At 34.6% G+C, this 66,724-nt stretch overlaps 1 protein-coding gene across 1 annotated transcript; it reads right to left on the reverse strand.

Annotated features, from left to right (window-relative positions):
- Positions 1 to 3,308: 3,308 nt before the first annotated feature.
- LOC115878061 (ABC transporter F family member 4-like) lies at positions 3,309 to 42,189 on the reverse strand. The gene is made up of 6 exons (XM_030894415.1): positions 41,992 to 42,189; positions 18,703 to 18,919; positions 14,914 to 15,254; positions 6,993 to 8,462; positions 6,542 to 6,936; positions 3,309 to 3,643 (listed from the first exon to the last, which is right to left on the reverse strand). Exons 1-6 carry the CDS (start codon positions 42,187 to 42,189, stop codon positions 3,403 to 3,405), a joined length of 2,862 nt encoding a protein of 953 aa, XP_030750275.1. The 3' UTR covers positions 3,309 to 3,402.
- Positions 42,190 to 66,724: the final 24,535 nt, after the last annotated feature.

Here is a 66,724-nt window from a genome sequence, read left to right on the forward strand (position 1 = left end):
ATCACAATTTATGGGCAGCATGCCCACCCGAAAATATATTCCCGTAAGTTGCAGTTGATCGACCATTTTGTGGATCGTTGTGTTGCAATCCAGTTGTTACTACTTCGTCCATATCGAGGGTATACACCCTGGTATACACTGTCCATATCGAGGGATAGGTTAGTTTAGGTTAGGTTAGGGCAGCATGCCCACCCGAAAATATATTCCCGTAAGTTGCAGTTGATCCACCATTTTATGAATCGTTGTGTTGCAATCCACTCACTACTACTTCGTCCATATCGAGGGTATACACATACATATTTGCCGTATACACCCTTCCACGGTTTCCTCCATATATTTAAAAGAAAGAAAATCCAGAAAACATCCAGTTATTCTCAACATTTGAGCTTAATTCCTTTTTTGATTTTTAAAATTTTCAAAGCAAATTAACTCGATTATTTTGGACTTATTTGAAAAAGGGTAAAAAATATGTTTCTTTTATCGAGATCTGAAAATATATGCATTTATTTTTTTTAAGACTCACACTGTATGTTATAAGAAATAACTAAACGAATATCCTATATGACGATTATAAAGTGATTATAGTGTTTCATAAAATTATAAAGATTTTGTTTACCGCAATTTTTATTATCACCCTTTTCTCGAAACTACTCAAAGCACTTTCCAGCTCCCTGTAATGGATAATACAAGAATCTCAATTTTTGATGAAGAGGATATACTATAATATAATCTATAAAATAAACTATACTATAATCCTATATTGCAAGTATATCTGATAATTATACATCATAGTTTACGAATTATCGCTAGTCAAAGTTTTTTAATTTCGACATGCTCACCGACCATCAAAATTCTAAGGTATTTCAAGAAGTCTCACTAACTTCTTGAATTGTATAGAGTTTAGCCTATAATAAAAGAAAAAAAAGCAAAATCGCGCAATTTTATTATTTATTAAACGCAAAATAATGATTATTAAAAATCAAGTGTCTATATAACCGCTAACGGTCACTGATGGCTATCCAGTCAGTACAAAATTGGAAGAAAGGGTTTTTGGTACAACTATTTTTGGTATTTTTTTAATTTTGACTGCTTTAAATGTATTGACCCGTATACGTTTACGATTTTTGTTTTATAATTTTGATTGGCAACTTTATTTCATTATTTATTTGACGATTGGAAAAATTACTTATGTAGGTATATACTGATATGATATTGAAAGATATATTATTCGAGAAAAAAAAACTCTCGAAGGTTCATCCACTACAAAAAGTTGTAAAATTTCATGTAAAACCAAGTCAGTTATTATAGTTAGTGCCTATGAAACCACACATTCAAAAACTCTATTTTTTATTAATTTTTTAATTGATATGAGAATATTTATAGTCACTATTTGGTCTTTTATATGGCCAAACGAAGCATTTTGTATAGAGGTAAATTGTGTCCAATAAACTTATTTTGATTCCAAAAATACGAAGTAGTTCTATGTCCACGGAATTTTGAAACACCCTGTATAAGTATCTTTTTGCATCATCACATTAACTGTCTCCGGTCAATAAATGGTTTCGCTTATGGTTTATGGTTTCTAATTAGATATCTTCAATTTCTTGCCGGTCAGTTGGTTCTAACTGCTTTTTTCAAAATATCCGTTAATATTTAATTTTTAATGCAAAATTATAATATGCTATGTTTTTATTAAAAGCAACACTTTAAAGTACTTATAGAACATATACCGGGTGGTGCATCATCGTTGGAAACATAGGAAATCCCACGCAAATTTTGAACTGTCGAGATATTGGCTCCCCTATTGATTTTATAGCTAAGTCGTAAATAATGTTTTTAAGCTCTACGTTTAGTAAATACACATGCCAAGTTTTAACAATTTTGGAGAAGCCAATTTTGAGTAATTTGGGAAAAACTGAATCGATTTTTTAATTAAAACTGAATAGTTAACAATCAAACACCAGTCAAAACCGACATAACTTTAGTTGTCAGCGTCATTTTCAAACCTAACTTAATTTTAATAAAATTTTAATATTCAGTATTAGTAATAATTTATTGTTAGACACACAAAGAAAAAGTGAGCATGATAAAATGGTACCATGCGGGAAATAGCTTAGACAATGTATCTGTCATGGTTTGGTTAATTTCTCCTGAATAATAAAATTAAATTAGGTACTTTTGACAATGACAAAATCATAGTTTGTGAACCTGACCATTAACTGGTGCTTGATTGTTACCTATTACGGTTTTAATTTAAAAATAGTTGCTATCTTTTTTAAATTACTCAAAATCGGCTTGTCCAAAATTGTTCAAATTTGGCATGTGTATTTACCATACATAAACCTTTAAAAAATCTATTTACGACTTTGCTGTAAAATCAATAGGGGAGCCAATATTTGAACAGTTTAGTTTGAAATTTTGCATGGGATTTCCTATTTTTCCAACAACGATGCACCATCCGGTATGTCAAATTTCAACCAGCTTCGACAAAAAAACAATAATGGACCAAAGTTGCACCATCTGCTTAAGCGGTCAGTAATTGACTACTTTACCTTAGATGTCGTTCAGTCAAGTTATTATCGGTTGGAACTTCAAAGGCCACTGTGAGACCATTTTTTGAATCATCATTTTTGACGATTAAAAAAAAGGAAAAAAATGAACAGTTACATAAATTACCAATTTGAATTTTACTTACAAACCAGAGCGATATCAACATAGATTGTATTAAAAGTTTAATATTGTGATGAAATGCAATTTCACGCTTGCAATAATACCATAAAAAGTTTATATCTTTTTTTAAAACAATCTTAACTGAATGTTTGCTAACACACCTTACTAACACATTTCTTGTGGTAACAAATACTTCATTATTTCACTTTTTTCGTTTTTTTTTTTAATCAGAGAATTTCTAAATTTACCACAACAAGTTAACGTACCTACTGAAAGTATAGTTTACCAAGAAATATTTATTAAAAAACTCGACATACTTTCAATAATATTAATCTACTTTTTTTTGGTTCATTTAAGGCAATTGCGATGATGAAAATAGCCAAGTTTGTTTTATAATTTAGTTTATTTATTTTATCTAACAAATATAACAACAAATTATAACAGACCATAGTACTATGACCTATATAATATAGAAAGCGTACCACTTTTAAATGAAAAGTTATTCACACTAGAAATTAAATTGTATCACACATCGTAATTTCCAATATTATGGATAAAGTAGGGACAGCGATTACCCCATATTTAGTAAATTTGAACTTTTAAAAACATTGTTCCTTGCTTACAAGTAGTATTTTGAAATAAACACAAATATTTTAAAATCGACATTCTGTAAGCAACGACATAAATCATCACACATCATTCATTCTCAAATTTCTCTGTAATTTAATTTTGTTAGAACCCGGCGTCGGCATCAAAATCCTTCTCGAATTCCGTTTTTTCTACCATGTACCTTGGCAAAGTTGTATCGAATAATTTACTGTAGACTGGTTTGGTCTCGTGGCTGTAAGCACCTTCTTCATCACCTACGTCAATTTCTTGAGGTGGTTCAGGTTCAGCGTTTGATTTTTTCGATTCGATTCGTTCAGAGTCCGGAGCACTGGCAGATGCTACCGGTTCGCTAGATCTGGGAAACCTTAAACAAAAGTAATATTTTGAGAAAAACTGTATTATACCACTAGAAATAGTAAAAAATATCTCAACATCTGTGGCGGATTCATCTCTTCAAAAAAGTTCTATGGGTATTTTGCCACCTTGCAATGATAATATACCTAATGTCATATTAACAGAACAGTCAACGATTTTTATAGACCTGTTATAGTTTTTTTATAGTATCTGTTAAAAATAACTAAAATGTTCATGAATAGTTGTATTTAGAGATTTTTAATAGTTTTTTTCATTGTTTTTTGTGGATTTTTTATTCCGACGACGGGAAGATACGCTTTTTCAGACATACTTCCCGAAACGTTAAGCATTTTTTTGTCCTTTAGGCAAATTTGTTTATTAGTAAATCACTGTTGCCAAGTTGGCCTCCATCGGATTAACGCCAGCAGTGTTTACAAAAAATAACTATTTTATTTGGTAGATTTCTTATAGTTGCAAGTGGAGAAATACCCATAGAACTTTTTCGAAGGCTAGAAACAGTGATAAGCGAGACTGCAATCTAGCATGCAACACTTTTGCGATTTTCTATTTTTTCGCACATATTTTATTTGCATCTCATGTTTTATGGATAAAAATTTAAAAAAATAATGAAATTTTTAGTTATTTATGCCACCTCCCTATAATTTATGAAATAAAAAATATTAAAAAAAGTTTCTAGGGAACTATTGCCCACGAATATATGATTTAAATAATATTGCCAGCGAATATATGATAATCGAAACCATTCAAATAAATAAATGTGATGTAAAAAGTTTTTTACTTGTTTAAAATTAATTTAATTAATTTATTAATTAATTTACTTAATTTATTGAAAATAATATTTTCCCAACTTTGCATAAAATTTTATTGGAAGCAATGCGAATGCTGTTTCAATATAATATTTTTAAAAATACAAATTTTCATCAGAAAAAGATTGTTTCTTTGTTTAAAGTTTCATTTACATTAGATGACATAATAAGTCGTTTATTTAAGAATTTTCTATATATAGGGTGACCCGAACTGTATTCGGGGAACTTCGGCAGCATATTCTGCAGATAAAAATAAGTAAAAAAGTTCGTATATAAGTCCTAAATTGCTTAGTTTCGAAGATACATATAAATTTCATTTTTATTTCGATTTTTTCCAAATAATTTGTGATGTAATATCAATATTTAGATGAAAATTGGTGTCTGGGAGTTTTTTGACATGAGAAATTTGATTTTGATGTCAATATGAATAGGAGTCATATTAGTAGGTAGGAGGCGCCACCTACATGTGTTTCAATTGTTTTGAAGAGTAATAACTTTTCGTCTGTACCTGTCTAAAACTACTGAGTGGAAAATATACATTTCCGTAATTTTTTACGTGAAAAATGTATCTTAGTAACAATCGCTACAAGCAACCCTTCCCAAGATATTTAGAATGGAATTGGTTAATACATATCATTATCATTATTGACAAAAAATAAACATGTTGAGAACTAGATTGTTATTTGACTGAAATTATAAATTTGGAAAGTTTTTATTTTTTTAAATTAGTCATATTTTTTTGAAAAAATGATGATAAAACAGTTTCTGTTGAATTTTGGTACAAAAACATTTCAAATTTATGATTTCAGTCTAATAACTATTTAGTCAACATGTTTAATTTATGTCAATGATGACAGGTATTGATAAGGTATGATGACAGGTATTGATAATATCGATTCCAAATATCTCGGGAACCATTAGCGGTTTTTACCAAAAGACTTTTCTTACGTAAAAAATGTCGTAAATGTATATCTTTTACTCAGTAGTTTTATACAGGTACAGACGAAAAATAAATAATTTTTAAAGTAAAAAGTCGAAAAAAGAATATTATATAAATTCGAAATAAGAATGAAACTTCAACACCCTATATCTCCGAAACTAAGCATTTTAGGACATACATTTATATGAACTTTTTTACTTATTTTTATCTACAGAATATGCTGCCGAGGAATCCTGAATACAGTTCGGACCACCCTGTAGAAAGGGCCTCTAGTAAAAGCAGTAGACTTTGCAGCAAGACCAAGGCCAAAACCAAGACCAAGACTAGACCCTGCAAGACTAAGACTACTTGTTATTGTCCAAGGCCAAGAGCAAGACTGTGGTATTCTTGGTCTTGGTTTTGCATTTACACATTAATAACTAGAAACGAAAAGCCTAAAAGTATGCACTAAATCTAACTATAGTCTGTCCAGTTAGTGAATACATGACGGTGACAGTGTGTCTGTCATTTTAATTCATAGATAAATAGTATTTTCTGTTATTTTTATTTTGATTGTCGTCTGTCGAAATCTTTCCTAACTCTTTGGATAGATTATAATTCATCAAACCAGTACAAATAGTCAGTACATACTTTTAACACTGACATGATTTTTTTTAATTTTACACATTAAAAAACTCCTAAAAGAGAAGTTTCTAGAATGTAATATCGTTGATTGAAGAAATAAGAGAGATAAGATACGCAACCTTATAGGCGATTTCGTGGCACAAAACCTGTCCGAGATGTAGCTGGCGTTACCGTCAGCCTGTCCGAGATTTAGTTTAGCTCTGCGCCGCTGCGCGCTGATATCATTTACAGCGCAGAGGATAAAGAATACTGTACCGTAGTCCTGCGTAAGTTATGAGTGGTTGAATTAGGGAAAATAAATGTTTTATGCGTTGGCCGCAGAACGATTGGGTGTCTCCACCGTACAGCACTTGAGACGTAAGGGGAAATCAAATCAGTCTTGTCACAAATTTGCCCATTAGGTTGCGTATCTTCCCAATTCTTTCAATCAACAGTAATATCCGGAAACTGTCAGGCGAATCTTTTTACACATATCTTTAAAAAAATTAATATACTATTAAAGAGTTTTTAAAGGTACCTATGTCTTGGTTGATCTAACGGTACTATAAACTTATGCAATTCCGATCCTGCACCACTCAAATCAGCCAACGGCAATGGAGTGGTAACTTTCTTGAAGAACCTCTTCTTCTTGGTTTTCTCAGAGGCCAAAGGCAGCACTGTATCTAGAGGTTGTTCCGTTTGAGGTTGGACTTTAGACTCTTCAGGTTCCTCCTCATCTGATGCCCTTTTGGGATCTTTAAGCCTCTGGACCTCGTGGTACGCTAGATGGGTTGCTTTCGGTTTGCTTTCGGCAATGTACATGCACTCTTCGTGTTGAACTTTGTTACTGTCGACGCACAGGAAGCAGGTCATTCCATTCTTTTCTGCTTTTTTACAATTCGTACGGTCTTTTTTAGCAAATTCAGCCAGAACCTAAAATAATTCGAACAAATTATAATTTGAAATGTATTTCAAGGTTTTTTACTTACTTCTTCTACTTCTTGTTTCTTGGACGATGGCTCGCTATGTTGTTCTTCGTTGTTCGATTCAGAAGTTTTATGTAACTCGGGGAAAAGCTTGTAATGATACTCATCAAAAGATTCTTCGTCATCTTCTTCTTCCACGGGTCTTTGATTACTATTACTCTTTATACTCTCAGCAAAATGTTCCGGAATATTATACGGACTATCGTCTACAAGTTGCTTGTTTTTGCTATTTTTAGCGGTGTCATAGCTATAATAAGGATAATCGTAACCAGACTCTTCTTTTTTCTTCTTCTTACCATCATCTGATTCTTCTCCGTCGTCTTCTTCTTCGTCATCTTCTTCAGATTCCGGAGCAGCTTCAGTTTCTTCAACACTCGTACCTGCTGCTTCAAGTTCAGGAATATCTTCTACAACGGCTTTGCTTTTAGTTGCGCTAGCATATTCTCCAGCTGAAGTTTCTTCTCCCTCTCCACCAGATTCTTCTTTTTCACCATCATCACCACTGTTTTCCTTTGTCACTGTTTTACTTTCTTCAGGTTCATCATCGCTATCGTATTTCTTTTCGGCTACGTAAGCGTATTTATGTTCTTTAGGAGCGGAGGTGTAAGAGCATTGTTCGAAGTTACCTCCAGTTTTTTCATCTCTGCACACAGTGCAAGTGGCACCTTCACGTTCGACCTTCTGGCAAGCTCCTGGCACCTTCAGAAGCTCAGAACTCTGGCTTTCTGAGTAGCTTTCATAATCATCGGGGCCATAGGGTTTGTAATGGAAATCTTTATCTCTTTCACTTCCTGCAGCTTCTTGTTCTTTTTCGAAATCGGCATAGTATTTCTTGCTTCGTTCTGAGATCTCAAAATATGGGTCATCGGAATAAGAGCCTTTTCTTCCTGGAGATCTTTTATACCTGTATCTACCAGAATCCTCTGATGGTACAGAGTACTTCATGGAGCTGGAAGAGTAATTATTGACTGGATCATCGCTCTCTGAATAGGAACATTGAGTAAATTTAGCTTTGTTAGCAGCGTCTTCACATACAAAGCAGTTCATACCGTCACCGTGCTCAGGAGAATGTATCTTTCTACAGTTTTCAGGAGCATCTTCAGTAGATTGTACCTGTCCATCTCTAGGTTTCGATTTCGGTTCGGGTTTCTTATTGACTCTAGCTAAGGCTTCGCGATATTTGCTTTGTAGAGCTTCGTAATCTACAGTAACCGGGTGAAGGTTGTATTTCTCTACAGGGTGAACTGTGGTGGTAGGGATTTTCAGTGCTGCCAAGTAACCGGCGGCCGATGGATAGTTTTGGGATACTGTAGATGAGGATTTACCGGTATTGTAATCGACGTCTTTACCACTGTAGTATCTGGGTTTGGGTTTGGTTTGGTCGATTTGTTCCTCAGTTTGGCGCAGCAGGTCAAACGCGTCGTAGGAGTCTTTGAAACCGTCAAAACCAGGACGGGCGTCAGTTACTCTGTACTATAAAAAGAAAAAAAGAAAGTATAAATAATATAAAAAACGGTATATATGTCAAGTAAATTTAAGAACAACGCTTAAAAATACAGATTTTTTAGAACACATAACATAATTAAAAATTAAAAACAAGCGGAAAACCATATATAATAAATGTATTTTGGTTTTACCTCATTCAGTAATTGTGACCGGGTTGTACGAGCCTAACAACTATATGTTGGGACAAGGTCATATTATGGAATTATTGCCCTGGTTTTTCAAAATGACTGAAAAATATATGTTTAATTTTTCAAATATAAACATAGCCATATATCCTAAACAACTTGACAATATTTTTATGAATTTGTAAATCAATCCATATTTACAGTAGCGGATTTTGTTCATAAAAGGACAAATTTGCTGACAACTAAATGTTGGGACAAGTATTTTTAAATTATTAATATCATCATAGGCGGCTTTGCTATAAACGTCACAAATGTCGCAAACTGTTTATTTCATCATTGACAGCTTGTAAGTGACTCGATACTTTGAGTAGTGAGATTTACTGTAAGAAATTTAAATTTTTTTAATTTTCAATTTTGTTAATTTAATCCAAAGTAGTGGTCCGTGGAAAAGCTACAAATCACAAACTAGGCGAAATTATCAATCGTCAATACAGTACGGGAAAAACAATTCGAAACATTTCTGATGATTTAAGTATTCCAAAAACCACGGTATTTAATATAATAAAAAAATACGGCGAATCTGCCAACGTAGACGTTAGAGGTAAAAGTTCGGGAAGGCCAAAAGTTGTATCTCAGAGAGATTTACGAAATTTAGTAAAAATTTGCAAGTACTCTACCCGCGAAGTAACAGTTAAATGGAATACTGTAACTGGTTTAAATATATCAAGAGAATGTTGCCGAAAATATATCCTCAAATGCGGTCTGGGGTTTTACAAGGTAAACTTTATTTTGTGTGGATAATCAATTACCTGAAGATTATTGATACAAATTCTTATTTAAGCCAAAGAAAAACCGCTACTGACAGAAATTCAAATAAAAATAATCGCTAAGAAATAAAAAATCGCTAGGATTGGGCAAAATCTAAATTATCGTGGACACAAAATGAATGGAATAAGGTCATATTTAGCGATGAGTCTAAATTTTATGTTTACGTGGGAGATCATCGAAAACGAATAATACGAAATAAAGCAGAAGCCTTTCATAAAGATTGCTTAAAAAGGGTTGTTAAATTTCCTAAGGGGATTATGGTTTGGAGTTGCATGTCAGCAAGAGGTTTGGGCAAATTAAATTTTATAGATGGTACTGTTAACGCCCAAAAATATCAACATATTGAAGAATTTTGGTTTTTCGGGTTATTAGGCCGTCGTCGGTTAGAATTGCTTCCTAACGTTTCGCTAGCACGAGTGGCTAGCATCTTCAGAGGTGTGTTTGCTCCGATTGCTCACACTAGACTCTAGTCTAGTGTGAGCAATCGGAGCAAACACACCTCTGAAGATGCTAGCCACTCGTGCTAGCGAAACGTTAGGAAGCAATTCTAACCGACGACGGCCTAATAACCCGAAAAACCAAAATTCTTCAAACGATGGCCGCGAAAGCCTAAACTACTACATATCAACATATTCTTGAGACCTCACTTTTGCCTAGTGCTCAAGAATTGTTTCCAAACGAAGACTATATTTTCCAACAAGATGGAGCATCGTGCCATTCAGCAAGATCAACTAAAAATTGGTTCGGTAATAATAATATAAAAGTTCTATCCCATCCTTCAAGTACTCCGGACCTCATTGTTATAGAAACTGTGTGGCATAAAATGAAGAAATATTTAAGAAACCACCCTCAACGAACAATTTTTGATTTGCGGACAAAACTGCAGGAAATTTGGGATATTTTTCTCCTCAAATGTGCCAATCTTTGGTAAATACAATGCCCTTAAGAGTTCAGGCAGTTGTTAAGGCGAGAAGTGATGTAACTCCGTATTAAACAAATTTCTTATTGTGCTGTCCCAATATATAGTTGTCAGCAAATTTGGCTTGATTTTGCCAAAATAAGCTATTATCAAAAGTGATTTGTTTGCAAAGTTATAAAAATATAGTAAAATTGTCTAGATCATGTTTGAATTTAGAATAATAAACAAAATAAATTGAGTCGTTTTAACAAATTACTATTTTTATTGCAAAAAAAGACCTTGTCCCAACATATAGTTGTTAGGGCTCGTAATTATTAATTTGAAGTTTGACTTCAGGTCATGTCAGTTTAATTGAACGTCAACGGTTTACATAAGACATATCCGAAAAAATCTCAAGTGTTCTTCAATTGTATTCAGATATTTTAAATATACAGGGTGGTCCCAACTGTATTCCGAATAACGGAAGCATATTCTGCAGATAAAAATAAGTAAAAAACTTCATATAAATGTATGTCCTACAATGCTTAGTTTCGGAGATATAGGGTGTAGAAGTTCAATTTATTTCGATTATTTCCAAATAATTTCTGAGGTAAAGTCAATATTTGGATGAAAATTGGTGTCTGGGAGTTTTTTGACATGGGAAATTTGATTTTGGTGTTAATATGACTCGTATATGTAAAGGGCACCACCTACATGTGTTTTAACTCTTTTGAAGAGTAATAACTTTTTGTCTGCACCTGTTAAAAAACTACTAAGTAAAAAATATACATTTCCGGAACTTTTTACGAAAAAAATGTCTTGGTAAAAATCGCTACGAGCAACCGTTCCCAAGATATTTAGAATGGAATAGTCAATACATGTCATGTCATTATTGACAAAAATAGAAATGCTGAGTAGATAGGACTGAAATGATAAATTCGGAAACTTTTTTTTATTATTATTTTTTTTTAATTAATCATCATTTTTTCTTCGAAAACAGTTCAACTTTTGGCACAAAACCATTTCAAATTTATGATTTCAGTCTAATAATTATTTAGTTAACATGTTTAATTTATATCATTGATGAAGGTATTTATAATTTCGATTTCAAATATTTCGAGAACCATTGCTCGTAGCGATTTTTACCAAAAGATATATTTCACTCAGTAGTTTTCTACAGGTACAGACAAAAAGTTTTTACTCTTAAAACAAGTTAAAAAATATGTAGGTGGCGCCCTCTACAACTAGGAGTCATATTGACATCAAAATCAAATTTCTCATGTCAAAAAGCTTCCAAACACCAATTTTCATCCAAATATTGACGTTACTTTCATATGAAACAGCTCTAATGCATAATTTAATTTCTTCAACTTGAGTTATGATACAAACAATAAAGAACGAATTTGTAATAAATCTCCAATCTGTGGATTTGTTTAGCCTAAGTAAAGAACAAGGGCATTAAGTTCGCAAAGGTAACAAAAAGGCAGGTGAAAGGCCATTCAATGCCATTCATAGGCCCAGAACCCTTCTACAGAGCTGCAAAAGCCACAAGAATTGCCACAAAAAGAGCACGAAGGCGACAAGGGTTAGATAACGAAACAGCAGATGAAATGGCCAAATAATGCTAATCAATGCCATTTCTAGGCCCGAACCCTTCTGCGGCGTTGCAAAACCAATCACGAAAATGGCCACAAAACAATGAGTGGCCAAAAATCTCTAGGATAAGACAAGGCAGAAAAAGGAGAAAAAAAGTCATAGTAGAACATTCGCCAAAATTTACGGCAGACTTGATAATCAGAGACAGAGTCAGTCAAATTGTAATCTGAATAGTCATCTAAGGCTGATGTGACTGAGAGAACACATTTTATATACAGTTTGAACAAGTTCAGTGGAAAAAACATATTAAGAAAAACCTCCAGAAAAAAAGAAACAAAGTAACATTTTCAATAGATTAAAAAAGCCGAAGTAATTATTAAAAAAAACTAAATCTAGAAAAAAAAATTGGCGCCGGGAGGCACGTATAGCCGCCCATACTAAAATATGTTAATATCTCAAAAACTGCGACTTTGACTGATTTTGATGTTATTACAAATTTTGTTGCAAATATTATTCCTAATCTTAATTTGAAAACCGCGTTTCGCTAGCTACTGTAATTTTGGAGTTACGACTTTTTAAAATTTTTAACCCCCTTCCATACCTCCTTACCAACCCTCCACCCCCACCAAAAGCTAATGGCCAGATTCTCGGGTGCCATAATATTTTTGTGCCAAATTTGGTTAAAATCGGTTTAGCGGTTTTTGAGTTATCGTGTTACAGACGGACAGACGGACAGACGGACAGACGGACACACGGACACACGGACACACGGACACACGGACACACGGACACACGGACAGACGGACACACGGACACACGGACACACGGACACACGGACACACGGACACACGGACACACGGACACACGGACACACGGACACACGGACACACGGACACACGGACAGACGGACAGGCGGACAGGCGGACAGGCGGACAGGCGGACAGGCGGACAGGCGGACAGGCGGACAGGCGGACAGACGGACAGACGGACAGACGGACAGACGGACAGACGGACAGACGGACAGACGGACAGACGGACAGACGGACAGACGGACAGACGGACAGACGGACAGACGGACAGACGGACAGACGGACAGACGGACAGACGGACAGACGGACAGACGGACAGACGGACAGACGGGCAGACGGGCAGACGGGCAGACGGGCAGACGGGCAGACGGGCAGACGGGCAGACGGGCAGACGGGCAGACGGGCAGACGGGCAGACGGGCAGGCGGACAGGCGGACAGGCGGACAGGCGGACAGGCGGACAGGCGGACAGGCGGACAGGCGGACAGGCGGACAGGCGGACAGGCGGACAGGCTGACAGGCTGACAGACGGACAGACGGACAGACGGACAGACGGACAGGCGGACAGGCGGACAGACGGACAGACGGACAGACGGACAGACGGACAGACGGACAGACGGACAGACGGACAGACGGACAGACGGACAGACGGACAGACGGACAGACGGACAGACGGACAGACGGACAGACGGACAGACGGACAGACGGACAGACGGACAGACGGACAGACGGACAGACGGATAGACGGACAGACGGACAGACAGACAGACAGACAGACAGACACCATGAAAATAGTTTGTATTTAGGACATTTATGACCCAAATAACTGGTTTTGAATGAAATTAATAGCCTACCATACCTATTGGTATGATCGGCTAAAAATGGAACTAAGAAAGTAAAGGATATGAAATTAATATTAGATTGTTAATAAAAATAAACAATAAATAATTATTGTCCATTATTTTAACATTGTTACTCGTTTGATAAAGATTGTTTTTGTCTTTAAAAAGTAGAGTTGGTTGGATTTTTCATAAATAGGTACTGCAATCTTTTTGTATTTTGATTAAACTCAAAAAAATATTTTATACTACACTAACTGTTTACTCCTTTTTTTTTATGAAAACAGACACTTATGTTTTCTGATAATAGTAAAACATCACAGTTTAAAACCTCAAAAAATGAAGTATTTTTAAAACTAGAGTAAATTATATGCCTTCATCGTTTAAGGTTGTTATTTATATATTTTCACGTATGTAGAAGTAGACAGACGCTAGAAATAGATGTTCAGTTAAGCTCATTAGAACGAAACTTCAAATCTCACTTAATTTTAATATATCACATATAGGAATTTTTGGATTTTATTAAAAATTACAAGGCTTTTATTATTACAGCAACAAAACAAATAAAAAAATTCATTATAGTATCGGAACCTTTGGTGTTGTGTTACAACAGTAAAACAAAACACTAATTCACCGCAATACTGGACGCTCGTTTCGCTAAACACCAAAACACTTTGCTTTTAACACTGGACTCTCGTTTCGCTAACCATCAGTTTTTATGATCTGCTGATGATGCTAAGCTGGTTAAGGAAACGCGCGTCCAGTGTTAAAAGTAAAGTGTTTAATGGAAATTAGCGCACTTGTAGTGGTTAAGGCCTTTTTATGCTTGTGTATACTAAGTATGTTATATTTTAAAATATTTTATTGTGGGGAATTAGTGTTTTATTTTGCCAAAAAATGTTCATTTAAAAATAATTAAATAAACTAATAAAGCCAATTATACAGTTGAAATTTTTGACTATGTTTAAGTTTTGTTCTAGTTGTTTTAGATTTAATTGATTGTTTTCTAATTTTATTTTTAACTTTTAATTTTTATTTTTACATAATTATTTAAAAATTTCAAATAGTTTTTTTTTAAATTAACGCAAAAAGGCATAAAATATTGTTTTAAAATCCGATGGCCACATAAAATTTTACATTTAAGAAAAAAGATTGCACTAATGCAGTCCCGAATTTTTAAATACAAAAGGTGGCAACCCTGATTCACACAGTTATTGGTTTTTAATTTATTTCTTTTCACTTCAGTTATAAATTCAAACCAAGTTTACTCCCATCTTATTAATTACTTATTAAACAGTATTATGTAGTATTAGGCTATAATTACTTTCTTAGGTGCCTTTCCTTTTTTCTTCAACGGTGGAGGAATGGTCTCGACATCATCCTTACTCGAAGCCTGCTCTCCATCATCTTCCTTGAAGAAAGTCACAGGTACAGGAATTTGATGGCTGATATAATGAGGACCAGGCCTAATCTGGCTCTGCTCAGCTTGCTGTTTCTTTTCATCATTATCGTAATACTCAGCTCTTTGAGGATCGGAAGCTGACTCGGCTGTCTTTTCGAAGAACGCCTTCCTTAAGTGCTGGAATGGATCGGGATTGACTGGTTTTTTACTAGCAACTTTCTTTTTTTGGTCTGAAGATGCTGATTCCTCTGGCGAATCAAACTCTGCAAATATATTATGTTATTTTTATTGAATAAAAAGGCTGAGGAAGAAGTTTACTATTACTACAATTATTACTACTACTACTATTATTTACTATTTTAATATTCATGCATTAGAAACGGAAATGAAACAAGGCGGAGGAATGGTCATTTCAGTTTTGTTTGTACCCATCTCTATCTCGTCATTCTTTTATTTCCGGTGCTCTCTTTGATGTAAATTGTGATTTTTTGTTTTTGTTTTGTTATGATTATGTACACCTTATGAATACGAGTATATAAGTCTATCCAAAAAGAGGATCTATGACAGTAACAATTGTAGTACAACAAAAATAGTGTATCTAACTTTGGTGGGTCAACCGTTTCTCCTGAAAATTGGTACTGTAATAATAAAGTAAATTTACGACACATTTTAATGCCAAAGCGAATGGCGATTGTGAAAAATTCCGTAACAACTCTGAAATGGTACTTTCCATTAAGGTAAAGAGTACGACTGATGGTACTTCTTGTATCCTTACAGATACAGTAATTTCAACAAATGTTATAAAAAGCTACAAATTTTTTACATAAAAGAGGAGCTCTTCGTTTAGTTCGAAAAGGTGAACGGTTTTCAAGATATTATAAACAACGCTTTATTGTACAGGGTGGCTCGAATTCGACGCTCATCATTGGGATTTCGGAAACCGTAAGAGATACAGGATCGGTTAAATGGAAGCAAAGTTGGGCAATTTGATGCTCAATAAAATGCCGTATTGTATTTTTATTTTTTATTTTTTTGCATAAAATATTCTGGTGATGGAATTTTCTGTACGAAACATCGGCAAATATCAAGGTGAGTATATATAGTGTTTTAAGAGTGATGAAAGTATTTAATTAAATTTAAAAAAAATCAGGTCCGTTTTTAAAAAAAATAAGTTGATGATGGTCGCCAGAAGCTGAAACGTCAGAGTCAATATTTAATCACACAGAGTTATAGTGCAGAAAAAGTGGCCATGAAAATGTGTTTTTGGTTTTAAGTTATCTTAACAAATAAAGCCAGGAAACAATAGAAAACAAAATTGAAAATTCCGTGTTTTTTTTTTCGAATATATTCGGAAGTATTCGGAATTTTTCAAAATGCAATACGACATTTTATTGGGCATCAAATTGCGCAACTTTGCCTCCATTTAACCGATCCTGTATCTCTTACGGTTTCCGAAATCCCAATGTAGAGCGTCGTATTCGAGCCACCCTGTCCAAAAAGCCAAAATACCTTCATCGACAAAGCATTTACAAAACAAACAATTGCACAAAAAATATGCAAATAATAAAAAATATCATACAATACAAATCATACAATTCAAAAAAAATTGCGTCATTAAAATTAGTACATTAATACATGGAGATTGCAGAACACAAAAAAGGCTTATCATTTAAGAGTCATAATATATTAAATACTAGACTTTTAACCAGTGTATGAGTGATCAAAATTTTAAAATTCAAAATTATTCATGACTAAACATCAACAAAAAAGTCGTTTACCAGTAAGCAGTAATCTCTCTCCAGTAAGTATGATTTCAGAGCGTTGCGAAATGCGGGAAAGAATGAAAGCGACTGATGGTCGCCAGGTATTTAAAGGCAGATGATTGTACATTTTTTTGGCATTGTACAGTATTGAGCCTTTAACTAGTTCTGAGCTCGGGGTTGGCAGATAAAGATCTGTCTTTATTACAATACATCGATTTTTGTATTAGTGAAATGATCAAATGTAAAGAAATTTTAAATAGATTAATCTCCTGATTTCGCTAATGGTTAAATCAATGTATCGGAACCTTTAAACGCAAATATCTTGAAAACCGTTCACAAAAACGGTTTGCCAATGTTCTTAAAAATAAACAAAACATATTATTTTTATTTAACATTGGAGGGTTGTAATTTTTTCGGAAAGTATTTTAGGGAAGATGTTCATAGAAAATTTCTGTTTTCACATATCTATAGAATCACCCGACGAAGTTAGATACGCTATTTTTTGATACCCAGTATAACAATATTAAAATTTAGAAATAAAATTAAGTATTTAATAATGTCAACACGAAAGTTTGTAGTAACTAATAAAATTCTAAGTTTTCTCTTCTAATAAAAAATAATAAATTTCTGATGTCATTTGTAACATATGCAGTGCAAATCTGGTTCACAAAGACAAAACATATTCAGTCAGTATATATATACCGGGTGCGTCTCAAAAGTGACTCACCCCTATAACTTTTTTTATTTTTTTCAGATAAAATAATCAGATTTGGTAGTTAGTATATAACATAAATTACGATGGATTAACGTATTCAAAATTGTTTTTGGTCACTTCCTGTTTCACCGGAAATGACTACAACTTTTGATTTTTAAATAACACACTCCGTATATTTCTACTTTATTGGATAGAAAATTTTTGACATTCTCGCATATGGTTTATTTGAAATTGTAACATGAGGTTCATAACGACAATTTGACCCGAAATACCAAGTGTGTTATATCAAATTATTCGTAAAAAAATGTTTTTTCCAAATATGCTAATGAGCCACTCGTGTTCCATTTGAAAAAATTGAAATATGATTAAAAATACGATTTGGCCATCTTTTAACCGACCAGAACAAGACACGAAAACCATTAAACGATCAAATCTATTTTTTCAAGGCTCCTTGATTAAAAAAAGTTGACATACGATATCTCATTCTATTCAGAATGTCATTTTCTATCAAATAAAGTAGAAATATACCGAGGGTGCCATTTAAAAATCAAAAGTTGTAGTCATTTCCGGTGAAACAGAAAGTAACTGAAAACAGTTGAATACGTCAATCAGTTCTAATTTATGTCATATATTAACATGCCAAATCTTGTTTTTTTTTTATCTGAGAAAATAAAAAAGTTATAGAGGTGAGCCACTTTCAAAACGGACCCGGTATAAAGGCAGCATATAAAGACAGTATTCTTAACACTTTCTCAACTACCATTAAAATAAAGTCTGTCCGCCGTTTGTTCAACAAGCCAGAGAAGAAGATAATCAGGCATTCAAAAAATGACAGAGAATCCAATTCACCTGTGAATTATAAATTACAGACATCTCTCTCTGTCAGGTGTTCTCTCATAGAGACATAAATAAATTCATAACTTATTTTTCAACGATTTTGACCGGATTTCAGAGCTCACTTGTCCTTAATGTCCAAAAACTTGTATGGAAACCCTAAATCAGAGCACCAGAGTCCATAGTTTTTTTATAAACGGAGCCTCAATGTAGGTCAAAATCTTACTTATTACTTAACATAAGATAAATGAATATCTAAAGAGTTCCGCATATAAATATCGTATCTCGACTGGCTATCTAACGAATAGGATGTACCATAACATCATTATTTTTCGAACAGAGTAGTTCCGCTAGTAATAATATATAGAAATAATATATGTAGAAAGAAGGTTTACCTACCTAAAGGAGTTAAAAAGAACTTTTCAAACTCAGCTGCGTCAGGATCTCCTTCGTAATCTACAGAATTGCCTTCTTCTTTCTTCTCTTTTACAGGAGCTGAATAATATTCATGGCCGTAGTCAGCACCGGCTCCATACTCTGGACTATATTCCTCATCAGTTGAGTAATCGTACCCTTGAGATGTGGAGTGACGCACCAAGAGCACTATGACACACACCTAAATTTATGAGAAAACTATTAATTTATTACCAACTAACAAAAAGTGAAAATCCTAAAATTTATGGAGAAAAAGCCAAGAAACGAAAAGAAGAAAAAGATAAGAAAAAAAATTACAATAATTTTTAAAGCACCTTGGATGGACTTTTAGGATCATCCAGTGGTGGGGCATGAGTCAAGGGTCCTATTTTATTAAAATGCTAAAAATTCCGTCTAAATTTGTGGAATTTACCTATTGCACGCCATGCTAATCTGATTTTTGTGGCTCGTGAAACCCGAAGCTCCAATCTGACACTGATAATTCCAATTCCAAGTCGCGAGCTGCAAATACTCGGATTAAATATAAGTGATCGCTCGGAGGAAACATAAAGGTACCCTGTGTGATATTATCCAAAGAGGACTTTGTATCACTCAGAGATATTACAGGACTCTCGGGCTGAGCATCAACTCAGACAAAACTGCGGTAGTACCATTCACCAGAAAGCGAAGTCTAAAAAACTTGAAGAGAATCCGTCGAGATCGAAAAGAAATATCACAGCAAATGAAATATCTAGAAATAATCCTGGACAAAAAAACTTCTATAGAAAAGTTCGTAAACTTCTATGGAACAGGCATATTAAGAACATTACCAGCAAAGCCAAAACGAGTCTAATGATATGCAGAAGACAGGCGGGAAATAGGTAACATTTTGCTCTGGATGCATATCATGATAGTAAAACTCATGACTTCCTATGGAGCAGTTGCTTGGTACACGAAACTAGAACAACTTACAGCAAGGAAACACCTGTGCAAAGTTCAGATACTGGCATGCATCTGCATCACAGGAGCTATGAGAACATACCTAACAGCAGCAATGGAGGTTATTCGAGACCTAACTCTGCACATTGTCGTCGGTAGATATGCCAATGCGACAATGATTAGAATGGGCATTGACAGAAATAGTACTGAGGGAATTGTCAGCTCAGGAGTTTCGAATACCCTCAAAAGGAAAATTCCACTCCTCCAACTCCCAGTTGATGACATGCCAAGAATGTACAACTTTGAGAAACACCTCACTGTAGCATTGAGCTCTAAAAAGGATTGGAAGAGTGAAACGTTTCTTCAGCTGGTAAAAGACCATAGCATAACGTGGTATACTGATGCTTCCAAAACCAAAGCAGAGACAGGGATAGGAGTATTAGGGCCGTAAACTAAATACTCTCTAAACATCAATTCGAAGCTTGTCAAAGAATGCCTAGAGAAGCTAAACACATTAGGCAAAGATAATAAAGCCCTCTTACTCTGGGTACCATCTCCCACCAAGGGTTAGAAAGCAATGAAAAAGCACACGATCTAGCTAGAAAAGGAGCAACCACCCCACTGACTAAAACCGTCCTACTAAGTGGTTACCAACTCAAAGCGGAACTCAAGAATCCATGCGTAGCCTGAAATGGGAATCCTCTAACGGTCTAAGACACTCGTAGAAATTTCTCAGAACTTACGACCGAGAAAAATCAAAGATTTTCCTTGAAAGAAAAATATTTTCTCTTTATCGTTTTTCAAATAGTAGGTCCAAAATAACGGAGTTATTTTACTAAATTTCCAAAAAAAAGATTTCGAATTTTCAAACTTTTTTTTTGCGAAAAAAACCTCATAAGGGTGTTTTTGGGGTTGAACTATACTACCAGTTAAAATACTTGCACTTATTTCTGGGACACCCTGTATATGTACAGGGTGGGTCAAATTGGACGCTTTTAAAAGGAAACACCCTTTTCTATAGGAGATAGACGAAAACTAATAGTGGTGTCTGGAGCTCAATTTTTATTAAAAACATGATGGTTAAAGCCGCACATCGATATCGTTACCGTTTCGGAGTTACGGGGTGTTTTTAAAAAATGTGCATTTTTAAAAAATCGCTATAACTTTTTTGCTATGGAAAATTTTGTATTTTTGTGAAAACATTTCCAAAGCACCTTTTTGCGTAGAATTTAATGGTTTAAGTATAATTTTTATAAAGTTAATAATTTAAAAATTATCAACAAAAAATTTAATTTTTTATATGGAAAACCCTGTATATTTTTAATTAGTTGAAAAGAACTTAAAATTACCTTTCCAAAAAAAAAAGCATACTTCGTATTTTGCTCGATTCCTCTTCGAGATATAGTTTTTAAAATTCACCCACTTTGAATAAGTAAGCTGAACGACGCTGGCTGTAATGCAAAAAAATTCTAGCTGTGAGCAACAATTAAAACGAAAATAATATTTACAATGAGAGATGCAGAATTTTATAAAAAATTAAACTAGATTTAACAATATCAACATATTTAAATTATATCTAATAACAATAAACATTAATAGCCAACCAAGACATGAGATTTTGCTACAGGTGTTCGACATGTCGACCGTTTTCTGTTATGGACAGACGGGACCGTTCTTGAACATTTCTCGCGGAATTCAATAACTCAGTGAGGGTGAAAGATACCCTCGCCTAACCGCTAAGTACTTCTAATTCTTGTTTAGATTATACGGGCAATTTTAAAATAAGAACCTTTATTCTTCCGCAAAGATATAAAATCAACTAAGGATAACAGGCACTAAGTCCGGTAGTCTCTACGGCCAACGGCTGGGATCTTGGTTAGCTATTCAATTACTCTCGAAATTGCCTGCAAAATGTGCTGATAACTTCAGTTCTGAGGCGGTGCCTCGGCTTGCTGGAAAAATATGTTTTCGAGTTCCATTAGGGGCAGATCATCAATAAGGGATCCAACGCCTACTAGTTAAAAGTGGTGAACTTTTAAAAATTCTGTATTTCGAAGGGGATTATAACAAAATATCAAGTGTGCTATATTTTAGAAAGGTAATTTTAAGTTGATAACTCTTAAATTATTAACTTTAAAAAAATTATACTTAAACCATTAAATTCTACTTAAAAAAGTGCTTTGGAAATGTTTTCATGCGATTTGGTAAAAATGCATATTTTTGAGAAACACCCCGTAACTCATAAACGGTAACAGATATCGATGTGCTATTAATTATTAAGCGTATACAGATCAAGCACTAAAAAATAGAAATAGAGACATGCAGTAAATAGACCATAGACAACTAGATTATACAGGGTGAACAGAAAGCGAAATCAAGGAAAAGTCATCTAAACTCAATACTATGACCCAAACACACTTCCTATAAAAAAAATTGAGAGAGCATAGAACAAAAAGATGATAGAAATCATGCATGTGTGCAAACGATTATAGATATCTAATATACAGGGAAGACAACTGGTACGGTATGGGTATGTAGAAATAATGAGTGAGAACCAAATACTTGATAAAATTGTAAAATAGACACCACCAGAGAGAAGAGAAAAGGGGAGACAAAAGCAACATGGATTGGAGCAATATAAAAAAACTATGTCGGAGAGGAATCTTCATCCAGAGGATTGGAACTGCACTGGTTGTTACAGAGTGATGCTCTTACATAAATCAGAGATGTAATTTAGTCAAATATACAGAGAAAAACAGAATGTAAATTACCATTCATGGAGTACACTGGGTGAGCAAAAAAATAAATATAATTAATGGTTACGTAACCTACTGTATAATTAGTGCAATCCGATATTAAATACAAAGTGCACCGATGCTAAAGTTCACTAACCTCCACTACGATGCTTCCCCTATGCAGAAGCATTTTCGATACAGCCAAACAAAACACAAAAATTGCGTCTAACGCCCACGGAAATGATTTTTATATCGTTCCCACCACAACCAAGTCGTTTTAGTTATACGTAACGTAAGAAAGTGTCTCGCTAAATTCTTAAATAATTGACTATTTCGCTACAACGTTGCTGAAGCGAAGATTTAACAGATCAGGCGTGAAAAAGTTCATTTTTGAATCGGTACAAATTATTTTGTATAGACCGGGTGCTAACAATAAAACGAAGATCATTAATTTACGAATTCACTATATTATTTTATTTGATATAAAAATAAAATATCTTATTTATACTTTCAGATACTACACGTTTTCTATTCTCTTCATATTCCAGTTTTCCTTCTTCTTTTACATTAAGAAGAGCTTAATTCCCTTAGACATTTATACCAACAGTTCCAAGTCAAGCTGCATTAACTCTGCATGCAAACTTAATCACCACATATTCAATGAATATGATATAGATAACTAAATAATATTTGCGTTGTAAGAATACGAGATACTGAAGAAAACGAACGTTTCTACGAACAGCTTTCGTCATCCTTTTTAAATATATGCACGCCTAATATAATTTTATTAAGCAGGGATTTCAATGCAAAAGTAGGGAATGATAACACAAAGTTGGAAAAAAAGAATGTTATGGGATGAACATGGTCTAGGCCAAATAAGTAACAACGGAGAACTTCTGTTTGATTTTTATTTATATTATATATAACCAACTTGTTATTGGTGGTACTATAGTTCCACATAAAAACATTCACAAAGCCACTTGGACATCGCCAGATCAAGCAACAAGCAATCAAATAGATCACATTATAATATCTCAGAAATGGAGATCATCCGTATTAGACTTAAAACTAAAAGAGGAGCTGACATTGCTAGTGATCATCATCTTCTAATCGGCATTTTGAAACTAAAGCTAGCGATCCTCAGAAAGAATGCATGGATTCAACAGGAAAATTTTATAATTTAAATACCATCAAGTCAGCGAAATATGAGCTACGAATATATCTAAAGACAAGCGACAATGGATTATCAACTTATCACTCCCAGCAGAAAAATCTGCAGAAAGCCATGACATGAGCGGGCTATGCAGCATAACAAGAAAACTAGCTAACAAAAGAATGACTAACTTATTAAGATTAAACGGCATCCACAGAGGAAGAAATATTACGCTGGCATGAGCACGTCACTGAAATTGTTGGTGCTACAAATGATGAATTTATTAGCCCAACAATAGCGTCACCTCTAACCCCAAACGAAAATCCATATGTAAAAAGACAAACGGAGCTAAAGCTCTAAGGTCTCTGGCTCCGGCAATTTACTTTCAGAAATACTCCAAATTGATATCAGCCTACTTACTGACCTATTTCATTCTCATCTAGAATCTTCATGCAACAGTGAGAGTACCATTATTAAGGACTAAAAGAACGGCTTTATAATTAAGATTCTAAAGAAAGGTAGCCTCTCGGAATGTCAACATTAGAGAAACATTACATTATTGAATAATATAAATAAAATTCTTTCTGGAGTCATCCTTAAGGTTATCGAAATATATAGAACCACATTTTCGTCAGTCGTTGAACAATCATTGGAATGGCGTTAACCTTTATTCCTGATATTTAGTGATTTTGAGCGTGATTTTGATAGCCATCTCTTTAGCACCGTTTAGCTCCCTCAGCAGAGCTGCATTCCTAATAAAATTGTAAGAAGTATAAAGGCGCTTTATTGTGAGGTTCAGTGTGCAGATTTGCATAAGGGTCAACGGAGTGAACCCATTAACATTCGGAATGGGGTGAAGTAGATCACATCCTGTCGCCATTTCTTTTTAATATCCTCTTGGATAATTTTCTAAAGAGAACAATTTCCAAAAATCATTGTAAAATATGGTGAACCCCCTTTAGCATGTTAGAAGATATGAGCGATGCAGATGACATCTTTCTTCTTTCTCATAGTCACGCGGATATGGCATCAAAATTACTTAACTTTTGGCAAATGAGACTAGAATTGCAGGTCGAATTAAGATCGATATTAAAAAAACTAAATCAATGAGTTTGTAACAACAATATCGCTCCCTTTATCATTGAAACAATACCTATAGAGGAAGTAAATAATTTTACTTACTTGGTAGTATATTCTCAACCAACGGAGACTCAGACCAAGATACCATAAACAGAATAAGCAAAGCCAGAATAATATTTGGAATGCTCAACAATATTTTCAGATCTGGACAGTACTCTCAACTTACCAAAATTATGTGTGTTATGTGTGTGTATGAAAAATTTCAATTCAAATGTCAAGTCAATATTGCTTAATGGCGTAGAGACAGTAAGTATTCATAAATCGCTGTCTGCGAAAAATTGTAGGAGTTTTCTGGCCAAATACCATAATAAATGAAGATTTGTGGAGCTTAAACAACAAGAAGCAAGTGTATAATGAGATCAAACTGAAGAAATGGAGGTGGATCGCGTATTAAGGCGAAGGGGCAACAACAACTCTGGAAGAGATATTGAGTGGAACCCACAAGGCAGTAGAAGAACTCATCGTCCAAGACACAGATGGCAAAGGACAACTAAAAAGAAGATCGAATCAGTAAACCGGTCATGGCGAGAATCAATTGGTCAAATCAATTTTAAACAACCGAACCCGCTGGAGAGCATTTATTGAAGCTCTATGCTCCACGTAAGAAGTAAAGGAAAAAATGAAATGAAATATTCGAGAAAAGTAACCGTATAAGCATCATTACATAAAAAGCAAAACCCAGACTAGCATCAGATCTGCAAGACTATAGCCAAGACTACTTATTAGACTGCAAAACCAAGACTACGGAATTATTGGTCTTAGTTTTGCATTTGCTCATTACTACTTGAAGGACAATATTTACTGTTTATAAATTTGTAATTATAGATTATCTCTATAACTCAAACTATATCCTATATGTAAAATGCCTAGATCCTAATATGAAAGAGCGCACCGAAATGTCAAATATATGATAAGAGGTTCAGACCCTCCTGGTCCTTGAACCGCATTGAAAAATTTAGTACAATATAGATAGTTGTCGAGATATTGCGAGATATCAACATAAAGCCAAGCCAATTTAAGCAAAAGTACTTTTAATAAACGTCTCTTTTTGCTGCCATGACTAATCTGGACTGGGCCTACTTTATTTCGATGGAATCCAAATCGCGGTCATCAACCATGTAAAGGTTGAGAACACTTAGCGAGTGTCTAAATTGACTCTAACTCAAGAGATATCGGACATGTGTAAAAATAGCTGATGCGTAAATACGCAGTATGTTGCGTCTAAACCGATTTTTCACACTTGTCTTGGAACTTCAACACAACGGAATTTTTTACGTTAATAATAATAATAATAGCTCCCGTATATAGCGTTTAACGCCTTGGGAGTAGCAAGGTACAGCTTGCCATACTAGAGCCGTTTGGTATACAAGGTAGGTAATGTGTCTAGCACTACGCTTCAACCGCCTATTATTACAGGCGCGTGGCAAATGCCCCGCGGACCCCGCGAGGCGGGGGGGCCCCGGGTAAATTGGAAGCCCCGGCACCTCATCCTTCAAAAACAATTATCAAACAAACCGAAAACTGAAATTACCATTAGGCACACAATCCTTTTTTCAGCAATAATTAGGCCGATATAAAACAACTCATTATTTTACACTACATTGTTCTCTACAGGTATAATAATAATTATTATTGTACGGGTTAATTTGGAATTTGGTGTAGTTGTAAATATGTTTAGGTTGTAAATATGTTTTCACAACGTTTTTGATTAAAGTATCATATCGGTAGACTTTTTCCATAAGCACGCTTACTTTAAATAACTTTGTGAGCAATATTAGCGAGATAAGAAATATTTTTGGCACGGTTCAGAGTCTTTATATACTTTTCAGTGAAAGTCTACCCCGTTGGCAAAGCCTAAACTGCGAAATAAAAAATAGTAAAATTGTTAGTTTAACTTTAAAAAAATGATGCCCAACTAGATGGTCATCAAGAGCCGAAAGCATACTATCGATAAAAACTAATTTTTTGTCCGTCGTCAAGTGTCTATCGAATTTAACGTTAATACTGAAAAAAATATACTGATAGAGATGAGGCCAAGATGTTACAAGATAAAATAGAAAATTCTAATTTATTTTCTTACTAAATTTCCAAGGTACAATATTGGAAAATACTAACTTGCTTTCAAAATGCTTACAAAAAATGATATTGACATAGGACTGACCACAGATCTAATATCATGAGTTCTTGTTAAAATAGAAAATCTTAGGGACAATTTTGAAAGTGTGTATGAGCTATCAATTTCAATTGCGAAATCTTGGAATATTGAACCTCTGTTAAAAAACAAAAGAGTTAGTAGAGTCAAACCTTTTTTTGATAAAATAGCAGCTGATGAGCCCATTGAAAATCCTAAAAGTCGTTTAAAAGTCACAATTTTTTATGCTTGTTTGGATATAATATTAACTCAGTTTAGAATCAGGTATGACGCACTTCAAAATATTTATTTAAAATTTGAAATTTTAAACCCACAAACATTGTTAAAATCCCAGGAATTTGAAAAGTATTAACCGACAAATATCCTAACGACCTAACACAAAATCTAGCATCGGAGCTAATTCAAGCAAAAAATTTACTTTATGAAAAAATCAAAAATTTTCACAGTATCATAGAGTTTTCTGATTTTATTTTTGAAAAAAAACAATTACTGATTAGCAGTATACTTGAGATTTGCACTGTATTCCAGTTGTTCCTGGTTCTCCCTGTAACATCCGCTGAACCAGAAAGAACTTTTGCTAAGCTGAAAATAATAAAAAGTTTTGCGAGGTCTACTATGTCCCAAAATCGCCTAAGCTCACTGGCCATAATATCAGTTGAGAATGATCGAGCAAAAGAGGTAGATTTGGACAGCCTCGTAAACAAGTTCCTTTTGTTAAGGTCGAGGAAAAAGGAATAGACGTTCTAATATACCATAGGGTACTTCATAAGTATTTAAAATTTCTTGTTCACATTTGTGTTTTAGTTATTAGTAGTTAAATGTTAAAGCTTGATTTTCATGCATCCGTTGTCCGACTATACGTTGATACGATATTAATTTCATTGGTTGTATTTAAAGGCTTCGATTGGTTAACCGTTTCTAACCAACCGAAGTCTTTAAATTCGACCAATAAAATTAATATCGTATCATCGTATTGTCGGACAACGGATGCATGAAAATCAAGCTTAAGTTGTTTTTTTTTAGAACTTTGATTAATTAGAAGCATAAATGTTTGTTTTCTAGTTTAAGTATTTTAATGCCCACTTGCACCGTTTGTATAAACTTTGTTTAAAGGCTAAACAGTGATTAACTATAATAAAATATTATATAAGTTTATACAAACGGTGCAAGTGGGCATAAGAGTACTATAATAGTAAATAAATAAATGTTGAAACAATTATCAAAATATAAAAAAAAATCACATTCTGGCTCTTGTTAAAAATATGTTTCAAGCAGATATCACAATAATGATATATTTGAAGGAATTTTTGAGTATACTTAGGAGGGTCCTCTAACAAAGTTTGCGGGGGGGGGGCGCGAGAATTTGCCACGCTACTGTATTATTACCTCACGATTGTGAATCCCAAGTACTCATTTAAGGCTGTGTCGACCTAGGTACCCAAACTATTCTTATTTTAATAAAAATAAAAATAGTCGGCTGATAAAATGCCGGGTGTGGGATTCGAACCCACTACTTTGAGATTGGTAGACGAGAGCCTGTACCTCTACGCCACAGGGCACCTTATTTTTACGTTCACCCCTTTAAATAACGACATCGTCTTACATCGCTTAACTTCCGTGATTGAACACAAGGGCGGATACAGGAATTTATTTTAGGGGGGGCCCAAAATAAAAAGTAATGTAAAATATGCTTTTTAGGGCGCTATTTTTAACTAAAAAGCCTAATATTTAACATAATTTACATATTTTAAGGGGGGCCCCCCTCTGTATCCGCCACTGATTGAACAGGAACCAGTGTTTTAACTTAACTTGATCTCTGTTGTAAGGAATTGTAGATCAGAATAAAAAAACTTATTTTTTATGTTTTTTGATTGGTTTGTCTCATTATACACAGAACATGTTTTCTTCAATTTATGTTTTATTTTATGTGCTCTTGGTCTATAGTAAATTCTTCAATAAAGTTCATTCTGTTCAAAGCTAGAAGTCTGTTACTTGAAAGAATCATAAATTCGTTAGATAACTAGTTGGTTGCACTATTGTTTAGTTTTTGTTCCATTAATACAATCTGGTTTGTTGACAGTATTCACAATGTTTTGCATAGGGCTTAGGACGGGAAATCATTTTTACTCGATTGTTTATTTTATAGTCTATTAATTTAAAACAAGAATTAGAAAAACTCACCGAACACGAACAGTAAATTACAAATTCAGATCAATTTTGTAACGAACTAAGCTATTTGTAAAAAGTAGAAAAAAATAATGGCACTAATTTGTAATGCCACTGTCATGTCGTTGAAAAGTCATATTATTATTGTATATTGGCAGTTACTCTTGTAAAGTTCAATCAATCAATTATTGTTTATTTTTAAAATACAGAAATTTTATCGACAACCTATTGTTACTTTAATTGAATTAACGATAATAAGAGATTTGATTGACGGTGACACTAGAAAAACGATACACTATTTTGTAGGTATGTTAACGTCTAAACGCAAATAAATGCTTTTAATTCTAAAATTGCTTATATTCAGTAAAAATAAAGCTATATTGAGATGAAGAAACTATCGAGAAAAATTGCATCTTGATGATAAAGTGACTTTCGGCGTTTTCCCTTGTATAATAGACAAATGCAACATTAATTTTTACTTTAAAAAGTGGCTAAAAAGTCAAATAGTTTAGATACATATTGCTTACAACATAAAATACAGAGTGGCACATCTCATACGACGCGGAGGCTCCAAGAAGAACGACAGATTGTATGGAGATGATATTTCGTAAGCATGTGTAGATTATTTCATAGAATTTTTAGGTGAGTTTCATTAGAGAAGTATATGATTAAAATGTAAGATAAATGTTGATTTATTTAATATTTTCTAAAAATATAGAACAACTTTCAAATTTCAATAAAAGCTACATAAATTGAAATTTACCTGATGTAGCCTAATATGTAGTTAATATAACTATTGTCCTTTAAATTAAATTAAAACTTAACCCAAAAAGTTATACAGTGTGAGACAAAATTAATATGGAACATTGGCCACTTTTAAAAGCAAGTTACTCTTTTATTTTAAATAGAACATCCAATATATTATTCAATGGGGAATTCATGTCTTTTCAAAATACTACTAAGGTTGCCTACCCTACAAACAAATATTTACCAGGATATTTTCATTTTTATTACTTAGTGTCAGTAGATCTTTATTATTTAATAAAATCTAGATGACTGTGATATCCCTGACGTTACTTCAACATATTAAACAAGTTACAACAGAAACACCTTAGACAACTTTTAAGAATCACATGGTACCACCATGTCTCAAACGTAGCAGTTCTCATAAAAGTAAGCTGCGAGAGCGCTGAAGTCATGATTACTAAATATCGCTTAAGATGAGCTGGCCACGTATGCAGGATGCAAGAAAACCGCCTACCAAAATCTCTTCTTTCCGGTGAACTCGTAGAGGGTAAGAGGAAACCGGGTGGACAACTGAAAAGATACAAGGATGTTGTTCATGAAAACTTAAAGGGGATAAGTATGCAGCATCAGTGGGAGTAAGCAGCGCACAATAGAACGCAATGGAGGAGAATTGTAAATTCAGTTAATAACGACAACCAAAAAGTAAAGAGGCAACAAAGTAATGAGATTTTTGAATGTTCGGTGTGCGGAAGAGAGATAACATCACGTATCGGGCTTTTCAGTCACAGAAAAGCTCATGACAGGAAACGCCTTGCGTAACCATGTTTTGATGCGTGTCAAATACTCGTCAGCGAGTAATGGCAGTAGTAGTACTTCAACATAGCTGCATATTAATTCAACTTTAACAACTAGTTATCATTTTGTGGGTTAAAACAAAAAAATATCTCAGTAATTTGCGGAAAATGGAAACATATAGGATACGTCATAATAATTATTGAGAATAGTTGTATTAATTGGGGTGATTGTAGTGTGCGTTCACCAATTAATAGAATGCTGCTGATTTATCTAGTCTGGACTTTTTTATGAAGGTATATGTTAAAGACAGTGTTAACAAAACTCGACCAACTATTATCGACAACGTGAGAGAAACTATTGTGGCTGCTTACCGAAGTAGAACTCTACTTATGCCTCTTAACATTAACAGATCTTTTAAAAAGAGAATCATTTTGTGCAGTGAACAGGAAAGGAAGCATTTTAAGCATTTGATTTCCTCTAGCTAATTTTTGTCACATAATACTGTCCTTAGTACGGAAGTATCTATAAGATATTTAATTTTCACGTTAATATTTTTGTTAAAATATTATATTACCCACAATTAAATGTCGGACTAAAAGACGAAATCGTGTTTTTATGCAACTCCATATCAATATTGTTGACCAATGTGATAAAAAAACGGCGTCAGCGATGGTTATAATATGAAGAATTGAAGAATATTTTATAAAATGTAATATGAAGAATTGAAGAATATTTTATAAAAATATACCGGGTGCGTCTTGGATCACCTTTATTATAACTTTTTTATTTTTTCAGATAAAAAAAGAGATTTGATATGTTAGTATATGACATAAATTAGGATTGATTGACATATTCAATTGTTTTGGTCACTTCTTGTTTCACCGCAAATGACTACAACTTTTGTTTTTAAATGGCATCCTCGGTATATTTTTACTTTATTCGATAGAAAATGACACTCTGAATAGAATGACATATCATATGTCAAATTTTGACATCTTTGCTTAAAAACAGATAGTTTTTTAAATTTCAATCTAGAGTGCCATGGCTGTATTAAAGATACTAATTTTTAATCAAGGAGCTTTGGAAAAGTAGATTTGACCGTCCAATGTTTTTCGTGTCTTATCCTGGCCGGTTAAAAGATACCCAAATCGTATTTTTAACCATATCTCAATTTTTCCAAATGAAACGAGGGTGGCTCGTTAGCATATTTGGAAAAAGGCATTTTTTTAAGAATAATTTGGTACCACACATTTGGTATTTCGAGTCAAATTGTCGTGCTGAACCGCATGTTACAATTTCAAATAAACCATATGCGAAAATGTCAAAAGTTGACATATGATATGTCATTCTATTTAGAGTTTCATATCCTATCGAATAAAGTAAAAAAATACCGAAGGTGTCATTTAAAAATCAAAAGTGGTAGTCATTTCAGGCGAAACAGAAAGTGACCAAAAACAATTGAATACGTCAATCAATCCTAATTTATGTCATACACAAATACTAAATTTCGTTTTATTAGGTATCTGAAAAAATAAAAAAAGTTTTAGGGGTGAGCCACTCTTGAGACGCACCCACATGTATATTTTTATATAATGCTTTCAATTAGCCTACATACGCTCCTAAAATTTCATTTCGATATACTACCTAATGCTAACCACCCTGTATACCAAAATATATGAACATTTTTAAGATGTCCGTTTTCGTGCCGGTCAGTATAGTTACTGCTATTTATTTTTATATCATTGTAGTTTTTATCTGGTCATTTTTTAGACATACTTTTACTAGAGCCAAAAGTTGTCAGTGTTTTTGACCCAAATAAAAATACTATTATTGTTTCCTGCTTCAAAATATGGTTGTTCAATACAGTGTATACAGTGTGTACATAAAGTATGGAATACATTCATTTTCTCAAACTGGGATTTTAGTAAAAAAAATGCTTGAACTCGTCGATCTATTTTTTAAATGGGGCACATTTTACGCATATTACCTTGACTCTAGCTTCACCCCCCGAGCGGGGGTGAGTGGCATCCTTAGTTTTGTATAATGGGAAGGGGGGTCCAGTGATACCTTATTTTAAAGGTCTCTTTCTCCAGATTGAAGCCCTAGAATTTGGTTCAGATTGAAGCCCTAGAAATTGAAGTTGCCAGTGTCATCTTTGTTAACATGGCAGCTTGTCAAAATTCCTATTTTTATTAGTTTTGGCAAGCTGTCATATTAACAGAAATTACAGTAGCAACTTCAAACTTTATTTATCATATAAGTAGGCATATTACCATATTACCTTGCCTCTAGCTTCACCCATTGAGTGGGGATGAGTGACACCCCTAGATTTTGTAATTGGAATAGGGGTCGAGTGATACCTTATTTTAAAGGTCTCTCGCTAGAGATTATAACCCTAGAGATTGAAGTTGCTACCTTAATTTCTGTTAATATGGCAGCTTGACAAAACTAAGAAAATTAGGAATTTTGACAAGCTGTCATGTTAACAAAGATAACAATTGCAACTTCAAAATCTGGGACTATAATCTGGAGCGAGAGACCATTAAAATAAGGTATCACTCGACCCCCCTTCCCATTACGAAAACTAGGGGTGCCACTCACCCCCACTCAGGGGGTGAAGCTGGAGTCAAGGTAATATGCCGAAAACGTGCCCCTTTTATAAAATAGATCGACGTGTTCGAGCATTTTTTTTAATAAAATCCCAGTTCAAGAAAATGAATTTATTCCATACTTTATGTACCGGGTGTCCCACTAAGAATAGCTCTCGGCTGTATCTCGGAAAGTATTAGCCGTAGGGGCTGCGGAAAAAAAAAATTTAGAACTAAAGAGGCTATGAGAAATTGCTGGAAATTATTTTCATGTTTGTAGAACGACCGCTAGGGGGCGCAACTGCAACAAAAAAAAATAAGAAAATGGAGTTTTTACACAATTTTGCCTAGATAAGGTGTACTATAAGTAATAGCTTCATAATCTTCAGTAAATTTTGAATATTTTTTATTAGAGCCATTTTCCTCTATCTACCAAAATAAAGTGGTGGGAGAAGGTTAGATCTGTTTTTATTTAAATATTAATAACTCTGGACTGGATCATCGGAACCCAACAAGCGAGGGCTCCTTTAAAAAAGCGTTTCTTACTCTATACATATTATACCATATAAACAATAATACAATAATAACAAGCTTTTGAACATAGACGCTAGGGGGTGTTGTCTTACAATTTAATAAACATTGAGCGTTTTTTTCAAAAAAATTAAATGCAATAGTATATGTCATTTTAGCTGAGCGGAAAGAGTAGTAAAAGCTTAAAAAGTCAGCGAAAACCGCATCTTGATATTTTCTTTCAAACCGAAGATATTAGCAAAATTATAATAAATACCAAAAAATAAGCCCTTAATTACCTTATTTTTACAATACGGTATCAGTAGCCCTCTTGATTATGCACATTCTTACAAAAAATAAGATAAAACTAGTTAATTTATTTTAAAATCGACGAAATACCAGAATACCATAATACCAGATGTATTAATATCTAATAATTAAGATATTAATAACAGTGAACAAGAAACGATGATTCCAGTGACACTAGCAGTGGTAGGCTTGGGAAAAAAGTTGCTTTTGACGTAATAGTATAAACGTCAAATTGTTATAAGATCAACATTTTGATAACCTTAGCAGCGTTTTTTATTGCTTTTATTATTTGAAGTAGTTGAAGTTGTTGGCATTTTGAAAAAGCAATCAAAAGATAAAAACGCTGCTAAGACTATCAAAATGTTGATCTAATAAAAATTTGGCGTTAATACTATTACATCAAAAGCAACTTTTTTCCAAAGATTACTATGACTTCACTGAATCGTCGTTTCTTGTCCACTGTTATTAATATCTTAATTATTAGATATTAATACCTTTGGTATTATGGTATTCTGGTATTTCGTCGATTTTAAAATAAACTCACTGTTTCTATCTTATTTTTATGTTAGAATGGGCATAAAAAAAGAGGTCTACTGATACCGTGTTGTAAAAATAAGGTAATTAAAGGCTTATTTTTTGGTATTTATTATAATTTTGCTAATATCTTTGGTTTGAAAGAAGATATCAAGATGTGGTTTTCGCTGACTTTTTAAGCTTTTACTACTCTTTCCGCTCAGCTAAAATGACATATACTATTGCATTTAATTTTTTTGAAAAAACGGCAAAGTTTTTTAAATTGTAAGACAACGCCCCCTAGTGTCTACGTTCAAAATCTTATTATTATTGTTTATATGGTATAATATAGAGTAAGAAACGCTCTTTTAAACGAGCCCCGTTTGTTGGATTCCGATCATCCAGTCCAGAGTTATTAATATTTAATTAAAAACAGATCTAACCTTCCCCCACTACTTTATTTTGGTAGATAGGAGAAAACGACTTTAACAAAAAATATTCAAAATTTACTGAAGATTAAGAAGCTGTTACTTATAGTACACCTTATCTAGGCAAAATTGTGTAAAAACTCCATTTTCTTATTTTTTGTTGCAGTTGCGCCCCCTAGCGGTCATTCTATAAACTTGAAAATAATTTCCAGCAATTTCTCATAGCCTCTTTAGTTATGAATATTTTTTTCCGCAGCCCCTACGGCTAATACTTTCCGAGATACAGCCGAGAGCTATTCTTAGTGGGACACCCTGTACACACTGTATGTTACGGTTAAGGTTCAGTATTCTGTTAATATCGACATTACCCGGTTAATCTCGAGAATAACGCATAACAAAACAGCCAAAAATCTAACCAAACCCAAACATTAACCTGTTAATATCGACATTAACCGGACATCGGACTTTAACCGTAACATAATAAGCACTTTAAAATTTCATATTGATCAAAAATTTGAAAATGAAAGGCATAAATAAATTTCAATTCCTTGATATCCGTTTCAATCTTTGACTCTGAAATTCACGCTACAATTTTCGAATTTAAACGATAGTTACACTGACTCTTCTGTAATGGTTAATCCATCATCAAAAGCTCAGTCAATTGATTAACCGCTGGTTAATTCGATCTGTGATTGAGATATGATTCGATTCGTTCTATGGCAATTATCTGATGTACACAATTCCCTGTCATTGCTTTTAATGAAGGCAATAATCGTTTCAATAAAGATGTCGTTATATTTTAATTAGACTTTTTTAATTAAAGAGGTACCTATTCTACATTTTACAGTTGTAATTGAAGTTTCATCAAATCATAACTTTTATTGTTTTATAGAGATAGTTTATTTTCTTTTATGTATTTCAACATATATTTTTCCTCAATATTAAAGAGCCGCCTTATGCCCGAAACACTGTGACCTGTAAGATCTATATCTGCACCCAGTTTCCTATCCCAGCGCCTTGCTTCCAGTTTGTTCAGGTCTTTTATAGGTTCGGGTGATAGTTCCTCCGGTTCTAACTTATTTTTAAAATTACCTAATTATTTCAAAAATAAGTTACAATTACCTATTAGAAATTAGAACTATAGCAAAGGTGAAAAGTAATGTATGAAAATAGAATCTACAGGAAATAAATTTTAAGATATAAAATTATACAATAATAGGTATTCGATCGTTTTTACTGGACAACAGTTTATTAAATGTATTAATTGAATGTAAAAACATTTAAAATAAATATCCACTTTAATATTAACTACAAAACCCGAAATTGATAAGAGTACCTACGTACAAAATAATCATTAATAAAATGGCGAATGCGCTAGGCTTCTTTACAGACATAGTTTATGGTTTGATTTATTTAAAAACAAAAAGAATAAATTTGTATTCAAAATTTATAAGACCACATTCTAAAATTTATTTACAGTAATTCTTGATAATTTTATGTTTTAACATTTTTTATTCGCTATATCAATAGGTTTACATATTGTGTTTATCAGTGGAATGTAAAATTCTTTAGAACACACATTGCATTTTTTTATTTTGATGATTACGTTGTAGAATGTAGAATGTTTAGAAGGGGAGTTAATCACCGCGACCTTATAGATCTATTGTGTGTTCCCCTTTCTTGAGTTGTAACGAGTTATAACTCGTCATACAGTCTCAGAGCTTTAACAAAAGCCAATATCTGAGACGGCTCCACAGAGGCCAGCTCTCCATCCTCGACATCAGACGTACCAAAGTTCATGGCACGAATGGTCGTCGTCTCGGCGCAGTCAGTGATAAGGTGCTTTGGTGTTTCCCCATTTTCCCCACAAAATTTGCATTCGCCGTTGTTTCTCAGTTTCAGCCTACTGAGGTGTTCGTTGAGGAGACAGTGTCCTGTTAGAAACCCCGTGACAATCCGTAGATTGTTTTTACTTAAATCAAGGAAATCCTTTGATTTTTCTCGGTCGTAAGTTCTGAAAAACTTTTTCGAGTGTCTTAGACCGTTGGAGGACACCCATTCCAAGTTACGGCTGGAGTCTTCCAGATTCTTCAGTTCCGCTTTCAGTTGGTTCCCGTTTGGAAAACAGAATGGCTGTGGTCCAGTTAGTGGAGTGTTCGCTCCTTTCCTAGCTAGATCATTTGATTTTTCATTGCCTTCTATCCCTTGGTGAGCAGGCACCCAGAGTAGGAGGACTTTATTTTCTTTGTCTAATTTGTTGAGCTTCTCTAGTCATGCTTTGACCAACTTCGAATTGATGGTTCCTGAGTTGATCGCGTTAAGTGCTGCTTGACTATCGGATAGGATAACAATTTCCTGTTTTCGATAGTTCCTATCTAAGATAAATTGTACGCATTTTTCGATAGCGTAAATTTCTGCCTGAAGGATACTGGGGTAAGTGCCCATTGGTTTGGCGTATTTAGTTTTCGGCCCAAATACTCCTATCCCTGTCCCTGCTTTGGTTTTGGAAGCATCAGTATACCACGTGATGGTATGGTCTTTTATGTGCTGAATAAGCGTTTCTTCCTTCCAATCATTTTTATTACTCAATACTACAGTGAGGTGTTTCTCAAAGTTGTAAATTCATGGTATGTCATCCACTGGGAGTTAGAGAAGTGGAATTTTCTTTTTGAGGAAGCCCCTGACCTGAAAATTCTCCCAGTACTGTTTCTGTCAATGACCATTCTAATCATTGTCGCATTGGCATAACTACCGACGACGATGTGCAGTGGTGTTAGGTCTAGAATGGCCTTCATTGCTGCTGTTGGACATGTTCTCATGGCACCTGTGATGCAGATACATGCCAGTAGCAGATACTTTGCACAGGTTTTGCCTTGTTGTTGCTCTAGTTTTGTATACCAAGCAACTGCTCCATAAGTAATCATGGGTCTTACTATCATGGTATACATCCAGCGCAAAATGTTAGGGGCGCAGCCCCACCTATTTCCCGCCAGTCTTCTGCATATCATGAGAGCCTTTGTGGCTTTGCTGGTAATGTTCTTAATATGCCTTGTTACAGAGAAGTTTACTATCCAGGGTTATTCCCAGATATTTCACTTCCTGTAATGGCAGTATTTCCTTTCCATCTAGATGGATTCTTTTAAAGTTTTTCAAACTTCGCTTTCTGGTGAATGGCACTACTGCGGTTTTATCTGAGTTAATACTCAGTCCGACAGTCCTGCGCCATCTCTCAGCGATGCGGAGTCCTCTTTGGATAATATCACACAGGGTTCCTTCATGTTTCCCCCGTACAATGATGACTATGTCATCTGCCTACCCTATGCAATGTATTCCCGCTAGAGTTAATTCTTCCAGTAGTTCATCCTCTACCAAGCTCCCCAAGCAGCATTTGGACGTCGGGACAACGTTGTGTCACGCGACCAAACGTCGGGGCGCAACGTCGGCACAACCTCGTGCCAACCCTATTCTGCATTAGTTTGGAGAATAATTTTTGGGTCGAAACGACGTTGGATACCTACGTTGGCTAGCAGCCTAATTTAGTACAAACTGCAACGTTATTTAAAATGCCAATTCACAGAAATACAAAACTATAATAATATGGCGTCTAAGTCGCGTTTTATCCTAAATTGTGATAATTATAGTAAAAATATTATTTTTATGATTTAATTAGAGACATATGCCAGATGGCAGTAAAGGAAAACAAAACAAAAGTATTTAAGTGTGTCTTTGAAGATCATAATTATTGAAACACTTTAACCAACTCTGTAACTCGTTACCCAAGGCAAAAAAGTTAAACGCAAACAACTTTATTGATAAATGTATTGTTTCTACTTTGAAAAATACTAATGGGCCTTAAAATTAAAGAAGTTTTAATTTTTTTTTTTTTTAGTAAAATGAGAATAATTTATTCGCAGTCGAAAAAAAATTGTTTCCGCCTATTGTTTAGGGTCAAATATTTCAAGTTAATGTATTCAAAAAGCAGGAATTGCTATTTTAGGAACGAAACATTTTCTTATTCAACAACATGGCGGCTTTCACTTTGTTGTTTTGGAGATTAAGATGAAGTAGTTCGAGTAGTCGCATACTGGAATAATAAAGTCGGAGTTCAGCCTTAACAGGTAGTATACTAGTCGCAAGATTGCCTAATATAGTCATCCTAGAGTCTAGCTTGTGCCGCCCGCTATATTCTAAATAAACGAGGGAGTGGATAAAGTATCGGTAATATGTCGATGTATATTTAAATTTAGTTTTATATGTGCCTTTCTTACGTCCCATTTTAATTAAGTTTTTTTTTATAAAAACAAAAACAGCACTGAACTGTCTGACTGAACAGAGCAATGAAGTAAAAATTTAAGATTTAAGGTTATGATTCAATACAGTCGCAAAAAGGTAGTGGCTCGACGTTCTACCAACGTAAGAATAAGGAAATCTAAAAAACGTTAAAATTAATAAAACAGACGACGTTTGCATAACGTTGGAATAGGTCCTGAAAGTGACGTCGGAAAACTCTTTATTACCCAACATTGTAACTACGTTATCCGAATCACCTAAAGATCACTTAAGCAAAAAAGGTTACAAGACAACGTTTATTCTACGTCGCAGAAGCGTTTACTTTGTTGTAGTACTAGTTCAACGTCGGCACAACGTTACAACAAGGTTTACATTTATTTTAATACCCAAGGTCCGGAGCTAACTATTTTTTATAACTAATCCAACGTTGTGTTTAGTAAACATGTGGTCGCAAGTCGTGAAAATGCTACTTGGATGCACAGTAGGGGGGAGGTTACTCCACCTTGTGGAGTTCCTTGCGCTGTTTTAACAACTACAGTTTTGGTACCTATCTCGGCTATCTCAGCCTCTGCTGTTCGTGTTGGGAGCATTTCCCAGCGAATTATTGTTACACCCCTCTTGTTTCAAGAGATCGCTTGACCACCTTGTGAGGTATATTGTCAAACGCCCCTGCAATATCCAAGAAGGCACAAAGTGCTGTTTCTTTGCTATCTAGGCTTGCCTGTATTAGCTCAGTTAACTGGTACAGAGCAGTTTCTGTGGATCTGCCAGCTCTATATGCATGCTGACTATCGTGCAGTGGTTTAACCTGTAGATGATTTACTCTAATATGGTTGTCCATCGTTTTTAATACGAACGATGTGAGACTAATAGGCCTAAATGATTTGGGGTTAGCCCAGTCAGTTTTGCCTATTTTGGGTATGAAGATGACTTTCGCTCTTCTCTAGATGGTTTTATATATCCCATCGCTAAGCTGCTCCTTGTAATTTTTAATAGATGGTGTGTAGCTATTTCCTGACCATTCTTTAGAAGGACAGGAAAAATCCCATCTATACCTGCTGTTTTATAAGGCTGAAAGGTGTCAATGTGTGAAAGGTGTGTTCTGTTATTACTAGCTTGGCCGTCTTCCAGTCTTCCCTGCGAGGATTGTGAGGTTCGGTCGGAGCTACTTGCGTATCAATAGATATGCTACCTGGAAAGTGTGTATGAAGTAGGAGGTTAGCTCTCTCTTCATCTCCTTCCGTGTAGCTTCCGTCAGGTTTCTTAAGTGCCATGTTAGGGATGGGCCCACTCTTGACCATAGCTTTGTGTAGTCTAGCTGCCTAAGTAGTTGAAGTGATGTTTTCGCAAAAGGATCTGAAGTCAGACCGCTTTGCCCTTCTAATCTTCTTATTATACTCAGTTAATTTCTCGATGTAGAGCTGCCATTCACCGCTGGGTTTGGCTCTGTTGAAGAATCGTCGGACCTCCGATCTAAGATTGGCCAGCTTTTTGTTCCACCAGGGCTTGTTGTTACTTTTTTGTATGCCTTTACTTGTGGGGCAACTAGATTCATATGCATCCAATATTGCACCACTGACTTCCCTTGCGTACCATTCTAGATACAGGTGGTTCCTAGCCTTACCTGCATCTATTTGGTCCAGGTTGTCTACGAGATTGGTGTGGTATAGTTCCCAATCGGTTTTTCTTGGATTCCTTCGAATTTCAGTTTGGAGTATGATTCCTCCTAATTTGAACTCGATGATTCTATGATCTGATAGGGAAAGTTCCGTTGAGACCCTCCAATATTTCACGTAACTAGTTACACTAGCACTCCCTATTGTTAAATGTAATACTTCCGCCCGCGTTTTTGTCACAAACGTGGGGGTGTTCCCTATATTGAGAACTTCAAGATTGTATGCTAAGAGGAATTCTAGTAAACACTCACCTCTAGTGTTAGTATTAGTGCTTCCCTACGTACCTCATTGTGCGTATTGGAGTCACATCCCAATAGTAGAGGTAGTCGCCGTTGGCTGCAGAATCGCGCGAGCTTCTCTACTTCCGGAGGCGGTGTCTGCCCATCACCAGGAAAGTATACAGAGGCAATCACGATATTTTTGCTACAATTCTCGATATTAAGTTGAACCATGATTGGAACAAGATCTCGGGTTGTAAATTCTGAAACACATGTGTAGTTAATGTCGTTTCTTATAAGAATACAGGCTCGGGGAAATTCCTGCCTGTTATCATATATTACACTGCAATTTTTGCCAGACAACCCTTTAATTTGTTCCTGATACACCCAGGGTTCCTGGGCTAGTACCATTACATGTTGGTTTTTCTCAAAGAGTCTTGTGATTGGCGGAAGACCCTTTTGCATGGTGCGGTTTATTTGGGATATCCCATGCATCAGGTTTCTGGGGTATGTAAAGATCCCCCTGTTGTAGGGAGGACATCCCTACTAATACTAAGTATTTTCCATCCCCCTCTGACAACAGATGTCCTTCCTCCGAGGAATGGTCATCAACCTCCTCCGAGGATATACACTCTTCCACGTTTGGAGTTTCGCCGTCCGTGTCCTTCACAGTCGAGGAGCTTGTCTCCGGCTGAGGTACCTGTAAGGTGGAGGCTGGAGTATTTGTCTCCATTTTCTCCCCCCTTTAGCTTGTTCTTTTCTTGGGCCCAATACCGGTACTGTCCCGAATCTATAATACAGGTTATATCCCTCTTTCTCTATTGCCTCCTTGGATTTGAGGTCAATTCTTATTGTGAGGACATGGCCATGGCCCTCCTCCTTCGAGTTGAGGACTCGCCAGCTCGATGTACTCACATTCTCGTTCTGAGCCTGGATAAGGTCTAGCAGGTAGGTGGTGTCTTTCCCCTTGCTTCTTGGCAGAAAGACCATGATGGTTGTCCCTTTAGGGATGTCTTCTCCCCTCATTGCAACCAGTCCCGGCCCCTGCCAATTTTTAAGCTTTTCCACCAACCAATCCGCCGATTTTTCAGATGCACAGTCTATGTGGACCATGCCCACCCTAAAGTGTATCCCCGCAAAGCACTGCTGACCGACACTTTGTCGATCGTTGCGTCGCAATCCGCTCGCTACTACTTCGTCCAGTATCGCCTCTTCTAAAGCCGTTTGCTGGTCGGTAGTCAGTGCAATCTCCGGATAATCCTTTGGCAGCACCCCAATTTTCTCTTATCCAGCAATAGCGGTATAGCTAGTGATACGTCCCTGCTTGCCTCTCGGTGTGGGACGGCTTTCCATCCTGGCTTTTTTCTCTCCTTGTCGGAGCAAAGGGGAGAGGTTTTCGCTCCCTCTCTTGCCCTTTGCTGGAGATGCGCCAGGTTGTTTCTTGGTTCCTTCTGCAAGGAGAGTTTTGGCTTTTGCTTCCTCCGGAGCAAGTCCTTCGTGGAGCAGTCGGAGGTATCTCTGTGCTTGTGCTCCGCTAAAACCTACTCTCAGCGGATCGTCTAACCTGCCTGGTTGCCCCAGGCCGGGTAGACGAAATGGTAGCTGGTGTTGCTTGCTGGGTCTAGAGGTAGACTCCCGACCCTTACTAGAGGAGGTGGTAGCTTGTGTACCACTTGTGGAGGCTTTTTTTTTATTTTTTAGGTTTAAGAGGTGAAAGGCAACATGTACTCGCCTGGGAAAACCTACTTTATGCCAGACGAGTTATGTGGGATTTTTACCTCACTAAAACCTAACCTACACCTCTGTCCTCTCTCCAGGAACGTTCTTTCCCCGGCGACACTCTTTGTAAATACTACTTCGCCGGGGCGTTCTTATTTGGTGTTACTGCTGTCTATTCTTCGTAGGTGGTGCGAAGATCCTTGAGTATGGTCTCAGCATACTCCGCTACCTTGTTCCATGCCGATTGACTCTTCAGCATGCAGCCCACTATATATTCTGGGCTAATGGACAAGCCTAGATTTCTCTCAAGTTCCGTCCTTATCTCCTCGTATAGAGGGCATCGGAAGAACACGTGCTCCGCATCTTCGGTCACCACGCGGCAATGGTGACAGCTCGGGGAGTCACTTCTCTTGAATCTGTGCAAGTATGCTCGAAAGCATCCATGCCCAGTCAAGAGTTCGGTGATGTAGAATCCAACCTCCCCGAGCACACGTGTGATCCATTTGGTGACATCCGGGATTAGTCGATGTGTCCACCGACCTTTCGTCGAGCTGTCCCATCTCACTTGCCAGAGACGATGACTTTCAGGCCTCTCCTCTTCGCAGAAGACCTGTCGCTGCTCGGCTTTCTTCTTACGGTGTTGTCGCTGGCGTTCTCCCGCCAAGATGTCGATAGGCAGGCATGATGCCACTACACTCACTGCATCCTGTAATACCGTCCGGTATGCTGACGCCACTCTGATCGCTGAGAGTCGGTGGACTGATATCATTGTCCTGCAATATGTGTTTAGTTCCAGCTATTCTGACCACACCGGTGCTCCGTATAGCAGAACGGAGGTAACTACTGTTGCAAGTAATCGTCTCCGGGTTTGCCTGGGGCGTCCGATATTGGGCATTATCCGTGAGAGCGCGCCCTGAACTGCTCCCGCCTTCTTGCTGACGCTGGAGATATGCTCCTTGTAGTTGAGCCTCTCATCCAAGACCACTCCAAGGTACCGGATATGGGGATGCGACTGGATATCATGGTCGCCTACTCTAATGGTGATGGTTTCCATTTTCTTCCGGCTACTCCCTAGGAGTGCTTCAGTCTTATGCTCCACCAGCGACAGGTCTGCCGATTACATCCACTGTCTTATCCTCCTGATGTGATGGAGAATGCAGCTTCCAGCTCCTCCAAGTATTTCACCACAAGTGTTGTGTTAGCCGGTAATTCAAGGTGGAACAGACCGTCATACATAACATTCCACAAGAGTGGCCACAGGACAGAGCCCTGAGGTACCCCTCACGTGACCCCATGCACCGTTGCTCCCTGCTCCGTCTCGTAAAGCAGAAGTCGATCGCTGAAATATGATCTGACCATCCTTCGTAGGTAGTAGGGTACACCCATGTGCTCGAGAGCCTCCAAAATGCGATCCCAGCGGGCGGAGTTGTAAATGCGTTCTTGATGTCCAAGGTGACGATGAGGCAATACTTTTTAGAACCGCCTTTCCATCTCTTTCCTGAGATGGCTTCCTTTGCGATGTTCGTGACGAGTTCCAGTGCGTCGATGGTCGATCTCCCCTTCCTGAATCCGAATTGGAATTCAGAAAGTTGAGGATCGATGTATTGCTCCAATCCACTATCCGCTCCAAATTTTTCCCCTCTGAATCCAGCATGCAAAGTGGATGAAAAGATGCTGGGTCGTCCGGGGGTTTCTTTCCTTTTGGAAGAAGAACCAGTCGTTGCTGCTTCCATCGGGTCGGAAATACGCCTTGCTGCAAGCAGGCGTCGGACATGCTTATAAACATGTCCGGTCTCGCGGCAATTGCACTTTTGAGTGCGATGTTGGGTATGCCGCTTGGTCCTGGTGCCTTGCCATTCTGCAACCTATTCACAGCCTCCTTTTGAGAGGACACTGCTAATGAATGTTAGGTCGATGATGGAGCTCGCGGCTTTACCTCTTCTGTCCGTCTCACGGCTGCCCCATTCAATGGACCAGGCGTTAAAGTCACCAGCGATTACGACTGGGTCATGTCTCCTCCTCACGTCTTCCACGAGAGTGTCCCCACTTGTAGAGGCTGGCCTCACGCAAGTGTCAGCCGCCTCTCCTGTAGTTCCCTTTGGGATTGGTCCCTTGGAACTTTCATTCATAATGTTCCCAGTGTTACTAGGGGGTTTCCCCACAGCTTCACCGGTGGTGTTTTTATGATTGTTTGATCTCATAGTGTTCCCACGAGTAGCTAGGGTTAGTCGGTCCACTTCTACAGAGCCCCGCATGTAGAAGTAAGAATGATTACGTTAAAGAAATAGGTTGGGTCCGTAGATATTTTGAGATAACGAAACTAATATTATATTCTGGCCAAGTTATCTTTTTTTTGAAATAGATTTAATTTATTATTAGATATAGCAATTATTTAAAATTTTCTCGAAAGTCTATTAAGCAGTCTAAAAACATTTTTTTTTCATGATCTAAAACAGTTTAAATTCTTTTAAACACGATAATCTAAAGTCAAAATTATGTTTAAAACTTGTTTAAAGTCCTTGTTTTAAATTCCGTAATAAACAGCGCCGCGGCGATAGCGTGACTTAGCGATACCATGGCATCAATACAAGAGGATGTTATAAGTAACTCCAATTAACAGTTTACCAATACAATATTTTTTTATTGAAGTAGGTATTTAATTTTGAAGTTACAAAAATAAAACAACCAAAAAATGTAACAGGTTAAAAATATCAAGCCAATTTAAAAAAGAACTAAATTTATGTTAAAAACAAAGCTGTGAACGTATCTGTAGATTTTAAATTTTAAAGGCATGTCACATTAATCAGGTTTCCCACAATTTGTCTATTTACTTTTACTCTTTCATTGTGCATTTCAATATTAACTATGTATGCACTACTTAGGGAGATTTTCAATTTTCTTTGGCTTTTTCCAAATAAAACCAAAATTTCGCCTTTTCAGACAAAATATGACTAGTTGAATTTAAAAAAATATATATTTTGAAAGGATGCGACGCATCACGCGCATCAATGGAGGCTTCGCCGATGGTATTAAATTAGGTCAAAATAAGGCAGCGAAACTTATTTCGATTTTCAGAGAACTTTAGTATTCCTCCGACTTGTAGCACAGAATAATAGGTTTAAGGTTTTTAAGTACCATCCACGTTTTGTATTAGTTCTGTCATCAGAGTTAGGTATTTTTATTCTGTTATAATGAGTACGATTTGGCTTTCTAGGCACAATATTAGATTGATGTGATTACTTTGTTTTTCTATCCCTTTTGTATTACAGTTGTTTTTTTATTAAATAGTTGAAAGAGAAGTGTTTGTATTATTTATAACCCAACCAAACCAAACCAAACAGGTTTAAACATTTGGTTAAAACCACGAGTGGTATTTTAAACAGGCTTAAATCAATTGTTTTTAAACAAAATGTTTAAAACATAACAAACCTGCTTTTAAGTGATCTAAAATACTTCCAGAATTTTAATAAGTGGGTACTTATTTCGCAGATCGGGAAATGTTCCAAGTCAGTTTCAAAACCGCCAACTAACGACAATGCAATCGAAAAACCAACCGTGAACTCTTCTCGATCAGAAAAAAAGTAAACGGAATCAAAACTATCGATCGATTTAAAGAATTCGATTAATTTCTCTTATTCAATCTTTTCTTGTGCTCTTTTGCCATTATCTAACCACATGAAATTCGCTTCGAGCGAGAATCCGCCCTAAAAAAATAAAATTACCTGGAAATTACTTCAGTGAAAGTGTATTGGAAATAATTTGAATTTCCTTTTATTTCAGTTGAAGAGAAAAAAAAAAAGGAAATAAAATGTATCTCATCAAATTAAAGGTGCCTACACACCTACCTCGTTCTTTTCCCTGGTTTTTAACCGAGGTTAAGAACGTTTCAGTTAGTCACAAACACAAAGTGTAAAAAGTTCGTTTTTGCTCGTCGTTTCAAAATTTTAAGCTTAATTTTTTTATTTAAACACGAGATGCGTGGCCTACACCGAGAGATAATTAACAGAGTACAATAAGTAATAAAATATAAGGAGGACAAAGCTGTCTGATTTTAGTCCGATTTTAGATTGTTTTGCAAAAATATCACTTCTATTCCTTATGCATCTAGACTACATACATCACAGTCATGGCCATGAGTGGGCCTATCCCGGACATGACACTTGAGAAATCTGAAGAAAGCTACACGGAAGAAGATGAAGAGGGAGCTAACCTCCTATTTCACACACTTCATACACTTTCCAGATAGCATATCTATTGACAAGCATGTAGCTCCGGCCGAACCCCACAATCCTTGCAGAGAAGACTGGGAAGTGGCCGAGCTAATAATAACAGAACAAAAACTGAAATGGGCTATTGACATTTTTTAGCTTTATAAAGCAGCAGGAGTTGAAGAGGTCTTTTCTGTCTTTATAAAGGAGGTCAGGGAATATCAGGAAATAGCTATTCACGCATCTACTAATAGGGATGCGTCTCAAAAGTGGGTCACCTCTATAACTTTTTAATTTTTTCAGATAAAGAAACGAAATTTAGTATGTTAGTATATGACATAATATAGGATTAATTAAGATATTCAATTGTTTTTGGTCACTTCCTGTTTCACCGGAAATGACTACAACTTTTGATTTTTAAACAGCACCCTCGATATATATTTCTCCTTTTTTCTCTGAACAGGAAGACTAAGGAAGGAGCATAATGCTATCCATGTATTCATGCATGGTGGGCGGAAAAAGGACTCTAGGTTAGGGATCCTTGACAGTTCTGTTTGACGATTCATTTGACACAATTGAATTTGATTTGAAATTTTGTGGATTTGTCCGTCTTTACGGAGCTTATTTTATGTTATTTATTATTTATTCTACTACTGATAGTTGTATAAAGGTAGTAAATCTAGATGGAAATTGTGGCAGAACACAGTGGCACTATCGAGATTTGATGTGCGGTAGATCTTGGCAAAAATTGAGTGAAATAATGGAACAACTTTTCGCTAGTAAGTGACTATATAATATACATACGTGTAGTAAACCGATCATTTATAAAATTCACTTAAATTAACTAATTATAATTTTTTTCTTGCATTTTTGCTTTTATTTACTACCTACTTGTCAAAGATTAGATGTCAAAGAATTTAGATACGTCAATTTGACTTACCTGCTTCAGTAGCGTATCGGATGTTTGTGTTTTAAATAATTATTAAAACTTATCTATTTTTATTATAATAATATGTTTTTATAACAATTTCATTTTTTAAATAAAATTAGAACGGCACTGATATACCGGAATTTAAGTCGGCCATATTTGAGGCCTATCGCGGTGGACCTAAGATTTTTGATATGCTCCTTCCTTAGTCTTCTTATTCAAAGCCTTTTTACGATAGAAAATGACATTCTGAATAAAATGATATTTCATATGTCAACTTTTGACATTTTCGCACATGGGTTATTTGAAATTGTAACATACCGTTCATAACAACAACTTGACTCGAAATACCAAGTGTATGGTGTATGGTACCAAATTATTCGTAAAAAATGTTTTTTCCGAATATGCTAATGAGTCACCCTCGTTTCCTTTAAAAAAAAATTGAGATATGATTAAAAATACGATTTGGACATCTTTTAACCGGCCACGACAAGACACGAAAAACATTAAACGATCAACCATTTTTCCAAGGCTCCTTGATTAAAAATTACTGTTTTTAGCACAGCCAAGGCACTCTAGATTGAAATTTAAAATACGATTTTTTTTAAGCGAAAATGTAAAAAGTTGACATATGATATGTCATTCTATTCACGTGAGTGTCATTTTCTAGCGAATAAAGTAAAAAATACCGAGGGTGTCATTTAAAATCAAAAGTTGTAGTAATTTCCGGTGCAACAGGAAGTAACCAAAAACAATTGAATTCGTCAATCAATCTTCATTTATGTCATGAAAAATAAAAATGTTATAGTGGTGAGATACTTTCGAGGGACACCCGATATACAACTGCATGGAAAGGATCAAAAAATCTCATACCCATCTTCTTGCCAAACTAAGCAAAACTGACCGGACCAACCCTATGGACCAACCCCATATCATTTAGGCCTATTAGTATCACATCGTTAATACTAAAAATAATAGAGTACTTGACTTGATAGATAGGGGACAACAATATTGAAGAAAATCATTTAAGAGTTTTATTAAACCACTGCACGATAGCATGCATATAAAGCGGGCAGATTCACAGAAACTGTACCAATTAACGGAGCTAATACAGGCAAGTCTGGATACCAAAGAAATAGCAATTTGTGCTTTCTTGGATATTGCGGAGGCGTTTGACAATACACCACACAATTTGGTTAGGCGATCTCTAGAAACAAGACACACAATATAACTAATATTCTCTGGTTTTAGGAAAGACTGTGAACACAGACAGCAGAGGCTCAGATGAACACCAACACTGTAGCTGTTAAAACAACGCACGGAACTTTATAAGATGGAGTAACCTCCCCTCTACTGTGGAGCTTGGTTGTGGATGAACCTCTAGAAATATTAACTCTAGCGGGAATACACCGCATTGGAAATGGAGATGACATAGTCATGAACGCTCCGGGGAAACATGAATGCACCCTTCGTGATATTATCTAAAGGAGACTCCACTGAGAGATGGTGCAGGACCGTCAGGCTGAGCATCACCTGAAACAAAACCGCGATAGTGCCATTCACCAGAAACAAAGTCTGAAAAACAGAACGCATATTAGCGTTGTAATACATTTTGAAAAAGATGCTGGGCAGCCTCTGTCCTCCAACGTGTTAATGTATTTAAGTTTACTTATATAATTATTTACATTAAAATAAAACTCATTCTATTTTATCATAATAAATTTAATTATGAATTCTTTATCAATGTGTGTACCTACCACTTATTAATTATTAATCAAAACAGATTCAATTTCACAATATTACAGTTTTTATTCAAAGTTAATGTTTCGGCGTTTTTACTTTGTTTGCATTTTTAATCGGATTCTTTTATAATAAATGAGACAAAAGCTAAGTCCTACAAAATGCATGATTTGTAGAATTTACAAACAAAAATATTTACAAGTTAATATTTTGGATATGTCTGGAACATATTTATAGTGATAATCTGCCAAGTCGAGCATAGCCGTACCATCCTTTTCTCCAAGCAACTAACGACACTTTTGACCTCCCTGTAACTTCGTTGCGGACAAAGCAAGAATACGGCTGGCTAGATTGGAAAAAATGCAAAATTTCAAAATATCTTTATGGGTTAAAAGTTATGTGTCTAGCCGCTACCGGTAACTGACTTTCCAGCTTTAATTTTATATGAACGTAACAATAATTCAAAATTTATTAATTAAGCCGTAGTCTGTCCAACGACAGGATGCCTGACAGTTTTGTCTGTCATTTTAATTCACAAGCAGATTGTTTATTGTGTCATATTTTGGATGTCGTCTGTCAAATTCTTCCCTAATTCGTTACACAGACTATAATCAAACTTCTTTAATTTCGCCAGTGACTCACCGTCATCAACATTATAAGGTACTATTAGATATTTTACAAACTTTTGAATTTTAGATAGCTTCAATTGAGCTTATAACGAAAGGAAAAAAATAAAAATCTCGGAACATTCTTATTATATTATGGATCAAATAATACCGTAAGTCCTGGAAATAAAAATAATTATATATCATAAAACTTAATTCTCGATAATAATTACGTTTATTTATAATAAAATACAAGGTGTTCAATTTGAAGTACCTATAAGCTGGAGAAACAAACATCTATTTTTAACCCTCTCACCCTGCATAATATAACCTCGAATATAACATACAAAATAGCGTATCATAGTATAATTAGTTATGAAAAAGGCACTTTACATGTGCAGAAAATTTAGTAATGGTCATATTTCAAATACTACTTGTATAGATTATAAAATTATGGTATTTTAGAATTTCATTTTTATTGCAGACCTTCTGAGTAAAAACTAAATACAGGATTGCAAAATAAAACACTAAATCACCACAATACACCAAAACACTTTTACTTTTACACTGGACGCGTGTTTCACTAACCATGTTAGTATCATCAGCAGATGATTAAACTGAGTTTAATCATCTGCTTAATCTACATCCCCCAACTGCAATACAGGATTATACCGTTGATTGAACGATTATACCAAATAAACTTATATAACGTAAAATAAACACGTGATTAACTAAATTGCCGACTTTCACATATTTTCTTTCAATTAAAATATTTTAGGAAAAAAAGTGAATTAATTATATAGGTATAAACAGTTATTTACATCAACGAAACCCATCTCCCTAACAGCACTTAAGAGACATAAATAGGCATTATTACCGCGTCCCCGTTCGAAATATTCGAATAAGGATGCGATGAGTTTTTTGCAAAGGCTGTTAAGCTGCTTCTGCCCATCGTGTACATTTTGCACTATTCTAAAAACAAGCTATGAAACAATTTTCGACAGCAAGGTCTGTTAGTACAAAATTTTAAGGAATTCGCTTAAACCAAAAACTGTTAATACAAAACTTAACTGTCCAAACTAATCAAAATATCAGTGAATAAATATGACAGCTTGACATTTTTTTACTCCAGAGCTACCACCTAAATCGCCAGCGAAAAATTTAAATTCCAGTTTGTCAGCCCGACGCCGAATTTTTCCATGGTTGGCTAGGTTAGGTTAGGTTACAATTAGCTCGATGACGGAACTAAAAGTTTATTTGGTACCTATAGTACTTACATTAGAACTACAACATTAGTGTAAAAAAACAGTTAAACTGCTCTGTATATTTATAAAAATATTTTTTTAAATGTGCGCTTCTATACAGGGTGGTCCGAACTGTATTCCGGAAACTTCAGCAGTATATTCTGCAGATAAAAATAAGCAAAAAAGTTCGTATAAATGTACGTTCTAATATGTCTAGTTTCGGAGATACAGGGTGTAAAAGTTTTATTTTTATTTCGATTTTTCCCAAATAATTTCTGAAGTAAAGTCAATATTTGGATGAAAATTAGTGACTGGGAGTTTTTTGACATGAGAAATTTGATTTTGATGTCAATATGACTCCTGTTTGTAAAGGGCGCCCCCTTCATGGGCTTTAACTGTTTTGAAGAGTAATAACTTTTTGTCCGTACCTGTATAAAACTACTGAGTAAAAAAATATATATTTCCGTCATTTTTTACGTAAAAAATATATCTTGGTAAAAATCGCTACGAGCAACCGTTCTTAAGACATTTAGAATGGAAATAGTCAATACATGTCATTATGGACAAAAAATAAACACGTTGAGTAGATAGTTATTTGACTAAAACAATAAATTTGGAATTTTTTTATTTTTTAAAAGTAATCATAATTTTTTCTCCAAAAAAATGATGATAAAACAGTTTCTGTTGAACTTTTGGCACAAAAACATTTCAAATGTATGATTTAAGTCTAAAAACTATTTAGTCAACAGGTTTAATTTATGTCAAAGATGATAGGTATTGTTAATTTCGATTCCAAATATCTCGATAACCATTACTCGTAGCGATTTTTACCCAGAGACCTTTGTTACGTAATAAACGTCGTGAATGTATATTTTTTCACTCACTAGTTTAGGTACGGACGAACAGTTATTCTTCAAAACAGTTAAAACACAATATGTAGGTGGCGCCCTCTACAAATAGGAGTCATATTGACATCAAATTCAATTTTCTCATGTCAAAAAACTCCCAGACACCAATTTTCATCCAAATATTCACGTTACTTCAGAAATTATTTGGAAAAAATCGAAATAAAAATAACACTTCTACACCCTGTATCTCCGAAACTAAGCATTTTAGGACATATATTTATAGTAAACACCACGAATGTTTGGGAGTGATTCATCGCTTGATGAAGTTAGAATCGACACGCGCGCTATCATTTTTACATTAAAAACGTACATTTTTACCGCAGACGTAGGTTTTTAAAGGCCCGGTCTATTCATCTGCCTGCGCTCCTCCTACTTATTCTAAAATGTTAGCGTGATTGACAAAGACGATACTATATCGCGTTTCTTTGATTGCTTCGTTTTTGTGCGTCAGTCCATTGGTGTGTTTGCAGTGCGACCAATGGGGCATTCCATTTTATGTTTATAACCAAATATATGTTTTGACAAGACTTTGACAGTTAAAACAACAAGTTACAACAGATTATATAATGATTATTATAATGACTTGAAACACCACGGCACTGGAATTAAGTTTTATGTGACCTTGAACAGATTAATTCACATGGTAGCGACCGATAAATCACTCCCAAACATTCGTGGCGTTTACTATATACGAACTTTTTTACTTATTTTTATCGGCAGAATATGCTGCCGAAGTTTCCGGATAAAGTTAGGACTACCCTGTATAGTGCGCGCAGATGTTGAGATTTGATTAGTAAAAAGTAAAAATTTAAAAGAAAACCTGATACACAGAGATTGATTCTATTATTTTGAATTTTCATAAACCACTTAAAATATTTTAATATATTTATAAAACACAATGTATATTAACTTTGTTAGCTCTTTGCTACAATGCAAATTAATATGACGTACATATGGTACATGAAAAAGGTCAATGTGTCCAATTTCAAATTACAAAACATATTGAATTTCTGTTAATCAATTCTTTGTTTATACTAGAACCAACAAATCCACTTGAAAATGAAAATTCCGCTATATTTAACTGGTAAACATTTACATTATCTCATAATTTAATTACCAACCACTTTTATAGCGTTTTTAATGTTAGTTAACAAAAAAAAACGTTAAAAATATCTTTATGAGTTGTCAAATTAGAAGTAACAGGTATTGATTTTTTTATTGAATTATTTTCCGCTGTTTTATGGTCTTAATTTTTTGCAGTTAAATATTGAATAATCATAGTGAAATATATCGTAGGGACTCGGCGGCGGCGGTAGTGCCACCAGGGTTTTCAAACAAATAACTGACCAACTATCGACGGCGACCCTCTCGAACATTAAGACCCAGTGCCCATGGTGCAACTATTTTGAGACAAAGGTTGCAAACTAGTTTACCCTACAACCAGTTTCCAACTAAAACGAAATTAGACGCACACGGATGCAACACATTGTGAATCAGTCTCAATCAGTTGGTGTAGTAGTTGGTGTATCTAAAAAGATAAAATCATTGCAATTCTATACGATGTACGAGTTATGCATAATGGTTTTTAAAAGATAATAATTTGTAAACATCGTTTTTTCAATAGTCGGCTTCAAAATAAACGCAATATGTAAAACTTTATTACAAATTTGACAGAAAAAGCGTATCCAGGAAAATAACAACAAGACAGAAATTGTTTGAAAAGCTGGATGAATATTTAGTAAAATTTTGCGCAAGACCAATACCAAGAATGGACCCTACAAAACCACATCCAAGTCCAAGGAGGTTTTAGTTCTGATTTTGCTCATCACTACTTAAAAATGTAGAATGCAGAATGTATGATAGGGAGTTGTTGAGTTATAACTCATAATATACAGGGTGGTCCGAACTGTATTCCGGAAACTTCAGCAGGATATTCTGCAGATAAAAATAAGTAAAAAAGTTCGTATAAATGTATGTCCCAAAATGCTTAGTTTCAGAGATACAGGGTGTAGAAGTTTGATTTTTATTTCAATTTTTTCCAAATAATTTATAGAGTAATGTCAATATTTGAATGAAAATTACTGTCTGGGGGTTTTTTGACATGAGAAATTTGATTTTGATGTCAATATGACTCCTGTTTGTAGGGGGCGTCACCTACATGTGTTTTAACTGTTTTGAAGCCTAATAACTGTTTGTCCATAATGGTATAAAATTACCGGGCGAAAAAATATACATCTCTCTGACTTTTTACGTAAAAAATATCTCTTTATAAAAATCGCTACGAGCAACCGTTCTTAAGATATTTAGAATGGAAATAGGCAATACATGTCATTATTGATGAAAAATAAATATGTTGAGTGGATAGTTATTTCACTGAAATAAATAAATTTGGGAAATTTTAATTTTTTTTAAATTAATGATAATTTTTTCTGCAAAAAATGATGATAAAACAGTTTCTGTTGAACTTTTGGCATAAAAACATTTCAAATTTATGATTTCAGTCTAATAACTATTTAGTCAACATGTTTAATTTATGTCAATGATGACAGGTATTGATAATTTCGATTCCAAATATCTCGAAAACCATTACTCGTAGCGATTTTTACCAAGACACCTTTTTTACGTAGAAAACGTCGTAAATGTATATTTTTTACTCAGTAGTTTTATACAGGTACAGACGAAAAGTTACTACTCTTCAAAACAGTTAAAACATATGTGGGTGGCGCACTCTACAAGTAGGAGTCATATTGACATTAAAATCAAATTTCTCATGTCAAAAAACTCTCAGACAGCAATTTTTATCGAAATATTGACGTTACTTCAGAAGTTATTTGGAAAAATTAGAAATAAATATGAAACTTCTACACCCTGTATCTCCGAAAATAAGCATTTTAGGACATACATATATACTAAATTTTTTACTTCGGACCACCCTGTATATAACTTATAATATAATATACAGGGTGGTCCGAACTGTATTCCGGAAACTTTAGCAGCATATTCTGCAGATAAAAATAAGTAAAATAGTTCATATAAATGTATGTCCTAAAATGCTTAGTTTCGGAGATACAGGGTGTAGAAGTTTCATTTTTATTTCGATTTTTTCTAAATAATTTCTGAAGTAACGTCAATATTTGGATAAAAATTGGTGTCTGGGAGTTTTGTGACACGAAAAATTTGATTTTGATGTCAAAATGACTCCTATTTGTAGGAGGTGCCACCTACATGTTTTTTAACTGTTTTGAAGAGTAATAACTTTTCGTCGGTACCTGTATAAAACTACTGACTGAAAAAGTATACATTTCCATGACTTTCTACGTAAAAATGTCTCTTGGTAAAAATCGCTACGAGCAACCGTTCTCAAGATATTTAGAACGGAAATAGTCAATACATGCCATTATTGACAAAAAATAAGCACACGTTGAGTATAGTTATTTGACTGAAATAATAATTTTTTATTTTTTTAAATTAATCATACATTTTTCTTAATTAAACAGTTTCTGTTGAACTTTTGGCACAAAAAGATTTCAAATTTATCATTTCAGTCTAATAACTATTTAGTCCACGTGTTTAATTTGTCAATGATGACAGGTATTGATTATTTCGATTCCGAATATCTCGAGAACCATTACTTGTAGCGATTTTTACCAAGAGGCCTTTTATATGTAAAAAAAGTCGTAAATGTATATTTTTTTACTCGCTAGTTTTATACGGGTATGGACGAAAAGTTATTTCAGAAATTATTTGGCACAAATCGAAATCAAAATGAAACTTCTACACCCTGTATCTCCGAAACTAGGCATTTTAGGGCATACATTTATACGAACTTTTTTACTTATTTTAATATGCAGAATATGCTGCCGAAGTTTCCGGAATACAATTCGGACCACCCTGTATATATAAACCCTTTCTTGAGTTATAACTCATAATACAGTCTTCCCAACTAGCAAATATAGTTCCCAGTTCTTTTTAAAAACTCACTGCCCCTAAAGTATAGTTCCTAGGCCCACTCTGCCACTTAAAATGTTACTCTACAGGGAATAGACACTTTGAAGTATATTTCGAGAGTGACCGGTTAGTGCCTACCTACCATAGAAGTGGAAATTAAGCACCCCGATTGCAAGTCGCAAATCTTCGAATGTGACACCATAAAATACCAAAAACTTTATAGTAACTTTTCAAAGTAGGGGTTATACAGGGTGTTTCAAAACAAATGCGAAAAACTTCAGGGGTTGATTCCTTGTTCAAAATAAAGGCTAGTTTTCTTTATAAACATTGGGTCAAAAGTCAACCATTAGGGAGATATTGTAGTACAAAGATGGCGGAAAAATAATGTTTTTATTTTTTATCTTGAAAACGAAAAGAGATAGACTAATAAAATTTTATGGAAGCATTACTGTTATGAAAACACACTTTCTGGTAATTTTTTCACTTTTTTAAAATGAGTGGAAGGGGTTGAAATAATCTACCCCTATCATTATTGTTAACGAAATTTAAAGAAAAATTTATCAAATACATGCAAAAAAAATAATTTGGATAGTTTACTTTGTTTAGAAATTTTTTTATCTCTTGTATTTTTTTGATAAAACTCACCGATTTGAAATTAAAAAATAAAATGTAAAGCATTACATGTCAGGACAAAAAACATTTTCTGATAAAGAATCTAGTGGGCTGCTGTAATTTTTTTAGGAAAAAATCTAGTCGGCCGCTGTTACTTTAGGATGTTCTTAATATTATTTTATTTGACATTACTCTACTGCATTACGTTATTATGTAGATGGTTATTATTATCGTTATTATCACTAGATTCTTAATCTAAAAATGTTTTTTGTCCTGACATGTAACGCTTTACATTTTATTTTTTAATTTCCAATCGGTGAGTTTTATCAAAAAAACACAAGAGGTAAAAAAGTTTCTAAACAAACTAAACTATCGAAATTAAGGCATTTGCATGTGTTTGATAAGATTTTTCTTTAAATTTCGTTAACAAGAATGATAGGGGTAGTTTATTTCAACCCCTTCCACTCATTTTAAAAAAGTAAAAAAATTACCTGAAAGTGTGTTTTCATAACAGTAATGCTTCCATAAAATTTCATTAGTCTATCTCTTTTCGTTTACAAGATAAAAAATAAAAACATTATTTTTCCGCCATCTTTGTACCGCGATATCTCCCTAATGGTTGATTTTTGACCCAACGTTTATAAAGCAAACTACCCTTTATTTTGAACAAGGAATCACCCTCTAAAGTTTTTCGCATTTGTTTTGAAACACCCTGTATATACTATATAACTTACTTACTTTATAGTAACAATTTAAGTTACGGGGTAGTCGCGGCCACGACACCTAGTTAGTTCTAATTTATAGTAGCATTGAAAGTAGCAAAATGGTTACTGTTACCTTCCTAGGTCACTATAAAGTAGCCGTCGCTCATCCATTGCCACTAAAAAGTCACGGGAATCAAAAACGGCTACTTTATAATGACTATAACCACAAACTAACTTAAATTAGGTTAAAACTAATTAAACCTAAATTAGGTTAACTAACAATTAGGTTGTCTGTGCTATAACTTAATATACACTAATAAATGTAATTGCCTCAGATTGCATCGTGTGCTGCTCTGTTTTAGTGTTTTCTTTTACTTACTTTTAAGCTTTATTAAAATTTTGTAAAATGCCTAAGGTGAATAAATAGAAATTTAGATATTCTAGTACTTTCTACCGAAGAATTAAACAAAAGGATTCACTGCGAGCCGAAGCATCAACATCAGAAACAAGAACAACATCTTTCTATAGTCCTACTGATGAACATCATAAATCAGATAGTGACTGTGACATTTTTGAAGCTGTTTCTGTAAATGAGTGTAGTGTTAGTTCATCTCAGAGGAGAACTAATTTGAGAACCAACAACAATATAAAACAAGAGCTAAAAGAGTGGGCGTTAAGATACTCTATACTTCATATAGCTCTGAACGATTTATTGAGGGTTCTGAAAAACGAACTCGAACTTTCTTGGAAAAAATCACTTTATGGTTCCAAAGAATTGTTGACCATGTAGTTCCAAAAAAGTTATTGTTTCTATAAAGTCGCCTTTGGGTAGCTACAATTGTCACTTTATCAATCCGACGATTTTAAAGGTCCAAACGGTTAGGGTTGGCCTAATATGTTATTGTTCCCGGTACTTTGTGGAAGCATATGGAACTATAAAGTATTTTTTGGATTAAACGGCCATATTTTTTTCAAGACGCTGTATTTAACTGGTAAAAACGACGAACAGCCAAATGGCTCAAACATTATGCGTTTTCAAGCTAAATATACCTAGATTAAAGCTTTTTTCCTTAATTATTTTGTTAATTCTGACGGTGGACTAATATTTTAAAGTTTGACCCCAGTTTCAAGCAAATTATTATTATTTTTTAATTACTACATGAGTTTCTATTGCAAACAATATAATAATTTGAAATATTTTGAAAGGCGTTCGAAAATATTCTCATATAAACCCACTATTTTATTCAGTAAAGTCGATGGCGTTCTGGAATTTACTTAAAAAGGCGTTAAAATCGCACAGTAAATAACAAAAAAATAATAATGCCTCCCTCTTGCATTAAACAATAACCCATACGATCATAAAATCCCCTCCGCACATTGGATAACATATCAGGGGTGACAGTGTCAAAGGCATTAAATATTTTCTGCCTTAACTGCTCCAAGTTTTGAATTTCTTCATGGCCGTAAATTTTAGATTTTATGTACCCCCATAAAAAGAAATCATTCACCAAGAAGTCAGGTGAAATTAAACGTCAGTCTAAACTAAACTGTCATTTTTGAAAACTTGTCAAAATTTGGACACACGCTAAATGGACTTGATTTTCCTATTTCTCGAAGTCTGTGGACTTTTCTGTATAATCTCGCAGTAATTTAATAGATTGCTTGTCATATTATATCAGCTCGTAGGAGATTAGAAAAAAAAAGATATTTATAGTATAAAAAATTAATTTATTTAACAAAATTTAATTAAAGATGTGACAAAATAGTTACATTTCTATTGGTTCTATCGGACTTTTTTCGACTATATAAATCTTTATTTTTTGTAAACTTTAATGCATAAAATATTTTCAATCTAATAAATAATTTAATGATGTAAATAAGAGGAAATTTCTCACATGGGTGGTCAAATTCTATAGTTTTCATTATATCAAACAGCCTCTGAATGTTTTCTTCAGTGCAAAACTCATCAAAATTTAATATAAATAATTTTTCCAGCCTGTAAATAAGATGAACAAATTTTTCCACTTTCATGATCAAAGGCTTTTAAATGGGTAAATAATTTCGAGTTATCCAAAGATTCGGATTCTTTTGCAAATTTTAGATAAATATCACATTGATGTATTTGAAGACCCTTTTTAATGATGTAGTCAAACACAATTAAAGGCATTTTGAGTTGGAAACATTTCTCAGAGGCTGTTTGATATAATGAAAACTATAAAATTTGACCACCCATGTGAGAAATTTTCTCTTGTTTACATCATTAAATGATTTATTAATTTGAAAATATTTGATGTATTAAAGTTTACAAATAAAGATTTATATAGTCGAAAAAAGTCCGATAGAACCAATAGAAAGGTAACTATTTTGTCACATTTTTAATTAAATTTTGTTAAACAAATTAATTTTTTATACTATAAATATCTTTTTTTTTTCCTTATAAATAAACACATTTGCATCACATTTTAAATAAGATATACAAATTACCAAAACTTAGAAATAACAGTTCAAAAGTTCAACAAAAATCCTACACGCATTTTTAAAAAGAAACATATAACCACGCACTATGTCATTCCAGCAAGGGAATACGACACAGCATAGGTTTCCGGACTAAACGACTGGTGTATTTACACCACTCAATAGGCGTGTCGGGTTTGCCGAGCGGTTTCCGATGCAGTCGCTTTTTTTCGCATCTGTTATAGATAATTTGTGACTTGGGTGCCACGAACCCGCCACTATGCAGCTTCGTAACAGATAAGTCGCATTCACCAGTAGGCTACTTTATAATAACACATCATAGTAACTCTTTTAGTGGCAAAATCTACCCAAGAAACTACCCGGCTACTCAAAATCTTTCCCCATTTTGGTCGCAGTTACTTAGCAGCTACGAATATACGACGTAGCCGCCGATGGTCACCGCCCACTTTGTAGTAGCTTTGATAGTAGCAGTTACGTATCTGCCACTATAAATGCTAGTTCGGTGATGGCATTGACAAAAGCCAATATCTGAGACGGTTTCAGGGAGGTTAGTTCTTCATCTTCGATATCAGTCGTACCAAATTTTATGGCACTAATTGTTGCCTTCTCGGCGCACTCAGTGATGAGGTGTTCACATGTTTCCCCATTTTCCCCACAAAATCTTCTTACGTTGGTTGTTGCTTCTTAGGAGCTGTTGTATCTACTAAGGTTTTCGTTGAAAAGACTGTTAAAAACCCCGTGACAGTACAAAGATTGCTCTTACTTAAATCAAAGAAAATCTTGGATTTTTTGTCTGTCGTAAATTTTTAAATATTTCCTGGAGTGTCTTAGACCTTGGAGGATTCCCATTCCGGGCTACGGATGGAGTCTTCCAGGTTCTTGAGTTCCGCTTTAAGTTGGTTTCCACTTGGGAAGCAAAATGGTTCTGTTCCAGTTACTGGAATGTTTCGTTTGGTTTTAATTGGAGTGTTTGCTCCTTTAACTAAATTTTGTTTTGCATGACGCAAACAGCGTTCAAAGGCTTTGTATTTTGCCATATTAGATTTTTACTCATCTAAAAAGATAAAATCATTGCAATTCTATACGATGTACGTGTTATACGGTTTTTAATATACGTGTAGTGGTTTTTAAACGTCAATAATTTGTAAATATTAATTTTTTCAATAGGTGTCTCTGATTGTTTCAAAATAAACGCGATATGTAAAACTTTATTACAAATTTGCAACCTCTGTGCAACCGTTTCACAGAGGTTAGTTCTTCATGTCCGATATCAGTCGTACCAAATGCACCAATTTATGGCACTAATGGTTGCCTTCTCGGCGTACTCTGCGGCTGTACTATATAATCTGCTTACGCTGTTGTTTCTTAGGGGCTGTCGTATCTACCAAAGTTTTCCTTGAAGAGACGGTGTCCTGTTAGAAACCCCATAACAGTACAAAGATTGTTCTTATTTAAATCAAAGAAAATCTTTGATTTTTCTCGGTCGTAAATTTTTAAAAATTTCCTCGAGTGTCTTAAACCTTTTGGATGATTCCCATTCCAGGTTACGAATGTAGTCTTCCAGGTTCTTGAGTTCTATTATAACTTGGTTTCCACTTGGGAAGCAGGATGGTCCTGTTCCACTTACTGGAGTGTTTGGTTTGGTTTTATCTGTAGTGTTTGCTCCTTTTCCTAGCTAGATCGTTTGCATTTTCATTGACTTCTATCCCTTTGCCTCCTCATAGTAGGAGCCTGCCTGAGTTTGCCTCCTCAGAGTAGGAAGACTTTATTGTATTTGCCTAATTTGTTCAGCTTCTCTACGCATTTTTTGACCAACTTTTAATGCTGTTTGACTATCGGATATCATTACTTTAAAATATTCATAGATAATTTAAAGAAGGCGTCTATTATTCCTTAAAGAGACCTAAAACAACACTACTTTAGGTTTTGAAGCAAAAAAGTGTTAGGTTAGGTTATTTAACTTAGTGTTGCTTTAATTTGTAAAATGTGTGTGGTATGACTTAATTATTGTACTAATTTATTATACTAATTGTATTTTTGTCTGATGATGCTCGTATCTGTACTCGTAAGACCGAATCGTGTGTCACAATTTAGCTTAAATAAACGTTGAGACCGAGACTTTGAATATTTTCTTTTTTTTACATATTAACAAATAATAAACTATTAAATATTTTCTACCAAGTTGGCTGACTTATTACTCTTAAGCTATCGACACGATTAATCATAAATGTCAAAAAATGCAATAACTTTACCAATATAAAGACACAATGCAGCCTTGAATATGCCCTAATTGTTTCAAATTTCGACATTTCGTGGTTTATATGGCGACAGTAGTCGATATCTAGCTAACGTATTTCAAGAGCAAACAACCTACAGACATATATATCTATTTTACACTTTCTGATTTTCTGAACTATCAAGTACCTAAATGTATTATTTTATCTATAAACTGTATGAGCCTTTTTCATCGTATTTATACAATGAATTCAAATATACTCACACACAAACAGAAATAAACTTAATTAAACTCCTATTGTTTTCTAATTTTTTTTTTAATTTATTTATTTAAGCAGCATTTTGTTTTTATTCTAAACTAAGAAGGAAGGTTCTTGCAAATCAATTTTACTGGTTTAAATTAACCAAAAAATTATTATACTAACATGGTCTTCTAAATGAGAATTATATTACTACCAAAAATTATCTATTATTGCTCTTGATATTTTTTCCAAATATTGGTGTCCCAAGTAACATTTTAAGTTCCTTTAGGTTATATATTCTCAAGGTTAGTTATATAAAGGTTTAATAAATGTCTCATTGGTATCTTACAGTGTTCTGATTTATATAAGTGTAGCGTTGGTTTCTTATCACTAATAGTAACCTTCAAATGTTGTTTATCACTTTCCTTATAAAACTAGAGGTTCTTGTTACTAAAGGTTTCATAATAAGGTTTTATAAAGGTGTTCACATCTATTTTATATAACTTCGGGTATTAGGTGTTATAAAGGTACGCAAGATATACACTATATAATTAAAGGTGTTATTGAGAACCATTATGTAACCAATAATACTACAAGTTATATAATTGTTCCCTCAAATCGTTTTTTGCACCTTTCAAATGTTTGCATGCTTTATATGTATAACCTGTAGTTACCGAATATCAAACCTAATGACATAACCTCAAATTTTTAATATAATCAAAACAAATAATATATTAGCAAGCAAAGCAATTCGGTATTATAATGAATAATAAAAAAATAAACTGGACAAAACACAAAAATACATCTACGTTCAAAAGAAAGGTTCTTCAGATTTTTTTAAAAAATAGGAATAATCCAAACCTCATTCAAACTACATCTACCATTATTGAAAGCCAACATGCAAATTTACCATCCATAAGCAGAGATCAGGATCGACCTGAGATATTGCCAACAGAAAGTTGCCAAAACGATCAAGAACAGGAAGATGCCTGGTTAAGGCATTCTCTAACATAAGAGAATGAGCTTTGCGCTTTAACATTACACATTCTGCACTTAAAGAGCTTTTTTCTATAGTCAATTCATTCATAACTGTTCTACTAAAGTACCACAGGACCCTAGGACTCTTTTGCAAACTCCTACCACTTTAAATATAGATCAAATTGAACCAAAACAGTATTATTTCCATTTTATGAGGTTATGTTTTGTTTTCTGCACATTTTCTGTCAAATTGCTGTAATGTCAAACTTCGTTCGCAGGAAGTCGCTACAGTCGACACCACGGGTTACATAAAGGTTTTCTGGGTGACTAAAAGTAGCCATAAACACCCCGGCATTTATAATGGTGATTTGTATCACCTTTGTATAAAACACTAAAATAACTGGTGTTTTAAATAACCCAAACTCATTTACGCAACCTTAAGTAACCAAATTTATATAATGGTTGATGAGTACGTTATAGACCCTAAAGTAATATATAGCACTTTAAATATAATGGACGCCATTATTATTGATGTCTTCATTTTTGGCTACAATGAGTATTTCTAAGATAACGTTGAAAACTGGTACAAAACTATATTTTTGGCCAGGTGCCAGTTATTTCTATGTATTAAAAAGTCGTATGTTCTATTATTTATATTAATAAATTTGACTTTCATTACAAAAATTTTACCATATTTTTTTTGTTTATAAAAAAATCTATTAAATAATTCTGCTTTTGGGGGCGCATGTGTTTTTTGGAGGTAAAATTGATTTTCACACAGTAAATTTAATATCGCATATGTATTTAGTACTCTGGCTAGGGACAATAGATTTTATTAAGTCAGTAATTTCTATAAAGTCATTTGCATAACGCAAACGCTTTTGTAGGCTATGACAGGGATGGCATCATTTTGTCTCTTGCGTCTGGTCTGGATTATCTGCGTAGGACAATTTGGAGCAATAAGATATCTGCTTTTTATGTTAAAAAAAGAGGCAAATATTAAAGTAGTCAGAAAGAAACAAGTTTGTTTTCTAAAAACGCGCATGCGCGATATTTCTATGGAGGTAATCTCTGGAAACCATCTCAACATCACTATATAACTATTATATACCCTTTTTCAGTTTTATAGCGGTAACTCGATATGATATATAAAGGTGTTGAGAAAGTTTTCAGGACTTTGGTTGCACACCTTGAGTGTTGAGGATTACCACAGGAACAGTTATGAAAGGCACCGTTTAGGGCATATAAGTGTTATATAATGGTTACCGATAACTCACGACAACCATTCTAGATGCGTTTAGGTTGTATAATATGGTGTTGGGAAGTTTCCTAACACACTTATAAAACAAAAAAATGTTTCTTGGGTTAGGTGCTCTTAGCAGTAGAACGCTAGTATTGCTGCTGCTGTGCCGAGCGTTACTGGTTTCTATTCCCAACTATTTACGGTTGCCTTATTTATTAATACTTATCTATACTAATATATAAAATCCTTAAGTCACTGACATACTGCTTAATCACGATCCTGCTCAAACCACTCAACGTAAGAAGCACAATTTTGGCATACAGGTTGATTCTAGGGTGTAGAGGTTCGATAAGAAGGGATTTTTCGAAATTCCAGTTCCAAGAGGGTGAAACCACCCCTCAAATATTACAATATTTTTTATTTAAAAAACGGTCAAGTTTCCGAAAAGACGCTTAAACACGTATATATTATTTTGTTTTTTTACATACTTTAGATTTTTAAAAAATGTATACAGGGTGTTTCGAAAAATCTGGTCATTGATTAATCAGGATCCTGCTTAAAGCGCTTGACGTAAAAAGCTGATTTTTGGAAAACAGATTGACTTTAGGGTGTAGAGGTTCGATAAGAAGGGATTTTTCGAAACTCGAATTCTAAGGGGGTGAAACTATCCCTCAAATATTAAAATATTTTTTATTTAAAAACCGGTGAGTTTTTCGGAAAAACTCTTAAACATGTATATTTTATTTTGTTGTTTTATATATTTTAAGATTTTTTATAAATTTATACAGGGTTTTTCATAAAATATGACCTTTGAGTAATCACGATTCTGCTTAAACTGCTTGACGTTTAAAGCTGGTTTTTGGCAAACGGATTGACTGTGGGGTGTAGAGGTTCGATAAGGAGGGGTTTCTCGAATCTCAAATTCCAAGAGGGTGAAAACGCCCCTCAAATATTACAATACTTGTTATTTCAAAAACGGTTAGTCTTTCGGGAAAACGCTTGGACAAGCATAATTTATTTGTTTTTTTTTACATATTTTGAAATTTTTTAAAAAATCATACAATGTGTTCCAAAAAGTTGGGTAATTTCTTAACCACGATTCTGCTTAGACTGCTTGACGTAAAAAACTTATTTTTGGCAAACGGATTTTTCGAAATTCAAATTCCAACGAGATGTAACTACCCCTCAAATATTACCAAGTTATATAATAATATCGCCATATAGTTTTTTTCTCATGCTGACATAAATGTGAGAAAATTTTATCCAGTTTGTATGTTAGTGGAAATTCTTGCTTTGCTTTATCATCACGATTACAAATGATTAATTCGACGCGAACGAAGTCGCTGGTACACGCTAGTTTATTATTATTTTTAGGGAGCACTTTGTCCACTCAAGAATATTTAAACGCAAGAAGGCATTTTGGACGTTTAATTTGTTTAAGTGTATGAAATGCAACTAAAACGCGAATGTAATACAACGTTTTATCCAGAAACATATGAATGTATTTAGTTAAAATTATAAAAATTTGATCAGAAAAATTAGCAGTAAGCATTATTTTTAAAAATTGAAATAAAGATAACGTTTGCTGTTAAGATAACTATGTTGTTTAATATTGATCCAAACAAAAGCTTCAGATTGCTAAAATTCTGAGCTTGTTTCATAAATATTTGCAAAGGTTTTTTTAGACCACAAAAAATGCAAGAAGATGGTGATGGTATTCGTGCAGCAATTTTCGCTAAAGCTCAATAAGCAATTTACCTATTTATTGCCTACGAAGTCTAGAGAACATTAAGATAAACAGTAACTTTATTCTTTTATGTTATCCCTAGTAGATAAAATGTCACTTTGAACGCTTCATA

Source organism: Sitophilus oryzae, unplaced genomic scaffold (genome assembly GCF_002938485.1).
Source record: "Sitophilus oryzae breed Bouriz unplaced genomic scaffold, Soryzae_2.0 scaffold_1500_pilon_pilon, whole genome shotgun sequence".
NCBI classification, from domain to species: Eukaryota; Metazoa; Arthropoda; class Insecta; order Coleoptera; family Curculionidae; genus Sitophilus; species Sitophilus oryzae.

Excerpts from the sequence above, each read along its gene's own strand:
- LOC115878061 (XM_030894415.1), bottom strand. The coding sequence starts at position 42,189 with ATGGTCCACATAGACTGTGCATCTGAAAAATCGGCGGATTGGTTGGTG. Across the intron at positions 18,920-41,991 it reads TCCAGGCTCAGAACGAGAAT|GTGTGTGTCATAGTGCTCTT; the intron begins GTGAGTACATCG and ends TCATAAATTTAG. Across the intron at positions 15,255-18,702 it reads GTTCTTTTTAACTCCTTTAG|AGTTTGATTCGCCAGAGGAA; the intron begins GTAGGTAAACCT and ends ATATATTTGCAG.